At 39.4% G+C, this 72,089-nt stretch overlaps 1 protein-coding gene and 1 pseudogene across 5 annotated transcripts; one reads left to right on the top strand and one right to left on the bottom strand.

Moving 5' to 3' along the window:
• The first annotated feature begins 32,846 nt into the window (after positions 1-32,846).
• On the top strand, positions 32,847-53,556 carry PLEKHF2 (pleckstrin homology and FYVE domain containing 2). 5 transcript variants are annotated; one of them, XM_090282801.1, is made up of 4 exons: positions 32,847-33,123; positions 33,942-34,020; positions 47,474-47,612; positions 50,966-53,556. In XM_090282801.1, exon 4 carries the CDS (start codon positions 50,980-50,982, stop codon positions 51,727-51,729), a length of 750 nt encoding a protein of 249 aa, XP_090138927.1. In that variant the 5' UTR covers positions 32,847-33,123; positions 33,942-34,020; positions 47,474-47,612; positions 50,966-50,979; the 3' UTR covers positions 51,730-53,556. The 5 variants fall into 5 exon arrangements, with proteins under 5 accessions (XP_090138927.1, XP_090138928.1, XP_090138929.1 ...); XM_090282802.1 differs by lacking the exon at positions 33,942-34,020; XM_090282803.1 differs by lacking the exon at positions 47,474-47,612.
• Positions 53,557-70,463: 16,907 nt separating this feature from the next.
• LOC150004217 (mitotic spindle assembly checkpoint protein MAD2A pseudogene) overlaps positions 70,464-72,089 on the bottom strand; it is a 16,989-nt pseudogene continuing 15,363 nt past the window's right edge.

Below are 72,089 nucleotides of genomic sequence, written 5' to 3'. Positions count from 1 at the left end.
CAGAATTATCATTAAGAAAATATTCCTGACAGCTCTGAGATATGAACTGACCTCTGTTATGGAAATCATCTTTGCTTGTGTACCCACGTATGCATAAAAAAGTATAGTTTTTAAAAGCTCATTTTCTCCCTAATACTTGTCTGTTTTTAAAAAGCTATCCACAGGTGCACCTCATTTCAAAAACCTCTTGTCCTTCATAACACAATATTCATTACAATCACATAGGATGAAATAAAAAGCAGCAAAACAAAAGTGAGGATATTTCAATTAAATGCAACATAATCTTTGCAACAAAAATAATTGTTCTGTACCTAAAATAAGTTTCTGATAAAGGAAATAAGAGAGTATATTTCCACATATTTTTAATTACATAGGATTTCCTCAAACATACTTTTTTATAATATATTCCATTATGTTAACATCATATTTGAAGAAAGAGCATTTTCTAATTTCATTTTAAACCTGATTTTGAGCAATTACAGTGTTATTGTTCTGTGATAGAAAGGTTGGGTTCATTTACTGTGTGGTTATGCTAGTTATGATTGATGTCTCTTCTGCAAGTGATAAACCAATTATCCCAATGATGTAATGTTATTTTAAGAGTGCCATAATCACATTTCTCTTAAACTAGAAGCCCTGGTAAGTTCTAATAAAGATTTATGGTAGATTAAAGTCCTTCATAGTATCAACAATGGATTGTTCATTTGATGTAAGATTTGTTTAGGTAGTATTTTGGGAAAAATAGTTAGAGGGTGCTAAACATATCAGGCCTGGCTTTGTAGAAGGGCTTAGGCCATTGTAAGTAGCACTCCATCATTTCATCTCCAGAATGAATTATCTTAAATGCATTTAAGAAGTCCTCTTGAATTGTAAAGGTTGAGGCCAGTGGTAGCATACAATCAAGGATGGAGCCAAAACATAATTTCATCAATGAACATTCTTGACATAAAAAGCTCTGTCCTGCTTTTGACGAGATATGTTAATGAATACCATGAATGGCCAATTCAGAAGATGACTCCAAAGCCTTTGAGTCAGAAGCAATTAATTTCTACAAATGTCTTTCCTTGGGACATGGAGACTTAACCCTAGATATTGCCTGCTCCTGTGTTCATGTTTTGTGAACACATCACCACCAGCAGAAATCAAAATAAGGCATTGTTATTGCTGGGCCCGGAGCAATTACACCTAAGATTTAGAGGTTGGGAGCTGAGGCAGCAGCCACGAGATCATCAAAAGTAGGACAGAACCCTGGGACCAGTCCCTTTGCTCTGTGTGAAAACCACAGTAAGAACTAGGGATTCAGAAACATTGTTTATCATGGTACCACATGACTAGTTCACTAAATTCAAGTAGAGTGGCACAGTAGAGGGTTATAGGAGAAGTCACTCACCCCCCCCAACATGTCAGACTTGAAAAAATATTCAGTTTTCACATCAAGAAAACATGCATTAATAGCAAAATCCCCCAAACAAGCAAGGGAGAAAAGTCAGAAGTTAACCATCAAAAACAAGAGATCTGACATGTACACAAATTGGGCATGTGAGGGTGGCCAGGGTCACTTGGCTGTGATCAAAATCATGTAATGCAAAATCTGACACTCCATTGCCTCTCTGCACATCCCCGTTGAGACCTGCCTGCTCCTACAGAAGCAGTGGGCAGATTCCTTTCACCGAAGGATGCCCAAACCCTGTTGAGATACAAAAAGCACAAAGCCTTATCAAGAACTTCAACAAATGAATCCTGGAACTGCAGTGTCACAAAATGACAAATGTATTTCACCTTGATGTTTCCCACACCACCTTCTCCCCAGTCCTTGTTTCAAAATTATCATTTTGCTGGAGATGCAACATTGTCACGCACACAACACCGCATATCCAGACACCACAGTTTTTTTTACCACTGCTGGAGGCTTGCTGGCGTCCTGAGCATGCTGTGAGCAGGTATGAATTAGGGAAAATTCCTCATCAGGGTTGATGTCCATGATTTGAGAGAAGGTGTTGCTGTCTAACAATGGCATTTGGCAGCTAACTGGTGGAGGATTATGGGAGCTAGGCAGCTGAGCAGATGGGAGGAGGCTAGACAAAGATGTAGGTGGAATGGGAAGAACTGGGAAAAAGGACAAGGAGTCAAAGGTCAGCAATGAGTTTCATGAGAGTAACCAGAGAAAGTTACATTGAAACCACCTTAAAATAAAAATAAGAAAGAAAATGCTCCAGGTCTATTTTTTCCAAGTGGTTTAATGTCTAGAATTCATATTACAAGTAGTTGCATGTTTTAGGAAGCCAGTGTGAGCAGGAATATCTACTTACACAGCCAACACAGAATCAGTCTGGGAAACACCAAATTCTTCCATCTCCCCTGCTGCAGTCCTAACCTAACACCACATTGCCTCTGCCAACCAGTGTCATTGCTGGCCAACCTGTTTCCACTCCTGCCATACACCAATCTACTCCCCATGGTCCCCATCCCGCCTCCACAGAAGCTAGAACATTTTAAAGAGAGAGATCAGGCCATATCACTCCCTGCTCAGCGCTCTCCAGTGGCTTCCCATTGCATGGAGAGAGAAGTCCAAACTTTTTTTTTTTTTTTTTTAACAAGGTTACTTTATTTTATTTTATTTATCTGTTTTTAGAGAGAGGGGAAAGGAGAAAGAGAGGGAGTGAAACATCACTGTGTGGTTGCCTCTCACTCGTGCCCCCAACTTGGGACCTGACGTGCAACCTAGTCATGTGCCCTGACTGGGAATCAAACCAGCGACACTTGTTTCACAGGCCGACGCTCAATCCACTGAGCCACAGCAGCCAGGGCTGAGCAGTCCAAACTCTTGATGCCAACCTCCGTGTCTTGCCTACGCCCACACTAGCTGCCTCTAACTCACCTCTGATAGTGGCCTTCCCACGCTCCGTGTGGGCCCTTGTTCTATAGCCAAAGCAGCTGTCTTTCTGCTACTTAAACAGGCCCATCATCCCATCCTGACAATGTGGAACATTCTTCCCAACTCGCCTCCTTCTGTTCACTATCCTGCTCCTTCTCTCCATTCAAGCCTTCCCTTTTTGTCTTCTTGAAAACTGCCCTTACCTGTGCTATCCTATTAGCCTGTTTAAATATTTTCCTAGCCCTTATTACTATCTGAAGGTGGACCGCTGAGTATTGTATTTGTTCCTGCATCCTCAGTGTCTTCCCAATGACTGGCACCTCTTGAATGAACAAATAAGGTAGAGTAAAACCAACTAAATTAGACTGGGTTAAAAGTAGAGGAGAGGTGGGAAGGGGAACACGTTTGTATCCCAAAGAACTGGCCAAGGACCCACTCTCTCCACTGTGAGATTGGTTTCTTTTAATTTTTTTTTGGCAGCATGGGGAATTCCCACAAAGAGAAGCACAGCCACTCTAGGCCACAAGGAGGAGCAACTGGCCCAGCAGGGGGTGGGAGTGACTTGGAGCAGCCCTGGGGTCAGGAACCTCTCTTGTCATGTGAAAAGGAGCTCCCAGAAGCCAGATGCTGAGTGAGGATAACTGCCACGTGTGCTTTCATCTGAGTCACCCTTACAGCTTGGGGTTCTTGTGTTCACCTGCTGGTTTGTTCTTTCGGGAAGAATTCAGAACAAGGAGCCAGGAGTAGCAGCCCATGGAATATGCCCTAAAGTCAGGAGTGTGGAGGGAAGGGTAAGGTGTTGAGACAGCAAACTCAAGTATCAGGTCTGAGTTTCAACTCAGGTAACAAGTGCCTGAATCAGAAGAAACAGGCTCTTCTGCTTGTTAGATGTACTAGGTATGTGGGGACATTTTCAGGCACCCGAAATGGGTGTTAACTTTTGTTGCTGTCTTTGCAATTGTATGTCTTGATCTAGTCCTAAGCGCATTAAGTGTTACTGATGAATCAGTGTGTTTCAGTGAAGTGCATGAGCACCCCTTAGGTGCTCTCTGAGACAATGAGGCTATAAAAATACCATTCCTGCCCTTGGAGAGTTCACAGTCTAGTGGGGGAGGCAGACAGGTCACTGCATCATTTCAGTCTATATGATAAAGAGCAGGATAAAAAGACATGGTGCTGTGGGGAGAAGAAAGGGACAGTTGGTCCCGCCTGGCCAGGTGGAGGTGGGGGAGGGGATGGAGAGTCCAACAAGGATTCCTGGGAAAGCAGAGGCCTGAGCAATCTTCAGTAGAAGAGGAAAGGGACTTCCGGTGAGAAGAAAGAAATGACCGACGGTGCTGAGGCGTCAAACTGCTGGCCTGTTACCCTTTTGAGGGTGGGAGTGGAAGAGAGAGACAGGAGATAAGATGCTCCTAAAGCTAAATGTTAAGGGCATGACTGAAGAAGAATCATCCCTGAAAGAAATCAATGGGTAAATTCATAACTGTCTGGGGGCCGTGTAAGGCATGCTATTCTCGCCTGATGATCTGGCAAAGAGAGACTGAACACATTAGAGTTTCATCAGAATCAGTATTCACATTTAATCAATATCTTCTTCCATAGCTTCCCTCTAATATCATTATTATGTCTATTTTAACACCTAATGTTTTTGCACAGACTATCTGCCACTCACGGTGCTAGCCGCTTTCCATAGGTTATCTTATTTAATTCAAAGCAATGCTATGAGGTTAGAGTGATTATAATCCCCATTGTATTGATGAGGAAACTGAGGCACAGAGAGGTAAGATTGCATAACTAGTAGGTGACAGGGGCCAGGAGTCAAACTCAGGTTTGTCTATTCCTAAATGTACTTCCTCACCACTCTGAGGAATGTTTGTCCTAAGAGCATGGTGACAGAAAAAGAAGGTGACATATGAGGAGGCGGGTAATTTATGGGAAATCATGTTCCAGGTTTCCATCTCCCAAACCCAAGGCACTTTCAGAATTTCAGAGAAGAAACATTTCTTTGAATAAATTATTTATAGCAGCTATCAGTTGGCAGAGTTCAAAGCCTTTTTTTGTGATTTTGTGATAAAGTTCAAAGTGGCTCCTTCATAGCAGTGTTACTGTCCCACTCCATCAAGGCTTCTGAATGCAGCTGTGTCCTGACTAGGACACTGTGAAGTCAGTGCTGATGTCCACTTAGCAGTGAGACTTTGGTAGGAACAGATTTTAACTCCCAATCAATAGACATTAAAGTTTGTATCGAGGCATATCTGAGAATGCATGTTGAAGAACAAGGATGGCTGAAAGCCAATTTTTAAATTCCTTGGAGTGACTGAGGTGGAACTGAAGTTCAAGTGCAATTTTCCAGAAGCTTGACATAATAGTTGCTATGGAATTATTCTTTCTGTGAACTTTCTGAAATTTTGTTCAGCATGAATTCATTTCATACACTACAGACAGGACCGCTTTTTAATTTATACAAATGCAGGCAGTGGAAGAGCAGTCATAACACAATGAAAGTACTGGAGTTGCTTGGGTGTAGTAAAATACACATCACAGAACTGTCTGATTCCTGTCACTTTAGAATCATGCTTTGGTAGATGCTTAAACTCTATTTGCTGCTACCTACCATTATTTGGGAAATGTCTCAGCCCCTAGATCTGTCCCCAATCAAAGTGTATGCTGTTCTCTAATTGCTATGTCATTTGCTAATTTTGTTCACTTATGCTACATTTTTCCTTCTGACTATTCCAACTGACAGAGACCATCTGTACAGACACAAATAGGTTCCAAAGTACGGGAGAGAAAGTTGGAACTTAGGCTCACTTTACAGAGCATGATTTCTTACTAAAATACCTAGTGTGTGATGGGCATGAAACCAGGGATTATGCATTTATCTGTTTCCTACTTTATACACTACAAACACCTTGTGACTCCCGAACTATTTTTGAAGTTCTATTTTGAACAGGTATAGAGTAAAAGAAAATAAAAAGAAAAGAAACCTATGTAAGTACTAGATGGGAAAATATGATTTCACAGAAGTACATACAAAAAAGGCTTTGAAGTTTTCTATCATAGAAGCTCTGGTATTAGACACTGATTGAGGTGTTTGGCCCAAACAAACCACTAAATAGAAGGCAAGGCTCTCATCAAGAAAAACTGTACTTCTTCCTAAGATAGTCAGAAAATACTCCTAAGTGCAGTAACATTTCAAGATGGACATCTGTAAGCTGGAGGTGTTCATAAGTAAACGGGCAGGATGGTGTTGGGAGTGTATCTGAGTCAGGTGAAGGTCGGGAGCCAATGAGATGTTCAGCTAGAAGCAAGCAAGGTCTGGTGTGTCCATGTGCAGATTCAATCCAATCCCATCCAGTTCTGTAGGAGGTTGGCATTTATTTTGCTTGTTTGCAGAAGGCAGAAAAGAGGCCAAGAAATAGAGAAGGTGAGAAAAGGAGTCTGGCTCAATAGAAGATGTTCCAATGAGCTGGCTGAGGCACACATGAAATGGCCTTTTTTGTGTGGGAGTGAGTTCACCTTGGGTGGAGGCAATCAAGCAAATGTTTGATGGCCTTTAGAGGGGTTGCTAGAAAGGAAATCCATGTCTGGATAAAATGGGATAAGATGACTTCTGTGGCCCAGTCAAAAAGCAAGATCCTTTGATACCATACTCCTACTGTCCTCAAGATAATGCACAGTTTAGAATGTGATCCTGTGAAGGGAAAGAGGAGAAATTAAGTTTACTTACATGGAGCCATAGATGCCACTTAGGGACAATCCAAAGAGGCCTTCGCTTCCAATAAATTGGTCCCTGGTGAACCTCAGTCTTGGGAATGTGGTTCATAAGCATGTCCTGGGCTATTAATTTGTTAATCAAAGAGATCCAAAATATGCTAGCACTTAAGTTTTCCATGCTATTGGCACTATTTTTCTCTGTGGCTTCATCTGTTCTCAACTTTGTAAAAGATTCTTAGCATCATGTAAACAACTCATGAGCATTCTAAAAAAAGACACCCCAGTACTTTTCGACTTTGTGGGAGTGAACATTTTCTAGCAATCTAAACGCAAAGGAATTTATAGGTATGATTAATACTCTGTGTCCTAGGAGAGTTATAATATTTTTGGCCTTATTTCTGCCATTTCTTGTTAGGACCAAATTTAGACTAAATGCAGAAAAACCTGGGTGGTATTTGCCTTTAACCCAAAACACCAAGAGGAAAACTTTTCACTTGTGATGTGAGAATAGGAACACAGGAAAATCTTCCTTTGGAGGCTCTGACAACGAGGCAGAGGCCTAACTTTGGCCCTGCACCCCCTCTGGCTCATCTGTTAAGGTGTTAACTTGTTCTGCTGGTATCAGGATCTCTGTGTGGCAGTCACCAGGCCAGTTGGTACTTGGGACCCGGTCCTGCCCTTCTCTGGGACTGAAACACCTCTCCAGAGGGAAAAAGCCAAGTTTTTAGCTGTGACGAAGATGGAATAGAATCCCTAAATCCTTAAACCCTAGTTCTTCACTTCCCAGTAAATTCTTCCCTAGGACCATGAACTATGAAAAGAACAGAGTGTCTTTGTCCTTTAAACCTTAGGAAAAATACACCCAGGCTTAATCAACTATGTTCCGAGCATTTGAAAGCAGGTCAGTGCTAATGCTGTCTTGCCTTCCCAATGTCAACCAGTGGCTGTTGGTGCCAATTCAATGCCAGCAGGAATCTCCAATTTGGGATGTGATGAAGAAGGAAATTTATTCAGTGCAAAACAGCTCAATTGTGGTATAGGACGGCTGTAAGGTAATCCTGCGGCCAGGCCCCTCTCCAGTACACAGCTGTGCTTCGTGCAGTTCTGCTTTGCCCTGTGCTGGTCTGCTCTGCTCTGGTCTGGCCTGCTCCAAAGAGACATCTTCAGTGTTTCAGTTTGGCTGGGGAACTGTATTCTTCTGCCTTTGCTGGGAAGGGAAAGTGCTCTCAAAGCCAGAGGGCAACTGGCTTATATAAACAGAAGTTCCACCTCTGGGCCCTGATTGGTCTGTCCTCATGCAAACGAAGACTCCAAATACACACAGTTGATTGGTCCAAAAGGCATTTTCTTGATTGGTCAGAATGGAGCTGCTCTGGTTGGTCAGTGAAGATGTTGATGGGGATATAGCTGTGCAGCTGTGACTGAATGGGGAAAGCCTCAGTCCTATTGGTTGAAACAGGATTCCAGGAAGTCCTTTATAAGGGCTGGCTCAAATGGACATCGCAGGCAGGCAGTTCAGTGCAGAAGCAGCTAGTTCAGTGCAGGAGTCTCTGTGAAGGGCAGTTTGCATGAGAGGACCATGTGTGGAAATGGATGCTAGGCTGTATTTTAAAAAATGTGAGCCTAGTTGGCCACCAGGGCCCATACCAGGAATGGTAGATTTCAGTTTGACCCATCCTCCAATGTGGAGGCCTCAAAGTGTTTGTACAATTTAGGCCTCTCTTCATACATCAGTGCTGCAACATGGCCAATGTTGTGGGGGCACCACTCAAATCCAGAGAAGTTTCTTCTCCTTGAAAGCTCGCTTCCCTCTCAGGGTGTGTTCTTATGGGCCACCACAGCCACCACTATCCTGGGTCTCCTGCTAGCTGACAAAAATGGCTATGCTTACAGCACCAGCCTCCACATTCTCTTCACTACTTTACTACCCCCGACTGGCCAAAATTTCTATGGTTCATGCAAGTGGTTGACTATGACGAGTTCTTACTGCTTTCCCCAACCTAAACAGAAAGGAGAGCTCCTTTAGCAATGGTGTCTGGAGACCAGCCTCTTGAATGTTCCACCTTTCCCATCTCTTCACATTGGGGCTTGCTGGAGGCACACACCCACCTCTGGATTTGAGTTCTACTTATTCCTATTCACCCCATTTCTACTGTCTCATCTCCAAAGCATTTCCTATAATAGAGCAGCTGTAAGAGCCTATAAAATAATCTGCTGTTCGAAGTCTGACCTCCAATGCTTTCTTAGGTGCCCCTTTTCACTGCTCCAGGCTTCAGGAGAACATCTGAGAATGTGTTTTCCCAAGGCCCTTTCCTTCAGCTGGAGTGTTGAGGCTCTTCTGTGTTGTTCTGGGCTGTGGATAGTGAGCCCTAAATCATACATGAGGCTTTGGAGTGAATTGAACATCTACTCTAGAAAATGGTTTGAACCAATCAGGGAAGCCAGACTCCAAAGGCTTAACCTAGAGGGGCAGTCCTTACCATTCTTGGCTCCTACTCAGGTCCTGCCTTCCCTCATTTTGTGTAAGGAGAAAATAAGCAATTATAAAACATCCTTGGGATGAGGATATCCATAAGAATTAGGTTTAAAAATGACTTCCCCTTCAGGATGCAGTCTGCATACAAAAAATAAATAGAGCCCTGGCTTGTGTGGCTCAGTGGATTGAGCATGGCCTATGAATCAAAGGGTTCCCGGTTCGATTCCCAGTCAGGGCACAAGCCTAGGTTGTGGGTCAGGTCCCCAGTTGGGACTGCATGAGAGGCAACCACACATTGATGTTTCTCTCCCTCTTTTTCCCTCTCCCTTCCCCTCTCTCGAAAAATAAAAATAAATAAAATCTTAAAAAACAAAAAAGAACAATAGCAAGTAGGAGGACAAAGCAATGATTAAACTTGAAAGTTTTGCTCTACAAAAACTGGATATTTTCTTCTTAAAGAAAAAGAAACAATTATTGATAGTGAAAAGGAAATGATCTGATTTGTTGAAATGTTTGGTCAAGAGGACTACTCCATGGAAAGTCAGAGGCAAAGTTGCTTCTGGCTTCCTGAGTGTGTTATACCTTTGAATACACTGTTACTGATTTTCTATAGGTTTTAGTTTTACCTGCTATGTTTTTTTGGTATATGTTAAACCAACTCATCCTGTATGTTAGAACTAGCTAGTTTTTGATTGGTCATCTTTAGAAGTTATATTAATTCAGAGGGTGTTGGGAAATAATTGGCTAAATAATGCAACTTTAAGTATAATTTATGCCCAGAAACCTTTGTATTAAAAGATTCTGACTCAAAATACCCATTATTTCCATAATGAATACATTGTTTTCTATTTTTGTAGACATTTCCTGTTTAACTTTCACAAACTTTGTGATGTAGGTGTGGTTATTGTTTTCTTGATTCTTGTACTGGGATAAGCCAAAGCTCAGCAAAATCAAGTTCTTTTTCTTCTTCCCTTTCACCCCGCTCTGTGTCCCAAGGTCACTGTTAAAAGCAGGAATAGAATCAATGTTGGCTGCCTTCCAGCTTAATCCCATACCTTGAGTGAAGCCGGGTCTCAGAGCACTTTTCATTTACCTACTCACTTAGGCAATCTAATTTTGAGTCAGGTAAATATACTTGAGCCAAATTAAGATCAAGTGTTTAAATATACTTATTTTCAGAATGATTTTATTTACAGTAATTGCTTTCCTGTTTTTCATGCAATACCTTGTGTTCTTCGCAGAGCAAAGAAGTCTATTTAAACACCCCTATCTGGTGACTTGGTTCATTTTCTTTGCATCTGATGATAACATCTGGCAGTACCCAAAGTTCCAATCCCGAGTGATTCACATGATGCACAATGTAGCCCTTGTCTGGTTTTCTCTTAACTGGGGCTGTCTAATAGGATTTGGGCTAAGGAATCTCCACAAACTTAATAGAATTTCAGATTTGGGAGAAACTTAATAGGTGATTGAGTTGCTTTCCCCACCTAATGCAATAATCTCTCCTACAGCATACCTGAGTGTGACTGTCACCCCTTATCCCCCAACACCACCAGGGACGGAGCCCTCACTGAACTTCTGGAAAGTTCTTCCTCATGCTTTCATGATGAGCTGAGATTTTGTTTCTCACCCATTGGTTCTGAAACCAGAAAAGCCGGTGTTCATGCTGCCTGTCAGCTACCAGACCCAATAAGCAGAGACAGGGATTGAATCTTTATGGGTGCTTTATTCAGGTGGTTGGGGATCTGAGAAGAAAGCAGTTTTGTATCTTAACAGACTGTCTTAAATTCCATTATTAATGGACCCTTTTTATAAGGAGAAGAAAGTGTAGGTAAGGGATTTGGAATTCAGGGAAAAAGTTAATCAGATAAAAGCTGCAGCATTCTTTCATCTGTGTCTTGAGTGGTGGTTCTTGTGCCCTGAGTGGTGGTCTTTGTGCCCTGGACAGTGGTGGTCATCTCACCTTGGAGTACAATGTCTCAGATACCACATTGATTGCCTGCAGTCCTCCTGAGGCACAAAGGACAAAGGTGGAACTGCTTATGGTTACCGGGAGTCAAGGTGGGTCATACCTCCAGTTCCTGAAACAATAGCTTTTTACATACATTGATTACTAAGCTTATTAGCTGTTACCTGAAACTGAAGTTTTCTGACATTTGAGTCCCCCATCAGTTCTAGTTCAGCATCAGATGACAAATTATGTTATGGCCCTACAATTCAAATTGATCATAACATTCAAATTTTTCTTTTACACAATGAAAGTGTAAATAATTCTCATACTGCCTCCTAAGAAAATGACTTTTTTATGGGTAAATATTGATCATTCCCTTAATTGTTCCTTCTTCTTTTGTGGCTTATGTAATTGAGAGTCTTCCAGAGGCAGAAACCCAGCTCAAAATGGCTCAAGTAAAGTAAAAATAGTATTGACTTATGTACCTGCAAAGTCCAGAGGAAGAGGTGGCTTCTGGCCCAGGCCGTGCCATCAGGGCCTGGTCTCACTTTCCAGCTGTGTCATTCAGAGTCCCATCAGGAAAAGAAGCCACATTAGATCCAAGTTTAACCTAAAAAATCATTAACTGCCACAGAGGACTGAAGTAATAAGGGACTAGCTAGCAAGAACTAAAGAGTTCTAAAGAATGCAGGAATAGCAGATATAAAGAGCAATACTTCCCCTGAGGCAGAGATAGAGCTCCCAAGACAGAGCCAGGCACTCCCATCCGTCGACCCCAAGTTGAGCTTCAAACTTGTTGGAGAGGGCACAGCTGTGTCTTATTGATTGACAGACAAGTCACTGTCACACCATTTCAGTGGAACTTACTGAAAATCTACCCCCTAGAATGTGCTGGGAATTCATCCTGTCGGATGCTGGGGAAAGCTTTTCATGAGAATGCTTCCCTGAGGGAGGTGCCAGGATTAGCTGCTGACCTCTGGGTGCTGCTGGCACTGAAAGAGCCAGGTGCTAGGGGAGCCACTGCTGTCGCAAGAGCCAGAGACTGGAGCAGTGGCCTGCATTCTGAGTGTACACACTGGAACCAGGAAGCAAAACCCCTTTCTCCTGCCCTCCAGTGCCCTCTACTTACAAAGTGTAACACCATGCTAGCTAGTAAAGAAAAAATGTTTCAGGGCCCACTGCATTTTTGCAGAGCAAACAATAAAGGGCACATTTGGAGCCAAGAGGCAATCAGTTGATAACTGATAGAAACCTTTACATTCCCTTCCTCTCTTTAGGTTCTATCCACTCTCCTTAAGGTGGCAAGATGGCCATCAGCAGTTCCAGGCTTTTATTTATCCCTTACTTCTGGTGACTTCACTGGGAAAAGAATTCTTCTCTCCCCTAATATTGCATCAGATTAAGTTTAACTGACTCTAGTTGTCAAGCCTGTATCACATGTTTATTTCTGATTCAATCACAGTATCCAGGTGGCTCTGTGCTCTGACTGGCAATTCCTGAGTTATCCTACCCCTGGAGGTAGGGGTAAGTCAACCCCAATCCTATCAAATGTGCAGAGAAAATTTCAAGTAAATTAAAGCTGTTGATACCAGAAGAAGGAGGAATGGCTGATAAGCGGAAAAATAACATTGGTGGTTGCTAGGAGCAGAGAGTGTGGAACCAGACAGTTCTCAATCAATTATCTCTCTTTCTCACCTATAAAGTGACAATAATAATGCCTATTTGAATTAAAAGGGATACATAAAAGTGCCACACCTTTATTCCTGCCCAAATTTAGAAACAATTGAGAAAAAGACTCAAGAGTCAGTAGAATGGAGAATAACATGTCAACTTGATTATTGAGAAAAGTTGATATTGAATGACATTCAGGGATGGACACAGTCTCTAGTAGTGTTAAACAGCCCACAGGACTCTGTCCCACATCCTGGCCCCTTCTGCCATGTGAATTGGCTGCTGGAAAACTTATGGCATAGACATAGAGGAGTAGAGCAAAGCTTATGTTCTCTGTAGGTAGACCAATTCCAAAAAGAAGAGGAGTGAGCTGATCCAGACATGCACAAGTCCTTATTCTAAACTCCCAATAAGCTATTCTTCCTCTCCTGGGAAAAATAAGTGAGGGTGGGGCAAGAGGACAGGAATGTAATTCTGGCAGAGTTCCATTCACATTCCCTTGCTTTTTGTTCTCTTAACCAATTGCGTTTACTCATTAAGGCTACATACCATATGATTTCACCTATAAGAGGAACCTAATGAACAAAACAGACAAATTAGCAAAATGGAACCAGAGGTGTGGAAACACGGAATAGACTGACAGCAACCAGAGGGGAGTGGTGAAGGGATAAGGGGAGAAAGAAGGGGAAGGGTCTAGTCATGGAACATGTATGAATGACCCATGGACATGGACAACGGGGTGGGGATTGACTATGGGAGTGGAGGGTGGAGCTGGGGTGGGTAGGGTAGGGGAGAGCAATGGGGAAAAATTGGGGCAACTGTAATAGAACAACAATTTTAAAAAAGAGAAAAAATTTTTAAAAGGACTATGGTCAACCAAAGTGTTAGCTACCCTCTTAGAGGAAGAGATCACGTGTCTATAAGAGCCAGCTCCCACCTTCATGAGACTCTCTTGGTTCCAATCACTGCTGCTTTGGATTATTTCCTGGCTACTTGCAGCATTTTCCATCTGAATTATTTACCAGCATTTAAAGAGTGGGTAATATCCCATTTTCAAGTTCTTTTGGGAGAAAAAGTCAAGCAACTTGGGACTCTCATTCTCACGTGGAAATAATTAATTAGAGCTGACTAGTGGCTGCCGCACTCAGATGGAGCATGGTGTCGCCTATCTGCTGTGGTCCTCACTGCCCCTAGATACTATAAACTGGTCACCTCATTCTTTTACCTGCCTGGCTAATGTAGCCATTTAAATTTGTAACCTCCTATGTTAGACTTCCTATGATTGGTGCCTTCCCTGCCATTCGGGGTGGCTGGGTTCAACCAAGTAGATACCTGCCTGTACTCTTTTAGGTGGGACTGGTCAACACTTACCAAGTGGAGCCAAGAAGAGACTAGGCAAAGATTGGTCTATTTCTATGACTCTTAAGAGAATAAAATGAAAATAGGCATTTTACCTTTTCATTTAAGCATTGCTGTGGTGGTCCATTATAATCACCATGCAGAAAAAAATTTAGAATGTCCACATTCTCGTTCACACTCACATTCATGAACACTACCAGATCACAACAAAACACACAATAAAAATCCTATGATCCTCAGAGTATATGTATGTACAAAAAGGTGAGAAGGGGAAATATGCTGGTAACTACTGTTGGGAGATAATTATGGATCTTTTGTGTTGCTGCATGGTTTGCAAGAAGAGATACTGATTTCCTTTTATTCTGCATTATTTTTCTTAGCCTCATCTGAAGATGTTTCTATGTGAACAGCCTTGGAAGATAGAGATAATATCCCTCTGCAGAGCAAAGGGTAGCCATGCTTACAGTCCAGTTTAATAAAGATAATATCTGCTCTGGAGCAAAAAGCATTATTACTGACCGTTATGAAAGACTGTTTCAGGAAATTCAGTCAGAATTTCCCTCTGAGAGAATGAAGTTGTTAGTTGTGGAAGAGGGGAGGAAAGTGTGCCTGGAACAAGGCAAGATAAGTTGGGGCCACAAATAGTAAGAGCAATTCAAATTTTGAGTGGAACAAATGCACTTAGGAAATCAATGATAATATGAGAAGAACAGAAACAGAGATAGGCTAGCCCAAGAAAAAGAGGGGGAAGTAGCTTTGGTTCCCGATGGCTTCCTAGTTTCTGTTCACAAAGAGTTTATAATACATGCTCTTTTCAATAGAACTTGAGTCTTTGTTTTAATCAAGGAAAAGAGCTTAACCAAAACAGCTGGCCTGTAAACAGATGTGCAGTTGAGAGTCGTATTATTATTGCTCTACCACAAAATATTCCTCTTCTAAAAAGTGACCATGAATTTAGGGTAACTGTCTTAATCATCCATAGGAACCAGAAAGTTGCTTTTAAAATATGTTATTTTAAAAGGGCAAATTTTATGGTATAGAAATTATACCTCCATAAAGCTGCTACTAAAAAATTATTTTTAATAAGTTAGTGTAAATGCAGATTATTGTGTTTCCTCAAGCTATCGGGGAGGTGATCAAGGACTAATGTGTGGGAGAGTATAACACATGCCCTGCGGTCACTGGGATCTGTGGCCTAGGAGCTTGAGTAGTACCAGAAATAGATGGTGGATGTCTGGGGGTGGGGGAATGGGTACCAGGATGTCCCCTGACTGTAGTATTAAATAGTCTGGGAGGAATGTGTCTGGTTAGGTTGTGTTGGCAAGCCCTCTACCCAAATGATCTTAAAAATATCTGCTGGCATTTTACATTTGTTAATATGAGTATCATTTTTAAAAAAAAGAAAGGGAGAAAGAAAAGAAAGCAACAAATGCTAGTGTGAATGTGAAGGAATTGGAATCCTTGTCCATTGCTGCTGGGAATGTAAAAAGGTGCAGCCACTGAAGAGGAACCACCAATACGGTTTTCTATAAAGAAGGAAATGCCTGAGAGGAATGCAGTGAGATTAAATCAGAAGGGACATTAAATGACACCAGAGACCATCAGCCTGGTTGTTTCAAGACAAAGAACCTAGAAGAACTGAATGGAACACTTAGGGCTCTCCTCTCTCTGTCTCCAAGCCTACGCAAAAATATCCATATTCATACATGTATTTGGAGTCTGTAAATTGGAATAGTGTAAATGGACATGACATCTAGAACCAAGAGCATAGAGAAGAACTGAGGGGAAGCAGTGCTGCGTGAGCTTTGGGGACGACACCTTTACTGAGCCAGTTGACTGCTGCTGATGCCCTGGGGGCATAGAAAATGAGGCACTCCTCATTACAGACCCTCAAGATAGTGTCATGTGAGATTCTGGGCATTCCATGCAAGAAAGGATTTGCACTTCCAATAAGGCTAATCTAGGTCACTATCTGTCCTGCTCCTCTCTTTGCTAATAAGGAAACTGAAACTCCAATTGGTTAAGTGACAGTGACTCGACCAAGATTACACAGGCAGGTCTATTTCTGCTTCTGTTACAGGGTGAAACAGGGTTATTTCATGTAGTGCCTTTGTGTCAGACCCAACAATTAGCGTTGAGGAAAACAGGTCTTTATTTACAATATTTCAACCTGGGGAGGGCAGTGAGTACTTCAGCTCAGAGCTCTGTTCTCCCACAGGACCCAGCACTTCCCTTGCTCCCCAAAAGGCTATAAGCCAAAAACATGCCCAGAAGCTCCCCATCCCTTATCTGTCAGCTGTCTCCTTCAGGATTTGGGGTACGATGTCATCAGCCTCCATATAACAGTCCAGGAAAACATGTGCTGTGTTGCACTGGATCATGCATGGTTCTCTCTCCGCCCTTTCAAAGGCGCATGGATCTCTTTCCTTCTACCTCCTTGCAAACTGCATAGAGTTGTCTCTCCTTTCAAAGCCACAAGGCTCTCCTCATCTACCACCTTGCAAACCATGTGGATCTCTTTTTCCAAAATGGCTTCTGCCTTATTTTTAAATCCCTGACTGTGGCCTGTGATGCAGTGGGCGTGGTAACTGGTTCTGACCATTCACAGAACATTGTGCAGGCCCCGTATGCTCTTTCCTCACCATTCTATGGTCAAAACCACTCCCATCTCCCTGGGGCCTTGGAAGAACCAAAGTCATTTGCATAACTAAGACACCAGTTACCAGTCATAGACATGCAAAGGCATCTTGAAAGCTTTCTCCTTCCCCAACACCCCAAACACAGGCTCCGGGGAATTTGGGTCACCTGACTCTGTAACACTTCTTTTTATGGGATATTTTGCTACACTTTCAAGCAATTTGAAGTTGTGTATTAGCGTGTCCTTATAGGAATTCTTCTCTCTGTATTCTTTGGATCATCTTTATCCAATTCTGTGGATGGTGGTAAGATACATTCTTATTATCTCAGGAAGAGAAACCTAATGACCCATCATAAGTTGTCGGTGGTGCTGTGGCAATTACTCTAATAATAGTGCCCTTAGTCCAAAAATAGACAATAATGGTGACCAGGTATTCAGGTGACCAATGGCATATGCCTGAGGGAGATTGGAGAAGCAAAGACTACAGCTGTGGTCTCATTAGCATCTTGCCTCACCCAACAAACCACACACCAGACAGAACATGTTTCAGCCTCCTACCCAGCAACCACCAAGAAGTCTTTGTGGAGCTCTGTATTAACAGATACAGTTTCATTGCTCTTTGAGGTTAAGTTTATGGGTACCACTTGCTTACAAAGCCTGATGGGCTATCTAAGCAATTTCCAATATCAGTGATGAAGTGGTAGACACATTCCATAAAAATATTAGCAGGTAGCACACATTGAGTGCTTGCTGTATCCCAGGCACTATTCAAAGTGCTTTTTATATATTTACTTATTTTAATAATCAAAACAACCCAGTAAGGCAGGTACTACTATTGCCCTGCTGGAGCAATGGATAATTATACACTAGAACTGTGCTGTCTTCTAGTCCCCTGAGGGACATGTTTAGTGTTCCTATCAAGGTGTCATTGGATAACATCCCTTCTGGATCTCAACGTTCTAAGATTTGTGTTGCTGTGAAAATTCTCTGACCGAATACAGAAATGCTGATTGGTAAATAACTTGTAACTTTTTCAGGCAATGTTTTTCTGGAAAGGAATTACCATCCCGTCTCTCTGCTCCCGTATTTGGAGGTGAAGCCTGTTGGGCTGGCCTGGCTTGCCTGACCCTGAGTGGCCTGATAGGGAGTCCCCAGTTCTCACCCACAGCTCTGAAGGGGGAGCCAGGACTCTGAGACTGGGTGGCGGCAACCAGTGAGGCAGGTAAAGAGAGCTGAAGCTGAATGGAATGTAATAAAAAACCCAGTAAAGACAGGAGAAGGAGAGGCAAGTCAAAGGGAGTCACTGGAGGGCATTCTGGGAACTTCTGAGCAACTCTGTGCAAGATCAGAGACAGGGAACTGTTGCCAGAAGCACAAGTATGTTTCAATGAACTTCACAAACTTCAGAGAAAACTTAAAACTCTATTCAAATCTTTATTAATTTATGATGCCTTGAGTAACAGGTAATCCACATGAACAATTCTGTGAATTCTTTCTACTTAGTGTTGTGAATAGAGCCTTTCTAGGAATCAACGTAGTCCATATTCTTACATTTCTGATAGTTTTATGACATTTTTTCTTATTGCCGATTGGCCATTTCCCTATTGTTGAATTGGTTCTATTATCGTTCCCTTCTGGGCACTGGTAAGGTGTTGTAGAACTGTACCTGCTCAAGCGACATTCCCCTAGGCACACACACACCTGGCCTACTCATTGCGGGCATAGAATCTTGACCAAAACAGTCATTGTTTGTCCACTTTGTCCAGGTTTTCACCTATAACAATAACCAAAGGTGTACTGGAACTCAGGGCTTCATAAAACCCTCAAAGGATTAACTAAGAAAGACCAAATCGAGACTATGAAAAAATATATTATATACCAGTTCTCCTACGCATGACCAGATATTTCATAAATTTTAAAATACTTCATTGGGGCTTCTATGGTAACTTTTCAATCCTCTGGCCATGGCTAATCCTGCTATCTGGCCATGGTTTACCCTTCTGCTGGTTTCACTTTCCTCTTATCACTCTCTACTGAGTCCTACTGGTCTTTGAATAAAACCCAGGTTTTCAACTATGGTCAACAGAATAATAGCCCTCAAAGATGTCCACATCCTAATCCCTGGAATTTGATCATGTTATATTACATGGCAAAAGAAACTTTGCAGATGGGATTAAATTAAGGTCCTTGAGATGGGAAGATTATATTATCCTGGATGATCTAAGTGGGCCCAATGTAATCGTAAGGGTCCTGATAAAAGGGAAGCAGGAGGGCCAGAGTCAGAGAAGGAAGATGTGATGATTTAAGTAGAGAGGGGTGTGAGGTGAGGCCATGAGCCAAGCAATGCAAGCAGCCTCTAGAACCTGAAAAAGACAGATTCTCCCCTTGAGCCAGAGCAGCAGGAGTGTGTTCAGGAACATTCTGGGAAAACACCAAGGCTCCCACATTATACTCTTAAATGTTGTAGAATTAGCCGTCTGAAAATCATCAAGTCCAATGAAGACTTCTCTCAGCCACAGTGTTTATCAAGTGCCCTGTGTGTGCGAAGGCTTCTGTTTTTGTATATAATTACACTGGGTTGATAGTAAAAAAAACCAGTGATTCCCCCCAAAGATATATTCAAGTCTTAACCCCCAGAACCTGTGAATGTGACATTTTGAAGTTTTTTGCGCATGTAATTACATTTAAGATCTCAGATGATATCATCTTGGATTTAGGGTGGGCCCTAATTATAATGTCAAATGTTCTTGTAAGAGAAAGACAGAGGGGGATTTGAGGCTCAGAGACCCACAGGGGCAAAACAATGTGAAGAGGGAGGCAGAGCCTGGAGTTATGCTGCCAAAGCCCACGAACACCTGGAGCCAGCAGACATTGGAGGGGCCATGGCGGGATTCTCTCCCAGAGTTTTCAGAGGGATCATGGCCCTGCCAACACCTTCAGAGGGAGCTCAGACTTGTGCCACCTGAACTGTGAGAGAATAAATGTTTTTTGTCTTTAAGCCTAGTTTGTGGCATCATTATGGCACCACAGAAAACTAACATAACCATCTTCCCTACACTTGTCAATTATGTCAAAAGCCATTAAGATCACATTTGCTTATCGTGTTACAGACAAAGGGCACCTTGCCATCCTGCGTCCTCCAGTTCCTCCATGCTTCTGCTTGTCATCCTTGTCTCACCCCTCCTGTGCTTTAATGCTAAGCATTTCTATGACTTGGCTTTCAGTACACATAGTACAACCAACACTAAGATTAAAAATGGAAGGCACAGGTGCTGAACAATCAGAATGAATGCTGGCAGCAGTGATAGAGCAAAGTCCAGGAGGCCCCCGCCATGCCAGGCGTTACCTCTTTATGTGCTGGATCATGGCTACCAGATATTGGCAAGAGTCCTCCTGTTAATTCTTACTATGTACTGGGAACTGTGCGAAGTGGAATAGTTTTCTGAAACCTCACTACAACCTAGTAAGTGGCTTCAACGATGTGCTCAGAGTCACACAAGTGGTGAAGCAAGTGCAAAGGAGAGGTGAGCTCCATGCTTATGATACAATCTAGTGCAGATAACGCAAGAGTATGCTAGGCTCAGGGACTTCCAGAAGGCAGGGATTTCAGCCAGGACCTGGAAAGTGAGAACCTGGTAAGATATCTTGAGCCCTGAGGCTTCCCCACGCCTGCTGTTCTTTCCCTGCCTGCTTACCTGAACTGATCAACAGTGAAGTCTTAGCATGGTGAGGACACCTGCTTATGCAAGGTTAGAGCTGAGATCAGGTGAAGCAAGGCAGCCAGCCTGCATCTCTAGCCTTGGAAGGAAGAAGTGAAACCAGAGGGAAAATGGGTGGTGCTGGCTTGAAAGAGGGAAGGGCCCTCAGCTGCCTGGCCTGCAGAAGAGAAGAAAGGGGAACCAGGGAGACCTACTTCAGCCTTGGTCAGAGGTGTGGCCCCTGAAGCTTAACCCTTGAACACCTGTTCTCACCAGACAGGCAGGGGGAGGATAATGTAAGTGCGGCTGGTACCATGGAATTTACTAATGGCTGACCTCCTTGCCGGTTACCCAGTATGCTGATAGCCATGCTCGCTGAAAGTCGGTGGCGTTTCTGGTACTACAAACATAGGTGTACTTTACAGGAATTTTTAAATAAATCTCGCCCCAAGTGACTCATTGTTCTATTATATTAGTTGGTCGTTGGCAGATCTATCACACATAAGCAGAGCTGAGCTATTTCAGTGCTTGTACTTATGAGTCATTTGCTGACTTTATATTTTCAACCACTATTCTATAATTGCATTCTTTCATTCAGTGTATGGAAGTGATAGTTATATTTTTATCTTTCCCTAGATTTTTTTCTGTGAGATCAAAATGACATCAACAACAAAAATGGCAGATATGCTTTTCTTTAATATTTTATGGATATTTATAAAACTAACTTGACACTAGTGCTTTAACTTACACCTGAAATTACAAGTAAGCTAATATAAATGCTCTTCTGAGATTTGCAGTAAAAAAAAAGTATATATCAAGATAACCTTACATTTGAAGAGCTTATCAAATTGTGTGCCCATCTTGCCAAATTGCCAACTCTTCAATTTTTTTTTTTTATATTTAATAGATCTACTTCATTCATCATTGCTGCTGAGGTCTAAAAACTTCATCTTGAACCTCAGTTTTTGTCAACACCAACAGTTCTGAAGAAGAGAAGAAAAAAATATATAGTGACCCAAGAAAAGATAAAATGGTATGACTGAGAAGACTAAGTGTTTCATTCGCTACACTATTTCTGGACGGTCTCCCTTGGCAACTTTGAATGTTGTTATATCACTTTTCTTGGTGGCTTCATTAGCGGTTTAAATATGGTGAGAGAATAAGAGAAGTATAATACAAAGTGAGGGAGAGTCTGGCTCCCCAGATGAAAAACTTTTCTCCATTTCCCCCTTTCATGTTAACTTGAAACGCTTTCCAGTGGACTCAGCCACACTGCTTGGAGCTGTGTTGCATACAATCAGGAGGACACACACTTCCCCATTCTTATGACCACATCAGGAAGTCAGAAGCATAACTTACACTCAACAAGTTTTCTATCCCCATGCTTTCCTACAGGAGTTGTCAGTCCTCAGGTGGAGGTCTACACTGTGCCAAGGTTTCTTCTCAGTGGCTCCCATCCTGATTGCCCAGCAGATAGTTTGGAGAGAAGCTTGGACCTCAAAGAGCTGCCCATGGTCATTTATCCAAGCAGATGCCCTAAAATTACAGATATCTACAAGTTAACACTTAAGCAACGGTACTCCGCAACAGCTGTGACGTTCTCAGTTTTTAAAAGTTTTCTTAGATGCTGCAGATGGTGATTTTGTTCTTCAGCCATGACAACAGAGACGCAGATCATACTTTTATGATGATTATGCTCAATACATTTTGGGTTCAATTTAAGCATATTTTGAAATAAAAATAAGTGTATTTTAGAGAACCAAAAGTGGCTCAAGGTGGCTAGATCAGAATGTTGGTGTTATGAATTAGGGGTCTGTTGAAATCAACAGAAGACCCAACTTACACTGACTTAAACAATAAAGGGAATTCATCATCTGACCTAAAAAGGCCAGAGATTGTTCAGGCTATAGATAAGATTTGATGATGTCAAGGTCTCGTTTCTCTTCTCTCCGGTCTGGCTTCCACTATGTGAGCTGCATCTGAGGGAAGACTTCCTTCATGGTCCTGAGATGGTTGTCAGCAGTCCTGGGGTTATATGATTCTAGTATTTCACAATTAAAAAGTGAAAGTACCCAAGGCCATGGCTGACATAAACAGTTTTCACCACTATATTATTTTTTTCTCCTTTCTGGGTGAACAAGAGACTACACTTCCTAGCTTGCTTGGTGCTGACAATAGGCTGTGAGCAAATGAGTGTGTCTCCTCTAGACTGGGGTAGTGGAAAGTCCCATGCAAACTTTTAGCTCTCCCTTCCCCTTCAGGCGGATAGTGAGGGCCTGATTGAAATAGTTAGCTGCAAGAGCAAAGAAGCCTGGATCCTTGAGTCACTGCATGGATGTGAGTTACCTTGGAGAGTTGTCAGATGTTCTGGCTATAGATTTCTATGTGTCGCATCACTCCAAAACTCACTGGCTTCAGACAACAATTTACTGTTATCTCTGTGGTTCTGTGTGGGCTGGCTGGGCTCAGCAGGGCAATTCTCACTAGGGGGTCTCTCACACTGCTGCAGTCAGTTGTCAGCTGGAGCTGCAGCTATTAACAACTCATCCGAGCTGGATATCCAGGATGTCTCAATCACTTGGCTAGAATTGATTGGTGCTGGCTATTGACTGAGTACCCTGACGCTGCCAACCAGAACACCTCTGCTTGTGCTTCTTACTGCATGCATCCTGAGCTCTGAGAGGAAGCATCCCAAGAGTGTGTGTTCTAAGAGACTCAGGAGGTATTAAAAGGCGTCTTATGACTTTGGATGTCTTGGACCTTTATTGCTGCCATATTCTATTGGTCAAGGCAAGTCACCAAGTCCAGTTCAAGTTCAAAGGGTGGAGAATTAGACTCTTACTTTTGATGCAGAGAGTAGCAAATGGTACAGGGAGGAAAGTATGGATAGTGGCCATCTTTCATTATCTACTATGCCTGACCTACAGTGGACTTTGGGTGAATGAGAAACAAATTTTATGTGTTAAGCTATTGGCATTTTGGAGGTTGCTTAAGCTGATGAATAAAATTATAGAAAATATGGAATAGATTGAAAGAAAATAATGACTATGATTAATCTTTCATATATTTCCTTGTCTTTTATACAACTTATAGTTATCATGCCATTTAGACAAGTTTGTAGTGTTTTTTTCCCACTTAACATTATAATGTAAATTTATCTCTTTCCTATCAAGATCTTAGTAAAGGTTTTTTAATTATTGAATAATATTTCATTGTCAAAAAGTACTCAACTGCTCCCAAATTGACATGTAGTGTTTTCCCATTTATTTGATATTATAAATAATGTTGACATAAATATCTTGGTGCACAAAGTAATACTTATTTATTAGATTATATTCATTCATCTTTAGAGCCTTGGTTTTGAAAGGTTTATTCCAATAAATTTCTTGAGAGCATCCCTAACCATACTGTCATTCCCCATCTCTCTGTGGACAATGCCCAAATTTAGGTTTTCAGTCCTGGTTTTTCCCCTTACTCTAAACTTGACATCACTACTTGGGATCATTAATAAGCATGTCAAATTAAATATGGCAAAGGATTCTTGATTCTCCTTCCATTTTCTCAAACCAGCTCCTTTCCCAGACATCTTTATCTCAGTAAATGGGGCCACAATCATCCCAACTGCTCAAGCCTAAATTGAGGAATCCTTCTTCATTCCTTCCATTCTCTTGCCTTTTTGCAGTCAGTAAGCAAGTCCTACCTGCTCTGTCTCCAAAATGTATCTCACTAGTCCATTTTGTTTTCTTCCCAAAGCTGTCATCCTGGTCTAAGCTATCATCATCTTCCCTTGAGCACTTACTGCGATGGCCTGCTGAGATATTTCTTCCTTCCATTTTTGCTTTCCATTCTGAATTAAATCTGTTAAAACTGTAAATCAACTAGTATCTTTAACCCTTTAGTTTAGGCCCTTCTGGTTCACACAAATTTTATGTGTTAAGCTATTGGCATTTTGGAGGTTGCTTAAGCTGATGAATAAAATTATAGAAAATATGGAATAGATTGAAAGAAAATAATGACTATGATTAATCTTTCATATATTTCCTTGTCTTTTATACAACTTATAGTTATCATGCCATTTAGACAAGTTTGTAGGCCAGAAAAGTTCTGGCCTCTGCCTACCTGACTTAGCTCTTTACAGCTGCTCCCCCTCCAGCCACAGTGACCTTTCTAGTCTGAGTTCATTCCAAACTCTTTCTGCCTCAGGGCCTTTCGCACACGTTCCTCCCTTGGCCTAGAACACTTTTTTCCACCTCTTCCAAGAATCACTGCTCTCGTTTTTCAATTTAATTGTCATCTCCTTAGAGAGACTGTATGAACAACCCTATCTAATATAGCCAGTCACTTTCCATTAAATACTCTGTGATGGCTCCAGAACTTTTTTTTTTATCTAATTAACAGTTGATATTCAATATTATTTTATATTAGTTTCAGGTGTACAGCATATAATTCATGGTGTGATCCGCTGATACATCTATTACCTACCTGGTACCATACATAGTTATTACAATATTGTTGGCCCTATTCCCTATGCTATACTTTACACCTTGTGACAATTTTGTAACTACAAGTTTGTACTTCTTAATACCTCCAGAACTTTTATAGGAGAGTAGTTTAGGGGCAATGATCTGGTTGAGAGAATGTGGTGGTGGAAGGGGCTGGAGGTGACTTTAGGTTAGGACACTTGTCTTGAAGATTTATTTGCATAGCAATTTATATGAAATCAAGAGACTCATGACTGTCCCTTTCAAAGAAGAGTAATAGTGATTGTGGAATTGATGAATACTATGGAGCTAAAGTGCCCTAAAGAGACCTAAGTGATGTCTGTATCCTTTATTGTATTTATCACTGTCTGCAGTTATCTTGCTTATTACCTGTCTTGTCTCTGCTTACTACAGAGTAAGCTCCATGAAGAATGATCCTTGTCTGTTTTCCTTACGTACCCCATGACGTCCTCAATTCTTAAAACAATACCTAGCTTGTAGCAGTCAATAGATATTTCTTTGAATAAACGAGTCAACTGACATATAAATAAACAAGGTTAATTCACACTATCTTTTCTTTCCAACCTAACTTATCCCCAAGTGAAAGATTTTCATGGATTATTTTAGCTTTCAAATATATGATGTACATATTTATATTTCTATACATATACATCATCCTCCATTTCTGCGAAAGTAGAATGTGTATCAGGAGTCTTACTGCAGGAAAGTAGTGGCTAGCAGAAAAAGGTGAAGATATTCTGGAGATGATCTGGAACACAAATGGGAAAACAGTTCAGTACTTGGAGAAAGTGGAAAGAAGGTACTGCATGACAGGGAAAGGCCCTTCATCACTCTGTGTCACTATCAAAAAGCTATTCCAAATCAGAATGTCACTTCCAATCATTAGGAGTTTTGACCCCAGCTTTAGAAACAGTCCTCTGCACCAAGTCCTGTGGTCTCTGACTGTGAGTCTAGGTCTCTTGCCTCTGTTCCCTGTTTCTTGAGGGCTTTGACTGCCTTGCCAGCAATTCCATTTCATTTCCAAATTTGGGTTTCCTCATGTGTGAGTCATAACGAAATAAACAGAGATTGTATGTGCTGAGGCCCAGTTGAGGTGGAGCAGGACAACTGTTCTGCAAATTTGGACCTTTTCTCCAGGGGCTCTGGGTCCACCCACCTTGCCCATTCTAGAATTAGGTATCTCGTTCTATCTGGCCATGCCTGTCTGTCCTGGAGCCCTCCAGGCCTGGTGGCTGAACTTGAGCTAAGAAGTGAAGAAACATGAGGGTGGGATTGGGTAGAAACCTGGGCTGGAGATGGGTGTCAGGGGTGGCTCCACACAGAGAGGGAGACCAGGTGAGGAGTGCGATTAGGTGGTTGCTACTGAATGACAGCTGGTTTACATAGGGTTTTATCCTGGTTTTTAAAAATCTCACTTAAAGGGTATAGTCATTAGAGAGCCACATGTATGGAGGAAGGACCTTTGTTAGAATTGGCCAGGGATCTTTGAATCAGGCATGTCAAGATTTCATTTAGTGTTTCTTGCCTTTTCACCTAAATAATAAAACATATTTTATTAATAATTTCAATAAGCAACCACATTTACTACCACAACTATTACCATCACATCCACTGCTTATTGAGCACTTACTATTTGCCAGGCACCTACCATTTTCTTATACTTACTTGCTTTACATCCAATATTGTTAATCTTTATATTTCTAGGAAGTAGAGATTATTTTTTCCATTTTACAAATTTTACTAGTGTGAACATTGAGGTACAGAACAATTAAACCATTTACATAAAATCATGCAGCTAATAAATTGCAGAATTAGAATTTGAACTCAGGTCTATCTGGCTCTAAACTATGAAAGTTTTTATTTTAAAAATGCATTTTCAATTAAATCATGCTTAAATTGCTTCTCTTTACATAACAGTATGAGTGACCTTTTTACACCGGTATTCTAGAAAAATATATTGCTTTTTAAAATAGATTCTCCTGATAATATTTAGCTTTAAAGTTTCTGTTGAATTTCACTTAATCTGGCACCAACTTTAAAAACTTAATACAGTGTTCTAACTTTTCAGGTTGTGTACTAGTTTTACAGAAGCTAAGCTTTTTCAATAAGTCTGGGTTGAGGTTTATGCTTTATTTGTCATTTACAGTAGTTAATGTTGAGGAGTAAGTCACTTATTGTATAATTTCCTTCTTCTGGCAGGAAAGATTATGTGTAAATAATTTAGGAATTTTCTACAGAATAAAGGAGCCATTGCGTCCTTTTGTGTATGAGTACTTGGATATGATTTCTCCTTCATTTAAAAACTCACCCATAATTGTGCCTTCTATAAAAGTAAAACAATGCATACTTATTATAGAAGAAGGTAAGTTACAGAGAAGAGAGTCATGGATACTCCTATCTATGATAAAAATTAATATAGTTGTATATTTTCTATGTCTTTTCCATACAAGTTTACATACTTTACATGTAATTCACTGATCTACTGGAATTTATTTTAAGCCTTATGTTTAGGATAAGACAGAGATAATGAGCATGAAATTAGTTCCTTTAGTTTTCAATATGACAAATAAATTATGTTTTTGTGAGAAATATATAAACTTAGTTTAGAGTGAGGTAAATCCTGATCAATTTCTATCTGTTGTTGGGAAAGTTCACAAGATTCTTGATGTATACCAGGTTTATATGTTAAAACCTCCCAAGATCAAAATCAGATTTCTGCTAAAAAAAATGTAACTTTTGAAAATATGGCTAAGCTTCTCTGCTCAAATTTAAATATCACTTTTTGATTCTAAGGTAAGATAGCTTGACAGATGGTTAAAAGAGCAACAGTCTGAGAAATATGCTTTACAATAAATATTTCAAGAAATGAATTAAAATGCCTGCCAAAAAGCTTTCCAAGTAATTCCCCAACCTCTCCAAGAGACTTATGCAAGAATTTTTTCTTTTTGAATAGATTTTATTTTTTAAGAGAAATTTTAGGTTCATAGCAAAATTGAGTTAAAAGCACAGAGTTCCTATTTATCCCTGTCCCCACATAGACACAGCTTCCCCCACTGTCGACGTCCTTTCCAGAGTGGTACATTGACGTCCTTTCCAGAGTGGTACATTTGTTACAACCCGTGAACGTACATTGATGTGTCAATATCACCTAAAGTCCATAGCCTACATTAGAGTTCACTTGTGGTGGTATACATTCTATGAGTTTCAACCATTATTTGGTATCATACAGAATAATTTCACTGCCCTAGATATCCTCTGTGTTCTGCCTGTTTACTTCTCCCTCCTCTCCTAACACTTGGCAATTACTGATCAGTTTACTGTCTTGCAACATTTTAAAAGGAATCTTCTATGTTCATCCTGAAACTTCTCTAAATACTCTTCTAAATGGTGACTAAAACAGCATTGAACTGTATTTCCGTGAGTCTCAGCAAAAGCAAAAGGTGTGCAGTGCTGCAATTTGGGGATGTGGTTATAACTTGGATTATTCTCTTTACATAATACGTTTTTATAAGGTATATAGTATCTGTTTCCACTTCCTGCAGCCCAGGATATGCAGCAAATGTGATTGTGACAAACTGGTCTTCAGGACATAGTGGCTAGCAAAGCCACACATGTCCATAATTAAATGTTTATTTTAGAAAGACACCCTGTGTGTACGATAGGTTGTTTTCCCATAGACAGGTAGCATTTTGTCTTCTGCAAGAAATGTAAAATCACTTCTTATTTAGGAAAAAAGCATAAAATGTATTGTTTTTTAAATCATGTAGCTATCAGTCTGGGCCTATTTTGAGACTGAATATTTAAGACAACTAACATCGTTTGTCTTGCATTATTCAGTATATTTTATTTAGTGCTTTATTATATATATATTTAAACTTTTTTTGGAAATAATTTCAAACTTATACATAGTTTTCAACAATAGAAATAGTACCAAGAACACCCATATACTTTTTACTCAGATTTACCTACTAACATTTTAGAGCATTCGCTTTATCATTTATATAGGTGTTTTCTCTCTTTTATATATAATATTTGAAGTATATATGTGATTTTTTTTTCTGAATCATTTGAGGTTAAATTATATACATCATGGTCCTTTACCCTAAATACTTTAGTGTGGATAGTCCAAGAATAGAGAGGTATTCTTTTATATAACCGGAACAGTAACTTTAACTTTGGTGCAATACTTTTATCTTATTTTCTGTTCATATTCCAATTTTGTCAATAATGTCTCTTGCTGCATTCTCCCCTTCCAATACAGGATTCAGTCTAGGGTCAAGTATTGCATTTAGTGTCATGTCTCTTTTGCCTCTCTTAATCCGGGACACTTTCACTGCCCTTTTAAAGAATACACTCCCACCCCCTTTTTAAAAATAGAATATTCATTTTTTTCAGGTTTGTCTGATACTTGCCCAGAACTCTAGGGAAACAGTCCCCTGTGATCTGAGCTGCCTTTTCGAAGTTGAACTAGAGAATAATGATTTCTTCTTTTATTCTTTTAATCTCACATAGATATCTCCATTGGCAGAATTTAACATGGAACCATTTGGGAAAAGTCCTCTGGAAAATAGAGTTCTAGGCTTTCTCCCCACAGTGCAGAGGAGAATGTAGAAAGGGGTGGGAGTAATGCTGAGTGGACCACTGAATAGCTGGCACACACTCCTGTCCTATTAGGACTTCCGGATAGAAAGGAGAACAAGACAGTGAGCTGCCTGCCCTCATAGAGCTTACAATCTTCAGGGAGATCTGTAAGTCCAGTGGGGGGAATACATAGGGCTGTGACTGAGAATAACAAGGGCAATCTCTCAGGGCACAGAAGCCTGAAAGATGACAGGGGGCCACAGCTCTTTGAAGGTCAGGGAGGGGTGGGCCTGTAGTTGTGTAGGTAGAGAAGTGGCCAGGGCAATGGGAACCACAGCAGAAGAGAACTTGCTATATTTTTAATAAAACAACCACAGGTTTATGTGACTGGAATTTGGTGGAACTTGGCATCATTTTTAGGTGAAGAGGATGGCAGAGCCTGGATTGTGTTGGGCCTTATAGGACCTGAGGATGAGCTGGCATTTTGTGTCTAAGTAAAATAGAAATGTTCCTACCCTGTGTGGCACCTTTGGGCAAATTAGAAAAAGGCATCCACTCCTCAATACTTTTTCATTTTGTTGGAAAACTGTAGCAAAATCTACGAGAGAATGTTTGTAATCAACATTAAATTTATTTCAAAGCTCCAATGTGAAAGGCACTCTTCCACAGGGTTGTTCTACTACGACCTGTACAACTGTATATGGCAGCCCTAGTGGGGAGCCAACAGAAAGGTTTCTGCAGAGGAGCAACACGATCCTGTGTGGTCCTGTGCAGATGGGACAGAGAAGAGGAGGAGTGTTTTGGAGGTCAGTCCCACAATATTTTGGAGACAAAAAGGGATTGGATGAGGAGATGGGAAACTTGATGAGAGGGCGATGATTCATCAGGTCAGTGGATAGCAGTGCCATTTCACTGAGACGGGTATGACTAGGAAAAGACCAGGGTGGGAGAGACAAAGAAATCAGGAGTAATTAAAATCCAGGTATTTGCCATCTTCCCTTGAATGCTCTGTTTTCAACTAAAAGTTAACCAAACTATTGTCTTCTCTCAAATCAGTATCCTTGGTAAACTTACCCATTAGAACCAAAGAGAGTTGCAAGAGCTTTGCCTTTCAGGCTTTTAGAATTGGGTTAATTTAAACTCAATTTTATTAACATTTCCAAGTTCCTTTCTGTTTTAGGTACGCTGCCAGAGAGTTATACACACCTTTCCTCATTTCCTTCACTCAGCCATCCACGACCTATTTCCTATTTTATCTTTGTTTTACTGAGGAGATGGGAGGCTCAGAGAGAGATCTTATCTTTGAACACAGTAACACGGTTACTACTACTGCCTCAGTCCCTTGTTTTTTTCAGCCTTGTCAGTGCTGTACAAGAGAACTTTCTGCAATGATGAAGTATTTTATATCTGCACTGCCCAGAAGTCATGTGGCTATTAAGTACTTGAAATGTGGTCCATGTGACTGAGATACTGAATTTTTAATTTAAGTAACTACATGTGGCTAGTGACTACTGTATTTGCAGCACAGTTCTAAATTAATGGTCTCCAAATACGGGTCCACACAGCCCAAGAAAGGTACAGAATTTGCAGAGAGCAGAAAGAAAACACACACATTTCAAATCATTATTACTAATTTTTTTCTGTATGTTTTGTAATGTACCTGACATATTAGATATATAATATATAATTAACATATTGTATATAATAATTTTTATATGGCACTTAGCACGTTGCTTTGCAGATATGAACTCATTTAATCTTCATAATGACATTGTTGGGTAGATACTTTTATTTTCCTCATTTTATAAATGAAGAAACTAAGGCAATATTTGGATGTAGCTCAGGGCGCAGACAGTTATTGGCAAAGCCAAGATTGAGTACATTTTAACTGCTAAGTCCAAGCTCCTTAGGGTAAACTAGGTAGATACATTGGAAGGCGGTGGAGGTAGCGGGTGGGGAGAAGGCAAACATTTTTACTGACAGGTGAGTAACCAAAAATGTTTGGTGATTAATGCTTTATACTAGACCTTAACAAGCAATGAGGCCAATGGGGGAAAAAGTGGAACAACTGTAATAGAAAAACAATAAAAAATAAAATAAAATAAAAACAAGTAATGAGGCACAGCAATTCTTAATCTCAAATTTTAAAGGTGTTTTGGACATAATCAAGTCCATCTTTTTTCCACTGTTGCTCTGCAGGTAGAGGGGAATGAGGACGAACGAAGATGGGGTAGGGTGATGGTTGTCTATAACATGTGAAGATTTATGTGATTGTGATGCTGTAAGTTTTCCCATTTAAAAATCTTTATCCTTTCCAGTTTTGTTCTAGTTACTAATTTTAAACAATATTTGCTTGTTTCTGAGACACTGAAGTAGGGGAGGATGGGACGCTGAATACCTGGAGGGAGTAGAATCCCAGGCTCAAGAGCAGGTGGTGGAAAGAATGCGGGTCTGGAATCAAAACCTGCTCATGTTCCCTCGGTGGGTGCTCAGCTATTTGCGCCTTTGTTGCTGGTGGCTCTAATTCATGTGTAATCAATCCCTGAAAGACATCCATGGGAAAGACAAATTCAAACCTAATTTCCACCTACACACTTTGAAGTGAGTATGCCGTTCCTCCACCTCCATTCCTTATCTATCCTAGAAATCTTCAGCATCTCTCCTGGTACCCACCAGCGTGCTTAGCAAACAGTTGCTGTTGTATAAATGAAAAAAGGGCAGGTTTAACTTTACATACTATCATTACAGTTTCCAGGTACATGAAGTACTGAATGAAGTTTTGCATCATCAGAGAAGAGTTTTGGAGACCAGAGATCTAATGCAGGGAATAAAGCCACGCACTTAAAAAAAGGGGGGGGGGGCTGGGGGGGCTGTGCAGAGTACGTACGGCATGTGCATTGTTAGCAGCTCTCTTGGTTCCAAGTCCTAGGAGTTTTAGGGAAAGAAATGCAAAACGTCCTGCAAAGTGTGACTAGCTAACACACGTCTACCCAGCCGCTTTTGGACATCTAAATCCAAAGACTTTACCGGCTGAAGAAAGTTCTTGAGTTCCTGGGGAGGGCCGTTTGGTGGTGGAAGAGAAGGGCCCAGCCTTCCTTTCATTACTCCAGTTTACCTAAGAACTTCGTACAGACACGAATAATCCTTAAAGGTTTGTTTGAGTCAAGACAGGCCAGTCAGAGTTTGGCAAGTCTGCAGCCAAACTGCTCCCAGCAGCTCTCCCCACATTGGGCGGAGGAACCAATCCCAGGCTTGGCTGCCTAGGTGGGTGCGGCCTCGAGGTGGCCCCGCCCATCCGAGCACGTCGCGCGGGGCCGCACGGGCGGGGTGCGGGAACCGGCAGGAAAGGGCGGGGAGCGAGTGGTGTGGGTGTGCTCGTGCGCGCGCACTCGTGCCTGGCGTGTGGGCGGTGGCGCGCCTGTGCGCGCGCAGAGGAGAGGGCAGCCTAGGAGGCCGTAGGGGGGTTGCAATACAGGGCGGAGGAGTCACCTGCGAGCGGCTACGCCCGTCGCCTGCCGCGTCCAGATTGAACCAGCTGCACGGGGCCGCTGGCCCACACCCTGGGAGGCAGAGGCGGGGGAGCGGGCATACTCCGCGCCCGCGACTAGGAGGAGTCGGACCTTGGCCACCGCCGCCGCAGCCCGCGCCCGGCTGGGTAAGTGAAGCTTGGGTTGGTTGTCCGCCGGCCGCTTGCGGGCCGGGAGAGGAGAAGAGAAACTTTCCGGCGCTTTTTCCCGCGGTCCCTGGGCCGTCCGCGGCGCGGGGTGGTGTTGTCGTCGCGGGCGGCCGCGGCCGACGCCATGTTGGGGTCTGTGAGAAACGGGGCGCTCCCGGGCCGCTCCCCTCTTGCTGGGTTTGGCCCTCGGCGCCCGGAACCAGTCGCGCAGCCCGCAGGACGCCGCCGCCGCTGCAGGCGGGCTCGCCAGCAGTCCGGAGGGTCGGAGGGTCCGCGGGTCCGAGGGGCGGGGATCCGGCGGACGCGCTAATGGGGCCCCGAGGTCGGGCGCGATGGAAGTTGTGGGGCTTGAGGACTAGGGTCCCAGTCGTGGTCAGGGACCCGTTTATGGCCAGGGCGTCCTAGGGACCCAACATCTTTCTGTCCAAAAGTTTCCAGAGGCTGGATATCAGGGACTTGAACTTCAACAGCATGTTTTAAGTGACTTGGGGCAAAAAATGGCACCTCAGGATTTGCTCTGACAGAAGCGATGGCTCTTATACATTACTTATTTGGAATTTAAAAGTTTTGTGGTTTTTTGTCGAATTAATTTTTTCTCTTAAATTTTTATTGAAGGCCGACAGCTTGCTCTTCATGTTTCTTGAATACCCTTGTGTGCTCTTGGTACACGATAGCAGTAACTTGTGCGTGCCCTGGAAATGGGTAGTATTTAAGGTTGCGGATAACTAAGCCCTTCTCTGTAATTCACAGATTCACAAAGTATTTAAGTTGATAAATGCCTTCTTGTTGTGTTCCAGTACGTGACTGAAGAGGCTCATTAAAGAAAGATTTAGACAGGAACGTGACGGAGGCATGTGTTGCTCTCTTAAAAACAAGGTGAAGTGATCCTGACGTTGCGCTTTTTTCCCTCTTCAGTTCCTTAAAGGTGCATGCCTGCTATGTTTTGCGCATTTACCTTTTTCTGTACTCTGGCAACTTACGGGGTCCTCAGGTTAATTCAGTATTAACCAAGGCTTCTATTTTTAATGTCTTCAGGTCCTGACAGCACTCGAGGTGAATGGTATTAAGTTACTAATTTGGAAAGTACATATAATCGCCTTAAAAACAAAGAAACAAAAACACTGGTGTACTGACCAAAGCATTAAAAGAGATTCAGTAAATGAATATGAATTGCTATTTTTAAATGATGGCATCTTAGCTTTAAAAAATTCTGTTAGTTTAACTGACAGGACGCCTGACTACATATATGGTAAACCTGAAAATGTGTCTTGAAGAATTTCTCTTAATTCACAGGTAAAAATACAGCCTATGCTCAGATTTGATTGCTAATTTTCTTATTTCGTAAAAAAAATTTTTTTCCTTTTTGTTTTGCTTTACTGGCAAATGCCAGTATACATATTTGTTTTTCTGGGTGAAGAATTGTCTGGAATTGAGGTGATTTAACTAACTTCACAAATCTAGCAGCCAAGCTGATATTAACTCAGGTCGTATGGCCCAAAGCCTCATTTTTCCTATAGCACAATTGTGTAGGATGCGGAACTCATGCCTGTGGAACAGTCTCCGACCACTTTGTTTCCTGTGTCTTGCTGCTCTTTCTGATTTTAATTTAGTTTTTCAGTATACTTATTTTCTAGAGAGCTGACTTACAAGGGTTTTTGTACTGAAAGTTTTTCTCTTTATTAAGAAGACTTAAGTCCTGACCAGTGTAGCTTGGTTGGGTATTGTCCGGCCAAGGAAATGTCACCCGTTGGATTCCTCCTGGTGAAGACACATGCCTGGATTGTGGGTTTCATCCCCTGTAGGGGTGTGCTGTTTCTCTCCCTCTCTTTCTACCACCCTTCCCCTCTCTAAATATAAAATTTAAAAAAAAAAACAAAGCGAAAAACAAAACTCACTTAAGCCTTTGGTGCCTTTTCTGCCCTGTTCTCCTTAACCCCAACCACTTTCTCTCCCCAAGAATAATTTAGTTGTTCCAGTAAATATTACATTGACCTGTCATGGCACCTCCTTGGCAGCAGGCTTTGCCAGTCTGATTTGCCTCTCTGACCCCAATGTGCAGAGAATATAGCAGATGCTCAGGAAAGGTCTGAGTGGATGAGTACACATATGCTCCTAGTAAATATACTTCATGAATTTCTTACTAAATTTCAGTTTCCTCGGGCATAGTAGTTTAGGCCTGGGGATACAGATCTTGAATGTCTATGAAACTTCCCAAGCACATGATGAACTGAAGTATAAACAACAAAGAGAAAGCCCTGGTTCAACAAAAGGATAAAAACCGTAATCTTAAAGTGTAATTGAATTTATCTGTACTAGATGGAAATAGAGTTAATGCCTAAACATTTTGAGTCATGTTTATACATACAGGCTCTTTGATAGAGCAGATCTCATTTTTCTACCAGTTATTGTTTAGACAGAATTGTCTTAGGATTTTGTTTTAGAATACTTTGCTTAATGGAAAGCATATAAAAATTGCTTTTCTATTGATATATTTTGAGAGTCAGCTTTGTACACCAGCTGCATGCTTAATAGCAATGTGCATGTTGACCTAACTGAATAAAATGTGCTTCATAGATATGCACTCTGAAAGAGTGCTGTTTTATAAGTTGCAAGACCCCTGTAGGTGAAGGTATTCTATAATTCTGTAGTGAAATTACTGTAGAGTTTGAGGTTAATTCTCTGCCCCTGTCCATGATAACTTGCTATTCAGTGAATCCATAAACCACAAACCGTTGAGCTCAATTTGGCAGGTCTTGGGAAGAGTAGAAGACATTCAGGTTATGGCTGTGGGTGCTAGGGAAAGCAAGTTGCATGTAGGGTGGATGGGACAAAAGAGCAAACCTGAATCCTAGCTCTGCTCCTTACTAGCATGTGATTCATGAACAAGTTCCTTTACTTCTCTAAGCTTTACTGGACTCATTTTTGAAATGGACGCACATACTTGTCTCACAGTGTTGCGAGGATTTACTAAGATGTTTGTGGAGTGCTGGGTGAATGGTATTTAGTAAGTTACGCTAACAAATTAACAGCGTGACAGTGAATTATTTAGAATCATAGAATTTAACAATTTTAAAAGGGAGGTAACCTTCAGAAATACTTAGTTCAGTTCACAAGCTTGGATGCTCATTAGAATTTCCTGAGGAGCTTCTTAATACTGATGCCTAAACCCCACCCTAGTACAAATAAATTAGAATTGCTGGGTTTGAATAATAGGGAGTTTTACCTTTTTTTTTCTTTCCGCCCATGATTCTAATGTGCAATTGGGTTTGAGAACCGTTGATTTAATTCAGTCTCCTGTCTCCTTATTTTCTTTATTTTGTGGTGGAATAAAGTGCAGAGAGAGGTTAAGTGCCAGCCAAATTTCTATAAGTCAGGCTGAAAAAGATGTATAAAAGTGAAGTGCATACAGGTTAAAATAACAGTTAAATTTATTTCTGACCAGAAAGGCCACATTTGGAACTATAGTTCACTAACTCCTGTGATCTTCACCTCCCCTCTACATTAGCATCCTACGTGGTGTTTTATAATCTTGTCTTCATTCAGAACTACCTCTGTTCTCAAGCTCTGTGGCTAGAGATGGTGATTCATAGCTTTTCTATGTATTTCTGTTTTCCATCATACTTGACGAACAAGCTTTATGTCTTCATTGTCACCCCCAGTCCCTTCCAGGTTGTTCATTTGTTCCTTCTTTCCAATCCTGAACTCTGTAGTTCACATTCTAACTGTGAACTCACCAGCATTTCATAGTCATCTTCTCCTTGACCTTTGCTGTTTACAGCTGGTCAAGTCTCAACTTGTAAATGTCACCATTTACTCTTTCTACTTCTGTCTCTGCCTAGCACCCCTGAAAAAAGTCACATCTGTGGTGACTGTTAAATATTGTTTTCCAGAAACCTGTGTACTAGTTGCTTTCTGATCCTTTTCTCATCCCAGAGTTGACTCATTTTCTCTGTTGTTTTGCACTGTCAGGTTGCCAGCCCCAGTTTTGAAACTCTTCATTCTTAGTAGATGCCCTTATTTCCTTCTAAAATGATTAAGATTTTATGGTGGGAGCTTTCTGTTTTCTTCTTTGCATCAACATTTTTTTTCCTTTTATTTTTATAAGTGGAACTATCCTTAATTCTTTATACTTGTTTTATTTAAACAGTAAGTAGTTGGGGAAAAATCAAAATGACTTGTATTTTTTGTTCATATTTTAATTAATTGTACCTATAACTTTGTATTTGCTAATTACACATTTTTCTACACATTCTTCTTTGCATTTTGTTACTTATTTATAAAGCTTTTTTCTTTATGAGAGAATATATGTTCATTATAAAATAATTAGGCAGTATCAAAATATTTCACCCTAGTACATATAGATGTAAGCAGCACTAAATTTTTTGAATGTATCTTTCCAGACTTAAAAAAAAAGGTTTCTATTATACGTGCTGTTTAAAAATCTTCACTTAATATATTTCCTTATTTAACCCTTTGAGTGCCATGTGTAATTCGAAATTTGGATCAACATGAGAAAAAGTTATGTCAGTATATAATCTGAGGTACAAAAAAGAACAAAACACAAAATATGAATTCCATTGTTATTTACATTTATAGCAATTGAAAAAAGTTGCTGGGAGCGACACTGGCACTTTTGGGAAAATTTGTCAGCATTGTTCACAGCGACGTTGGCACTCAAAGGCTTAACATTTTTCACATTAAATATTAATGTGTTCTCTCAAAAGCTGTCTAAACGTCTATTATATGGATAGGCCATAATTTACTTAACCCCTTGTATTGTTGAATGTTTATGTTGTTTCTGGCTTTTTAACATTATAGACAAAGCTACAGTGAACTTCTTTATGTGAACAACTTTGTACAGTGGTCTAATTAATTCTTCCATGTATTCTTGGAATTAGAATTGTTGTGTGAACTTTCTAAGGTGCTTATATTACCAAAAGTGGTATTTAGAAAACTTGTTCCAGTGTGTACTCTTTAAGATTATAAGTGCCCATCTTTCCTATTTTAGATGAATAATACATCATTTTAATTTTTATTTCTTTGATTAACATGGAGAGCCAACATTTTTCTATTTACTAGTCATTTTCATTTGTTCTTTTAGAATTGCCATTTATATCTTACCCATTTTTCCTCTGGGGTATTTTCCTTTTTATTGATTTACAGGAATCCTATATATATTAACAAATGTTGACCCTTTGTTATGTGTTGCAAATGTTTTTCTTTAATGCTTTTCCCTCATTGCTGAAATTGAAAATTTTTTATTTATTTATTTGTTTGTTTATTTTATTTTTAGAGAGAGGGGAAAGGAGAAAGGGAGAGAAACATCACTGTGTGGTTGCCTCTCACTCACGCCCCCAACTGGGGACCTGACGTACAACCTAGTCATGTGCCCTCACTGGAAATTGAACCAGCAACACTTAGCTCGCAGGCTGGCGGTCAATCCACTGAGCCACAGCAGCCAGGGCTTGAAAAATTTTATGTATGCTAAAATGTTATCTTTTATGACACTTGGCTTTTTCATGTTATATTTAACCATTCCTGTCTTTGGTTAGAAATTTAGGTTCTGTTTTTTACTCTTAGAGTTAATGCCAGAGGGAAAACTTTTTATATACAGCATCCAGCACCCCCCGCCCCCATATTGGGTATGATAAATAATCTCAGGATAAATTTCTGTGGTCAAAAATTGTAAGGTCAGCCCTGGCTGGTGTGGCTAGGTTGGAGCGTTGTCCTGTAAACTGAAAGGTCGCAGGTTTGATTCTAGTCAGGGCACATATCTAGGTTGTGGGTTTGATCCCTGGTCTGGGCACATACAAGAGGCAACTGATTGATGTTTCTCTCTCTCCCTCCCTTCTCCTCTCTCTCAAAAAAAAAAAAAAAAAAGGCATGTCTTTGGGTGAGGATTAAAAAAAAGAAAAATGGTTTAAGGGCAGTGCTTTCTGGAATATTTTATATACTATATCACTGTATCTCTTTAATTTTTCCACGTTTCACTGCTTATTTGTGACCTTTTGGCATGAAAAGGTTATTTAGTCTCTGAGACTTGTGAAACATGGGAAAAGCATGTTGAAAGTGTTTTGTCCTCCTCTCTTGTCTACCCCCTTTTCTTGCTTCTCCTACTTTCTAAACTAGGTGTTCCTCAGAGTTTATTCCTTTAGTCCTCTTCTCTCTTGCACAACATCAGCCAGCCAGGTGGATGACTACTAAATGTCTTTGTGTCCTGGAGCTCCCTGCTCATCCTGATATTTGTTTGTCTGACAGTTGTTTGTCTTGTGGATATCCTGAAGGTACTTCAAGATACATGTGTCCCAAACTTATTTCTTCTCCCTCTTGAAATGAAACTAGCATCTGACTAATGGCTTATGCTTAAACCTTTGAAGTTATCTTACACTCACTTTTCATCCACATTTTCAGTTGGTTCCTAACTCCTAACTGTTGTATCTCAAGTAATCTTACTTGCATCTTCCCTTTTTTATTTCCGCATTAATTATTGTGGCTCAGGCTTTTACTGCCTTTCACTTGAGACTGTTGTAATACCCTTCTATTTATTTTTCTTTAATTTTGCTTCTTCAGTAGTCTTGCCAGTCCATCCTCTGTCCTGTTTCTGTGTACCGATTAATATTTTCCTATTTAAAAACCTTTGTTTTTCTGTTGCCTATGTATAAAGTCTAAACTCTTCAGTCTGATGCTTACTTTCCTTTGCAGTTTGACTTTTTTCCATTTTACCAGATTTCTGTCCTACTGCTATACTTTCTCCTGGCTCTGCCTCCTATAGCCTATGTTCAGCTATTTCCTCTCTGGCAAATATATTTATGTACCATTATCCCTTGACCTATTACTTTTGCTTTAAGGCCCAGCTTGAATATCTGGTCATTTAAGCATTCTTCCTAGATTCCTCCCCTGATCAAAATTACCTCCCAACTAAACATTTTGGCCCTAGGCTTCATCCTTTTTTTTTTTTTTATTTAAAAAAATTGTGTTTTTGGTTTGTTTTTCCTGTACTCCTTTAGACTTTGAGTCCACACATTTAAGTTAATCATATTCCTCAGTCCATAGCACACTACATGGGTACCAAAACTTCTTTCTTGTTTTGTTTTTTTCCTTCCTTATCAATCAGTTATTTCCATAATCCTCTTTCCTACAGAAACACACCCTAATGTATAATACATGAATTATACATACTTGTATATATAAACTTGGGAATATAGCTGTCTGTCTTCTTCACAAAGTTGTTTGTTTTGAGTACTTCTATTTTTTAATACTACTTTGTGAAGAGTATGTGGTCAATAAATGTTTTATACTTGAAAGTCATTGAAAATTATCACTGGTTTTACTAGCTTCCATACAGCTTAGACTAAAAACCTGGGGATTTAATTTCAGCTTTACTCTTCCACATCTAGTTAGGGCAGTTCTGAATTTAACCCATTCTTTTCCTGTTGCAAACTTCAAGCTTTCATCAACTTTTCCCCCTACTCTTGCAATAATTTTTCAACTGGGTTCTACTTTCAGAATCTTCCTTCTCAGTTTATCTTTCATTGTGTCTACAGTTATCTTAGAAAACGGCAGATCAAATCAGTCTACTCCTTTCAAAAACTTCAGAAAGAACTCTCAGGAACCGAGATCTCTTATATTTTTCTCCCCAGTTTTTCTATTAAATAATTCCCTTCAGCAAATGCTGCAGCTGAACATGTGACTTTTTAATTTTAAACCCACATTTTTACTTGCAGAGCTTTGTGCCTTTACTTCACCATTTTTTTGCCTTTTGAATTTCCACTTATTATTTGCAGGCTTTTTCAAGTATTCAGATGCTACATTCCCAAGCCTTACCATCACTCTTCCCTTTTTAACTTGCTTACCACATTGTTAATATTTTAATTATAGTACTTATCTCATTGTGCTTTATATTAAAACCTTGTACATGTCTTAATTCCCAGTGCCTGGCTCATTCTCTTTTCTTTCTACCACAAAGCATAAAGCCTTAAAAATGTAGTGAGCAGATTGTAACTGCTTTTAAAAATACTGAAGAAAATTTGTTAAGGATGTGATGGGATAACTAGTTACACAGTAGTATTTTAGTTGAGCTTTACCAGCTTTATTTTTCAAATATTATACAGTGGTTTCCAAGAGCTGTCAGCACTTTACAGCTGCCCCTGTACAAATACATTTTGAAATGATGCAGTTTTTTATCTGCATTTTGTTGATGATGAATATATGCACACACTTTTTATTTGCTAACTAAACAGCTGGGCTTTTTGGCGAGAGAAGAAGAAATTGTTTTTATAGATTATCATGAGATTGAGATTTTCTTAAAAACAAGATCCATTGTGCTCAGTACTTGTAATTCATAATTAGATACTATAGTTAAGTGGGCCAGAACATTTGCTTGTAAATGTAAAATCTGTGGGTCTAGTGAAGCAGTGGGATGTGGTTCCTGTTATCCGTGAAAATTAGTATAGACGTCAAAAATAAAGTCTTTGATTTTTGTCAAACACCAGGTGGAGAAGCTGCTGCCACTTTTAACTGCTGGTCATATTCAGCTCAGTGCACATTGATGGCATGTATGTGCAAGCATTTTTGTAGATGCTGTTGGGAATACAAAGTTGTAGGAAATAATCTTGTTTTTAGGAACCTTCAGATCTTAGAATAAGCAGGTATACAAATCTCTATAAAATGTAATAGAATGTAAATGCCATAAAGTGGCACAGACAAAATGGTATGAAAATGTAAAGATGAAATAGTATCTAGCCGTGAGGCTATTGAACTGACTGCATCTTGAAGGTCTGGTAAGGTTTCAGAATAGCAAGGGAGGGAGGACATGTTAGCTCTAGACTTCTAGGAGAGAAGCCTAGAGCAGATTCTGGGGAATAGCTAGTAGTCTTGTTTGACTGTAACAAAGAGAACATAGGAGGTAAAATTGTAAAGGAAGTCTGGGACAGTCTGGGGCTTTTGACTGTGAAGGTCATTGAATACCGGTTAAGAATTTTGGATTTAATTTGATTGGCCATGGAACGTTTGGTTTTTGAATAGAGAGTTACCTGATCATAGTTGTAGTTAAAGAATATGTATTAAACTTGCCTTGTGTGGTATGGTTTAAATGCTAAACACTAGAGAGAGGACTTGTTTAAAACTGAAGGTCCATATTCTTAACCTCTCTCCTGCCTTTCTAAAGAAAAACCATTGGTTATTACCAATGGGGCTGTTCTGGTTTTCCAAATTAACTTTCTAAAATCTGCAGCTGTGACTTAGCTGTTCTTATATACCATAGTGAGTTTCTCTAGCAAGCCTAACCTGTTTGAAACTGCCTGTACTGACACCCTAAATTAGTCACAGCTTTACTTCTCTCTTCCTTTATTATTTGAAGAATCATTTTGAGCGTATTTTATACTTACTACAATGTGCTTTAAATTGTTTCCTCTTATTTATCAGTGGCTTTCCCCAAATATATAATAAAGTCCACATGAATGAACTATTCCTAGAATATTTATTTCTGAAGGTAGCAAAATATAATGGAAAGAACATGAATTCTTACAAAAACTAGTTGTGAGACCATGGGAAAATTGCTTAACTAGTGCATGACTCAGTTTACTTTTTATAAAAACATTGAAATTATTAAACAAAATATAAACTGTGGACTTGCTTATTATAAGCACATGTGTAGGAATTGAGTAAAAGTTAGTTCTTTCTTGGCTAAGACTAGACTAATGCATTTGAGTCTGCTTTTCAGTAATAAGCATATTTGGCGTCCAGGAGAGATTTTAAAATTACTATCGCTTCTCCCTTAATGTGATTCAAAATTTTGAAGTTTCAGTTCTTCTCAATCCAGCTTTACATGAGTTTGAAATTAAAATATAAAAGCTTGTTTCCCCCCCTTAAGAAATGAACCTGTTTCCTTTATCACTGTTAATGTCTACAATATATATTATAGTTGTTTTTGCACAGTGTCAGAAGTCCTAGTGTAAAGAACAGGAAAAAACTTGGTCTCTTATTGATGGCATAGTAAAATTTATTAAAATTACAAATTTAATTAGCTGAACTTTCAAGTATTTTTTTATCATCCCAATATTTTATTCAAAGTCTTACCTATAATTTCTTGATTATTCTTGTGCTTACTAAACTGTAGAACTTTTGAAATTAAGAGCTGTCTTGTTCTTTGCATATGGTAGGTACTCAGTATAATTGTTCATTTTGACTTAGATGCATTAGTAGAGGGTGTAGTTTGTTCTAATACTTACACATTTACCCAGGGAGGAGGTACCTAGTTTGTTACTGTCTTTACCTCTTCTTTCCTTTCCTGTTTGTTTCTTCATTTCCGGGAATGTGTCACTTTAACAGTAACACAGATTTTAAAATCTCGATTCATTTTGAGACCTTCAAAAGTTTGATTAAGCCCTGACTGGGTAGCTCAGTTGGTTCTAGTGTCATCCCTATTTGCCGGGGTTGCAGGTTTGGGATCATTCAGGAATCAACCAATGAATGGATAAATAGGTGGAACAACAAATTGATTTCTCCCTCTCTCAAATCAATTTTAAAATGTTTGATAAAAAATTAATTTATAGGCAAGTAAGGTTTGCTCCTGCAACCACAGCCTCCTCCTCCTCCTTCCTACTCCCTCCGCCCCCCACTCCCTCCTTCCCTTCCTCCTCCTGCCATTTGTGTGAAATCTCTTACTCAGTGCATGGGCTACGATTAGAATCCAGGTCTTTTGGTTCATAGGTCATAGGTTTTTTTCAGTATAATGCACAACTGAATACTGAAGCTCACTGATCTCAGATGTCATGGGTACATGTAAGAAATTAATTAGATGATGATTTTTTGTTTTACTCACCTTCAAGAATGAGATAAGTAGTATTGATTTTCAGTAAGAAGAACTGGGCCATAGTATTTTGTGACAGTTTGGGCCCTCTTCTCAATTGTAAATAGTATTCTTTCTTTTTTTTTAGAGTTTTAACCCCTTCTAGAATTACGTTTTTAACAGGTGGTAGACACTGCACTGAAGAACCTGTTACTTTAGAAACAAGATGTTACCAAAAGACTAGGGTGGAAGTTGGACTGAATGCAGTTCTTGTCTACATCTGTGAAGAAAATAACTTGAAACTTGAATTGTTTATTTTTTAATAATTGATATATAAAGCTGACTTTATGAAAGATAAAGAGATTTGGTTGGGGAGGGGTATGCTTTTGCTATGGTTTTTATATTTTTAACTATGAATTAAGACTTACAGTATTTTCTAGAAAAGAGAAAGTCAGTTGGAAAACTTTTAGAATTTCTATAGAGTTCTGTGAAGTGGCTAGATTGGGGTGGAGGGGGACAACCCAGAAATGTTGTTTTCTTATTGATAGTGGTAACAAATTAAAACATGCGGAAAAGAGATTAGCTTCAAAGTAGCAACAAAAACTATAAAATACCTGGGGACCTACTTATGAAATATAACAATCTTGCGAGAAGAAACCAAAATTGCTGGCCCACCAAAGAATATTTGAAACCTTGGGAAGGGGCAATATCAACCTGGCCAGGAACAGTCAAAGCTATAGATGTTAAGTTATTCCAAGTTAATTTATGGGTGTAATATAAGTTCCATCAAAATTTCAGTGGGTTTTGTCTGTTTATTTTTTCATTTATTTATTGTAATTGAAAAATGATTCTACACCTTAGCTGCACATTAGTATTACCTGGGAAGCTTTAAAATATTCCAGTGCCCAGACCATGTTCCACATAACCCAGACCAATGAAATCAGGATATCTGGGGGAGGGATCTAGTGTCAATATTTCTTAACTCTTTATGATTATCACCAGAGTTAATTTGTCTCAATTTTGGTTTGAGGTTCTATTTTAAATAGTTCTAATTATAGTAATTGATATTTTATAACTTTTACTATTTCTTAGAGCTTTTTAAAACAAAAAGGAAATTACCTATAGTTATTTTTAAAGAACAGAATAAAACTCATTTTAGCTTGCACTTACCATGTGTTCATTGGACATGTGTAAATCTAAGATATATTATGGGATCTTAGTGATTTGTTTTTCTTATATCTTGAAGCATTTTGCTATATCATTACCCTAGGAATTATTTAGCCCAAATGAAGCTAATGGAAGAGTGATGTAATTGCCTAGATGATGATGCAATGAAGAAACAAATCATCATTTTTGTACCATTTTTCAGTTTAATTACTGCATTGCCCAAAGTATTACATCATCTTTCAAGAAGACACTAAAGTAGTTTGGAGATATTTTTGTTAGTTTTTTGTTTGGTTGGTTGGTTGGTTTAAGCTTTCATTTAACATATTTGAAAATTTAGATTTCTTCATTTTTCATTTTCCATCTTTAATGGGAAAGAAAAAATTGTGAAAGGTAAGACAATTCAGAACTATAAGACAAGTCAAAAGATGAATGCAAAGAAACAGCAACACTTAAACTAATGATGGTGAATTATTATAAGTGAAATCTTAGACTGAGAGTGTTCAGATGATGATTTTTCTAGCTAAGTTTTCTCAAATTCAGAATAATGAGTGAATACTATTCCTAAAGACAAAAATGAAAATACACTTGTCCCTTGAACAATGTGGTTTTGAATTGCATGGTTCTCTTATATGCAGACTTCTTTTCAATAAATACCCACACTGTTTTGATCTGAGTTTGGACGTATGCAGATGCAGAGGGTCAGCTTATACATCGATCTTGGGCATTTTATATAGAGGACTTGAGCATTCACAGACTTTGGTGTCTGCGAGGGTTGGGGCTGGTGCTGAAACCAGTCCCCCACAGATACTGAGTGACAACTTAAGCTTTGGGGAATCAAAACTTAAGCACAGATTTTCATCTTCACAGGGAGTCAGTGCCCCAAACCCCATGTTCACGGGTCAGTTGTATTACAGATTCACGCATAAAAGTTTATGAGCAGTTAATTGTATTCAGAGGATGCTGCTATTTTGGATAAATGGACTCTCAATATCAGAGAAATATGGAATAAGAAATTTTCAATGTTTAAATTTGTATATTTAGATTGCTTTTAAAGTTGTTTTTTACTGTATTTTATTTCTATAAATTGGTCATAAAATAGTTTAAAAAATATATTTTTAAGGATATTTTGGACCCAGATAGTAAATTGGGATGACTATTTTTTCTGGTATTCTGAAGGCTAACACTTCCCTGTGGTCCCAGTGTTCAGTGAAGGTTGAGAACCACTGTTATTATATGCCATCTGGACAAATAAACAGGAAATTAGGTAAAATGTTTTTGAAAGGTTAAGTAATGGGGGATAGTCTAGTTCTACCAGATGCATGGTACTGACACAAGAATTATAAAACTGATGAGTGTATTACAGCAGAGCCCAGAGCAGATGTTAGAGTATACAACAATTTAATATGATCGAGTGTGTCATATCAATAGGTTAAGGTTAGATTATTAATAACATTTATAAGAGCTACCACTTGTTGACCTCTTGCTGAACATTTATATGCTTTATTTCATTTAATCATTTCTGTGACATAGCTGCTATTCTTGTTTACAAGTGAGGAAACCTGAGGTCACACATAGTACTTGGTGATTCTGGAGCAGTGAGTTAGCTCTTTTGGAATGCAGATATTTGGGGGGGGGGGAGGAATTTTTACCTATGTGAAAGTAAATTTCAGATGGATAAAAAAATTAAATATAAAATCTGTATCCTAAGACATAGATAATAAATAGATGTATCTGCTATCTGGATAGGGAAAGCTTAGGAGTAATGGAAGAAAATTACAAAGGAAAAGATCTGTAAGTGTAACTACTTAAGAAATAAAACTGCCTCTGTGTCAAATACTATAAACAGAATTGTAGATTAATATATGAGGAAATGCAAAGAAATAAATGGGTGAATAGCCTTTATGTGTAAAATATTTGTATAGATTAATAACCCCTAAATATATGATCTTAGGAATACAAGGTGTTATTAACTTTAGAAAGTGGTTGGCCTCACTAGGTAGCTATGAAATAAAACACTCGATTAAGTTAAAAGTACTATTTTTTCCTGTCTTAGGATCTTTGTCTATTGTACTAGTTCTTTTGCATGGCTGACTCCTCATATTTTAAGACCCAGTGTACAGAGCCACCTCAGTGAGGCCTTTTTGAACTACAGCAGATACTTGAATAACGTTTTGTTATGAAGTCGATGAGATGCTGTAGGAACTAAACTCTTGTTTATATCAATTAGCCTATGGTGAAATTAGTTTTAATATATGCATGTTATTTTGCTTGAAGTTGCATAACCTAATGATGTTAGGCGAAACTGTACTCAGTAATTGAGTTTTCCCCTGGATCTTCCTACCCTGATGACTTCCTTTGCACTTAACCTTTCAGAATCACGGATTTGTTTACTGCCTTTCTCCTCCACTGGACTCTTAAGCTCTGAGAAGAAAAGAATAATACATAGCATCTGCAAAGTGTTCAGTAAATGTTGAATGAATAAAAGAGAAGTGAATGAAATAAGTAAAATAAGGTACTGTTTTTGAAGTCCTGGTTGCTGAAGTTTTTAAAGAAAAATACAGTACTCTCTGTGAGATAAAATGGGATGGGTACAGTCATTGTGCTGCTTGATAAATTAGTGTTACCTTTCAGAATGGAACTTTTTGTCAAAGGTAGCAAAAACCTTAAACATTCATGTCTTTTGACCCAGTAATTTTACTTCTTGGAATCAGTCCTAAAGAAGTCATCTCTGCCAATAGATGGGGGAGCTTTCTTCCTAGCTCTTCCTATGTTTACTGGTACTCCTTCCTCAGAAAAGTAGACAGTTCCTATTGGGCCATTTTTGTAGTTTCCTGCTTGCTCTTTCTTGTCCCCCAGTGAGTAAGATATGCAAAAGACTTAAATTTTTGGCTAGGCCTGTTAGTCTTGTATTCTAACACTCACAAAAGTCTTTAAGAGCTCTTACTGCTTGGGGCACTTCAGTGTTCTGGTGGTAAATTCCGATTTGGGCTTTGGGGAAAGGCCGAGGCCCTGCTTGAAGGGTAGCGCTCTAATCCAGTTCATCAAAGAACCCCTTGCAGTATGAGATGTATTTCTTATGTCGGTCACTGTCAAACTTTGAAAGCTGTTTTTTCTAGCCAAATACCAATTAATAATGCCCTAAACTTCTCTTTTGTTGCATCATTCTTAAATGGGGTAAAGATCTATGAACAGAGAGTCACTCTTAGCTATATTGCAAAATTTGCACAATGAAACATTATCAGGAGATTGGCTAAATAAATCATGATGACCTATTCTTTCATCTTATGTGCTCAAGATAGTATTCTCTTACTTTCTTCAGTATTTTTAGGGTTTGCAGTGAAGGTCCAGAGATTAGCATTAGCTTTCTCAGTTCTTTGTAGGGTCAGTGGAGCTATAAGGAATGATTAGCATACTGTAATATACTGGTAACAGCACGAGGAATCAGATTTGAGCCCCATTTCTGTGACAGCCTTGGGCTGGGGCCTTAATGCCTTTGTCTCTGTTTACTCATCTATAAAATGGAACGAATGGAGCATTATTATAATAAGCTTACCCCAGTAGGAAATATGATAATGAATGCAAAGTACTCAAGTGCTTGCTTTGGCTCCCAGTGAGTGAATTCCAGGTTGTTTTGCCTTTTACCTTGTGGAATCTTTCTGTTTCTGTCTTAGTTCCTCCTTCAGCTCACATTTCAGTTAATATTATTAGATACTTCTTTAGGAGATAAAAACTTCTCTAGTTACTTCACAAGAGTTTGAGACAGTTAAAATCATTAGGTAATATGAAAAGTACTGCACAAATTTGTGGTGGTATTAATTCCAGTAGTAGCAATTATAGGAAGCCCATTTGCATTGCATATGAGATGATTAATAGCTCTATATTCAAATCAGTAAAATCAGCAGTTGACTGTAATGGGAATAAATAGATACTTTCAGTTCTTTAAAGGTGCCAAACAGCCTCTTTTCTGTCTTTGGACATTTGCAGTTACTCCTTTTGCCTGGAATATTCTTCGTGCCCTCACTCCTGATGCCTGCATATCTAGTTCTTCCTTATCAGATAAAAATAATACCACTTTTGCTCTGCCCAGGTGCTTCAGTTGGTTGGATCATTGTCTTGTACACCAGAAAGGTTGTGGGTTCGATTCCCAGTCAGGGTACATTCACAGGGCACATGCAGGAGGCAACCTATGGATGTTTCTCTCTGACATTGATGCTTCTCTCTTCGCCCCCTTCCTCCTTCCCTTTTTCCCTTCCCTTTCTCTCTATAATCAATAAAACATATCCTCAGGTGAGGATTAAAAACTAAAATAATATAATGCCGCCTAAGAAAGGTCTTCCCTGACCATCCAATCTGAGTAGCTTCCAGGCGATTTTTAGAAGTCATTTAAAAAATCACAACCTTAATTAATACTTGGTTCTAGAGTTTTCTTTTTCCCTTGAGTAGGAATGTTGCCTGTGTCATTTTTCCCCCTAAATGTTTGAATATAATATAAAGTATAAAAATATCCATAATTGTACTTCCCAGAGATAACCATTGTTGATATTGTTATATATGTAGTCTTCTAATTTTATTTTCTATATGTGCTTATATATTTACAAGCACCTATAATTATGCATTTACACCATATTTCATTGCGTCTAAAGATGAACATTTGTTTTACTATATTTTATGTCTGAAATTGGGATGTTATATAATCAAGGGTACGCCATGATTGAATTGGCAGCATTTTTTTTCCTCGGTGACACATAAAATGAGGTTGTGTCTTAAAATCTATAGTATCTTAGATTTGGTATATGAGTATATTTGAAACAAAAATGAGATCATGACGTTCAGTTCTTTTCCCACCTAAATATCTTGAGCATTTCCCCATATCACTGTATTTATATCTCATTCTTAATGACTGTCTAGCATATTATTAAGGGTGTATCATAAATTGTTCAACCATTCCTCTTGATGGACATTTGGAGCTTTTCCAGGTTTTGTTGTTGTTGTTGTTAAAAGTGTACTGTGTTGAATATCCTTGTATATCGTTAAACTCTTGACTGACATTACTTTTGATTAAGTACCTAGATCAGGGGTACACAGATTTCCTACTGCTTGAGGGTACCTGTTTCCCTGTACTCAGTAGTATTGCATTTTTGAAAATTAAAAAATTTTTGTTAATCTCATAAGTGAAAAATATCCTAGTGTTTAATTCCTTTAATTATGAATGAAATTGAGCCTCTATTTATGTTTATTAGCTGTTTTGATTTTCTCTTTTGTGATGCGCTTGGCATACCATAGTAGACCTGTAATTGGCTGTCAGATTTGCCTTAATTAGAAAGAGAAGACATCACAGTTGGAGCCATGCATTATCACATTACTTCTCAGGAAAAGCTTTCAGGGCACAGCCTGAAGATTGATTTAGGGACTTGGGAAATAGTTCTGATAATCTATGTGAGAGAATGAAGGCCTTATTAGCTCAATGGTAATTTTTTACTGGAAAATCAGTCATTTCTCTTAATTTATATAATATTTAACCCTCTTGTCAAGAATCCTTCTGAGATTAAATTTCATGAAACTGGATTTATTATTTTACAGAGATGACTTGTAGTTGTCTGATTGTTCGTTGTTCCTTCAGGTCTGTAAGTTTATACTTTTATAAACACCTGCCTAACTGCTATGGTGCTATATGGACATAGTTATTAAGGATTTTTGATAATTATAAAAACTGAGAGATATTAGCCCTTTTGGTATGGTTAGTGGTTATCATAGAGGGAAATAATTTCGGAGCATTTTCCCTTTTGGGTAAAAGGTTATATAATTTCTTAATTTACATGAATTTATGACTTCTATGTGCTAATTTCTTTTTCTTTTTTTTTAAAGGCTATTAGCAAAAGATGGTGGATCGCTTGGCAAACAGTGAAGCAAATACTAGACGTATAAATATTGTAGAAAACTGTTTTGGAGCAGCTGGTCAGCCCTTAACTATACCCGGACGGGTTCTTATTGGCGAAGGAGTATTGACTAAGTTGTGCAGAAAAAAACCAAAAGCAAGGCAGTTTTTCTTATTTAATGATATTCTTGTATATGGCAATATTGTCATCCAGAAGAAAAAATATAACAAACAACATATTATTCCCCTGGAAAATGTCACTATTGATTCCATCAAAGATGAGGGAGACTTAAGGAATGGATGGCTTATCAAGACACCAACTAAGTCATTTGCTGTTTATGCTGCCACTGCCACTGAGAAATCAGAATGGATGAATCACATAAATAAATGCGTTACTGATTTACTGTCCAAAAGTGGGAAGACACCCAGTAATGAACATGCTGCTGTTTGGGTTCCTGACTCTGAGGCGACTGTATGTATGCGATGTCAGAAAGCAAAATTCACACCTGTCAATCGTCGTCACCATTGCCGCAAATGTGGTTTTGTCGTCTGTGGGCCCTGCTCTGAAAAGAGATTTCTTCTTCCCAGCCAGTCCTCTAAGCCTGTGCGGATTTGTGACTTCTGCTATGACCTGCTTTCTACTGGGGACATGGCCACATGCCAGCCCGCTAGATCGGACTCCTACAGTCAGTCATTGAAGTCTACTTTAAATGATGTATCTGATGATGACGACGACGATGATAGCAGTGACTAAGGACATATTTTGAAATATTTAATTGAGTGTGACTATCTGAGAAGTCAGCTTTGGAGGGCATGTAAAATCCTGAGCGTTCTCTCAATTTTGTTCTAGCCGTGAATTTGCCTGAGAAACTTTTAACCTATGTGCCTCAATATATTCTATAGAAAATAGGTCCTGTTGTCATTCGCCTCAACCTCACCACCGTCATCCCCCCCACCCCAACTCCCCACTCTTCTATAGGCATAGCCTATTGCAGATTCAGCAGATGCATTTTTGGTTTCTTGTTTAATTTTAGGTTATTTTCTTGGCAGATTGGGGGAAAGTGTTTAATAAATCATGTACTGCATTGTGTTTTATTATATGTTATGCTGTATGGAAAAACAAAAGCAAAGCATGATGGGAAAAGGAGTATAATGTGGTTAGTTAATAATAATATAGACTTTTTCCTAACCATTCTCTCTAATGTTTAAGACACCAGTAACAAAAATACACGATTTGGCAATACTTTTAAGTTTTTCATATACCAAGTGGTGCCTTATCATAATAGCACTGTTACATGAAATAAACCCCTACCATCTCACTTTTTAGTTTGTTTTAAAGACACACTGGTGCTCTTTGAGGTGATAAATTGAGTATTTATGAATGAGTATAATTAGAAAATACTTGTCATTAGACAGCTACAAATAACTATAGAGGTTCTTCATTCTATGTGAATAAATGTTTTTCCATAAAATAGTTATGATTATATTTTTGTTTTATAGTTACCAAATTATAATTGTCAAATATAAATTTTAAATTAATAGGAGGTCATTCTTAGCATTTTGGTTTGAAATTTATTCAATATAGAATTGTCATATTGCATTAGTTTCTATTTTTAGTAAGATGTTTATAGATATCAGTTCATCTGCTTTAACATTATTTCTAGAATGAAAAATCTTACAAAGTCCTTAAAATAGATTAAAATCCTTTGATAGAGCACAGATCTACTTGGGCTAAGAGATGGAAGAAATAATATGTAAGAATGGTCAGCAGACCAGTTAAGTTTGACTAGACTTCTATGGATGGAAGTATTGTCTATTTCAGTGTGAAACTATCTTGAATTTACAAATATAGTGTTATATTTTATAAAGTTTTGTAAAGTCCCAAACAATATTTCTATTTTTGTAAAACAATTGTATTTTTAATCTGTTTCTGAAATCATTTTGCAATATATGGAACTAGAATAGCAATTGATCTTTCTAAATTGTGAACTTGACTGAGTCAGTCTAGATTGCTTTTGAGAAATGATAACTTTTCACTATGCTTTGAGGCAGCCATTAGGTTGAAAGTATATTTATCATATAAAACTTGACGCATCTTGCACTACTTACTCTCCATTTGTATGCTGCAAATAACTGCAGTCTTTCAAATATGAAAAATCAGCCTAAAGATTGTATTAAATTCTAAATTCGTTTGTTTTTAAACCTCTAAATCTGGATATATTGCATATATTTTGAGAGATTTGATTCAGTAATGTGACGGAGGAGTCTTTGGTTTGTTTCAGGCACTAACTTAACTATTAAATTGTGAAAGCATCTGAGAATGTAGATCTCCCTGTAGGAAATGTGAAAGAAAGGCACAATAAGTTTGTTTGTTTTAATATCAGATGGACTTTCGTTTCCAAGCAATATATGATAAAATCAACATATCTGAAAAGGACCACGAAACCTGAGAAGTGCTAATGGAGACTTGCTGGTACATAGGGGCCTAGCAGATTCAGGAACCAAGGGGAAATATTCTGTGATAATATTGCATTGTCAACCTCTTGACTCTTTTTTACAATAAAAATTGCTTTACAACTTAGCTTCTGTGTGTATTGTGACTTGAAGGTTTTTTCCCCTTTACTAAGGCGATGGGAATGCTGTGTATTTTTTGTTAACAGCTGTGAATGCCTTCCTTGTGCCAGGCATTGTTCTAGGCCCTTGGAATCGAATGATGAACAAAAATTTCCTCCATTTCATGGAGTTTACATGCAGATAGAATCCAAGATGTGTTTTCTTCCAGACTTTTTTTTCTGTAATTTTTAAAGCTTTTGTAAATCTTAGTTATATATACTTGAAATGATTTTGATGCCAAGTTGTTGTGCCTTTGCTCCTGAATGAAATTTACTTGGACTGTACTGGACCCCCAGGACTTTATTCAAATCAGTAACTATTGGTGTAAAGGAAGTCAGATTCTGTCAATGCCAAGGTAAAGTATTCAGTTGAGTACATCTTGAATACAGGAATTTATGCATTTGGGTCAAGTGCATAAAATGGCCATAGTTAAAAAAGTCACTTGTTTATATATCTATATTATATTATTAAATTGTATAACTTATTGTTCTTGAAGGGTCCCAGTATTTGAGTTACAATCTTCTTTACTTGGATATGGTAATTTTGTTCTCAGATAGATGTAGCTTTAAATAGCATAGTAGCAATTATCAGCATATTCGAATGTATTAGATTGCTATACATTTTACAAGATAAACGAAATTTACTAGTGATGTCCAGGATGAAAATACATGAAACTGTTTTTTGAAGTCTTTCTTTAAAAGCTAAATTATTTTATAGTCATATGACATTTATTAAGTATCTGTTATATTAGGCTCTATAGTATTGGTGTTGGGTGTTTTAAACTTTAAAGGTACATTTTTACAGGGGTTATTATCAATGGTATTTCCTTATTACTAAATCAAAATAAATTTCTCAAAGTTATTTTGTATTTGAAAAAAATTTTACAGCCATGTAACTTACACACCAAATTTCAGCAGTAGAAAGCAGAATTTAAACCACATAAACAACAATATTTTCCTTTGTGTCCACTCTAAATTTAGTAGTTGGCAAACACAGAAATTGGCAACAGTAGAATTGCTTGACTTGATAATTTTCATCAGTTTAATTCCTCAAGAATAGAAAGGTAGAGATGGTTGGTGATAATATTAACACTCTCTTATCTCCATCATCCAAACAATTATTGTATTTAATTATTCAAACTAGTTAAAATGATTGCTGTAAAGCTTTGATGGTATTAGCTTAACAGTTTATCAAGTAAAAAGTAGTAAGCACCACTAACTAGATTTTGTGTCTCCATGCTCTTGTCAGCCTAATGTTTAGAGGTAATGCCTTTGTACGCATTATTTTTTAACAGCTTTCTTGAGATAAAATTCATGTACCATACTGCTCACCTATATAAAGTGTACAATTCAGTGGTTTTTAGTATATTCTCTAAAACCATAAATACTGTTTTCAGAACATTTCTATCACCCCAAAAGAAACTGTACACCCATGAGTCACCCCCCAGTCCCCAGTACCTCGGCAGCCACTAACCTACTTTCTGTCTCTATAGCTGTGCCTTATGGACATTTTGCAAATGAAATCATGCATTATGTGGTCTTTGGTTTCTGGCTTCTTTCACTTAGTATTTTTTTAAAGTTCATTCATGTAGCATGTGTGAGAACTTATTTTTATTGCCAACATTCTGTTGTATGGCTCTCCTACATTTTATTTGTCAATTAGTGCAGGTATCCCCCCTTATAACATGGTACTTCTGTACCACGGTTTCGCTCTAACATGGTTAGAGAATTGGGGAAAACTGTATAAAACGAAATTAGGGTAATCCTCGTACAATATTGAATATGATAAAAGCTTTTAAGAACAAAAGATAACATTTAAAAATTTTCATTTGAGCATGTACATCATTATCAGTTTACTCTAAAAAATGTAAAGAAAGACCTAGACTTAGCTGAACAGTTAGTCATATCTCTTAAATGAAGATCCTTGCACGGAAAGGAGCACAAGTTAAAGAGAACTTCAGAAGTGCTTAGCACCATATAATGAAATTTGTAAAGATCGCTCAGCTAAAAGCAAGCAATCTAAACAGATTCTTTGCAAAAAAGTAGAGCATAGAAATCAAGATAATGCTGAAGGAAGTTCAGAGAACAAGGATATCTTGTCAAAAGGAAAACGCATTTGGTTAATGGAGTTTAGTAGTGATGATGAAAACATTACTTAATTCATATTAATGTAATACTTTTGATAAAAATTGCTCTAATAAAGATATTTCTCTTAATTATAAAAATATAATAGCATTTTAAAATATTTTTGGAACCTAACCCCCCTTTCTGTACTAGTTCTTTGTTTCATATAACACGTATTCTCATAACACGGCATTTGTTAGTAACCTAACAACTGTGTTATGCCGGAGTTACCTGTACTTGAGTTGTTCCCACCTCTTGGCTATTATGAATAATAGTGTTATGAACGTTTGTGTACAACTTCTGTGTGGACATGTTTCATTTCTCTTGGGCATATACCTAGGAGTGGAATTGCTCGGTTATATGTTATCTCTATGCTTAACCTTTTGGGGAACTGCCAAGCTTTTCCAAAGTGGTTGCACCATTTTACTTCACCACTAGCGGTGTAGGGTTCCAACTTCTCCACATCTTTCCTGACATTTAACTGTCCTTAATTATGACAGGTGAAGTTTCTCATTTTGATTTGTGTTTTCCTAATGGCTGATGGTATTGAGGATATTTTCAAATGTTTATTGGTTATTTGGAGAAATGTCTACTATGATCCTTTGCCCACTTTTAAATGAGGTGATTTTTTTATCATTGAGTTATAAGAGTTCTTTATATAGCCTGCATACAAGACCTTTACCACATACATGATTGACAAGTATTTTCTTCTATGAATTATCTCTTCACTTTCTTGATGCCATTGTTTGAAGCACAAAGGTTTAATTTTGATAAAGTCCAGTTTATCAAAACCTTTTTTTTGTTATACCTAATAAAACTATTGCCTAACTCAAGATCTTGAAGATTTACTCATGTTTTCTTCTGAGTCTGAAGAGGACTCTTGGTTATCGATTATGCAGAACATTTTCTTACTATTACCTCCAGAATTAGAATTTGGAACTATTTCCTAATGAATTAGAAAATTCATTAGTGGATTTCCAGTCAAGTAAAACAGCAGTGTGTTCTCTTGTAAGTCAGCAGGGTAAAACTATACTGTTGGTTGTAAGGCAGGCATGCTCAGAAAACAAACATTCTGCTACATGCTAAATACATGGTTTATTATTTTGGGGGAGCTGCATTAATATAACTTGGCTTTGTAGTCCAATTACTGTCAGAAAGAATGACTCAAACTATTCTGACTTAAGATCATCTATTACAAAATAATAGAGTAAAATTGTAAGTTTAGATTTTTAATGTATATCATGCCTTCTTAAAGGAATATTCTAACAGCTTAAAGACAAAATTCCAGAGCTATTTATGGCAAACTTTTTATTCCATAAATATTTACTGAGCACTTTTACTGTGTCTACTGTTGCAAAGAATGAGTTGGAACAGCAACTTGTTCTTTCCTTAATTTTCTTGACCTTGATATTTTTAAAGACTGTACCTGTGATTTTGTAGGATGACCCTCAGTAGGGGTTTGTTTGATGTTATTAAATTCAGGTTATGCATATATGTAGCACAAATATCACAGAAGTTATGATTTCTTATCACATCAGGTGGTGCGCAATTTCAATTTGTACCAGTACTTAACGTTAACTTTGATCACTTGATTAATGTGTTGTGTCCCAGACCTTTTTTCATTGTCAAGTTACTTTTTTTAATAGTGTTTTGTGGGGTGGTACTTTGAAGACTCTCTTAGTCCTCATCAAACTTTTATTCATTTCTTCTATGGACGTACGGTTTTCTAGTTCGGTGTTTCTGAAACGTGAGTGTGCATGAGCATCCCTTGGAGGGCTCATCTCCAGAGTTCCTGATTCTGTGCACTGGGCTGGGACACAAGAATTTGTATTTCTAACAAGTTTTCAGGTGACACTGTTGCTGCTGGCCCAGGTACCATACTTCATTACCTGTTATTATTAACTTACTATGGTGCTCAAATTGTCCCCAATTTGATCTTTGGTGTATTGACACCTTTATTTGCTACTTCTTTGCTACTACAGGATTTTCTAGACTCATCTTGAACTTACCCTGCTCCAACCCAAGAATTAGCCATTTCTCCAAGGAGCCTGATTTCTTTTAGTGGAGAGGGGTACTTAGAAGCAAAGATCTGGGCTCTAGGTATTGCTTATTGCTTTGGGGAAAGTACCAGCCCCAGGCACTGTCAGGAGACACATCTAGGGAACATACATATGTACATAATTCATATTCAAACTTCTATATCTATTGAAATCCAGGACTTCATAGTGATACCTCCAATTCTAACAACACTAGGCTCTGACACTGCAAACTAGGCTAATCCTAATATGAATGCCCACCAAGGCTCCAGCGCTCCATGCTGGGCCTTTTCCTGGCATGTCCTCCTCATCCTGTTTGGTCTTAAACGCCTCATTCTGGGCTGCCCTCATATACAGCTACCCTCTACACCCCACTTGGGCTCCAGCATTCAACAATGGACCGCCTCTCTGAGGATGCCCTGTGACATCCCATTCTGGGCCACCTGCACACAAGGACACTACCCTGCTTGGTTTCTTGACTCTCCTCACAGTTACTCCTGTACCTGGGCACCCTCCTTATGCTGCTTGAGCTTTGACACCAGGCCCTGAACCTTACCCCTGTGTGGATGCCCTCCTCACTTGTGCTTGGGATAAAGAACTGTGTGCCGAGCTGCCTACATGGGAGGATGCCTTCCCCTCACTGCCCAGGCTCCCATGTACCCACGTCAGGCCACTAGCTCATGTGAACACCTTGCTCTCTGGGCTGTGACTCACTGCACCCCAGGCTGCCTAGGCTCCCCAACAACACCTCCACCCCCTTATGTAGTTCTAAAACTCCATGCACAGAGCCCTGTCTTGCTCTGGCCCAGTGGTTTTAGGACTGAATTGTTCAGATAGAGAAGGGGAGGTCTGTATACATGATATTAGCTCCTAGAAAAAGGAGTTGGGGGTAGGGGGAGACCAGGTGATACCGCTTTAGAACAGACTCACCTGGTAACATACAAGCAAGACAGATAAAACCAGGTCTCTGAGCTGCTGTGGCTGAAGGGAGGGCTAGAGAGCCAAGAACCAGGCCAGATTCTTGCTTGTCCTAACTCCCCTTTGCTAAGACCCCAGGGGATTTGAAAACCATCGCTTTTAAACGAAGTCAGTTGACATTCGTCATAGCACTCAATTGCTAGGTAGCCCCAAAATAACCCAAGTGGTTTCCAGTTCTTATTTAATGATGATTGAAAAGTAAAGGTGTTACTTTTAGAGCTTTAGTGTAAGTTAATAAATAATAAATAAAACAACTTGTCTTAACAGTGTCACAGACTAGACAGAAGGAAGGAGACATAAGACCTCGATATGGATGAATTCATTAATGAAATTTATTTCTGTGATATTAAAAATAAGTGATGGCTATTATATGCAATCCTACATTTGTATTTGAGTCAATATGGTAAATCATGGTATATTTCAGGAAAAATATGTAAATAGAAACTTTGATATTCACATGTACAAAGGAAATATTGCTAATTAAATGACAATAATTACATAGAGAAATAGAAAAAGCAGAGCAAACTACTAGAGCAAGGAGAATGAATTTAAAAGAGATTGTATTCTTTGAATATGTTTTTTTATTTTTTGAAAACTAGTTTATTTTTAAATTTGTATAATAAACATACAGTATGACTTAATTTTATAGACTTCTAGCTTTTAAAAGCATTTTAGGGGGATATTTTATCTAAATCTCTGGGCATAGAAGCCGAACACCTGTGCTAATAAAGGTCAGACTTTTCCTGTTGCTTTGCATGAGTAAAAGAGTAAAAAGTATGCTTGATTTATAAGCAAATGACTTGTAGAATTTTTACTGACTTCCTGAAATTTATATTTCATAATAGGGAATCTTCAATACTAATGTCATTAAATTTACAGTGATAATTTGAAATTTTTACATCTAGTGGTTTAGAAAGAGCTTTTGTGATTTAGAATATTTAGTAGTAGCATTTAAGGTCTTAAAAGCAGAAAGAATGACAAAATGTTAAAAGTAGCTTGCACTTGGACAGTTGCTAAAATGCCAAATTATCTTAATTCCAACCAAAACAAGTTGTAGAGTTTGGGCTGAATGTTATAAATTAATATAATTTCTTATTTCATTGGGAGCCTCTTCTATTTGACATCCATTGCTTGAGCTCATGGTGTACATGTGTAAATAATTCAGATAGATTTTCCCTTACACTAAAAGCTCTGCTGTGTGTTTTAGGGGCAATATTTACCTGGACTGTTAAAATCGGCCTTCTTTCTGGTTATTGATGCTCATTTGGTATAGACCCAGTTGACCTCACTGCTTAGGTTGGAAACTGAAACTGCCTTTAAATCATAATTGGTAATTTATTTCATCTTTAGGCACAGGTTAACAACAATAACAACAATAGTTATTTTATTAAAAACAATTACAACTAACATATGATGTTACTCTGCATGACAGGCCTCGTTCTAAGTACATTTATTGTCAATTAATTTTCATGTTTCTCCTGTGAGGTAGATATAAATATTACCTATGGTTTATAGGGATAAGGAGGCAGATCACACACGTAAGTAAGTGGCAGGCTCAGGATGGGGAACCCAAACAGTCTGGTTCAGAATTCGTGCTCCTATGCCTAGCCTTAAGGGGCTATTCAAAGTTGGGGAAGTCTTACGTGTGTTTGAGGAAACTACTGAAAATTTTTGCAAATGGGCCATGCTGGCACATTCCTACTCAGAGTAAGCCTCAGCTCACATATCCTCAGCTGTCTTCCTCATTTCATCGTTGATTTTCTGGGGCTTCTCTAACACTCTGTATGTATGCATCCACCATGTTATAATGTGTCTGTTCACACTGCTAAACGTGACTTCTTCAGGAAAGGTTCTCATGTTATTTCAGAACTTAGATATTCATTCAAACATTTTTATTATTTTATGCATGTAGTGACAGGAATTTAACTGCTCTCCCATGATCTCCAATATTCTCACCTAATCACCCTAAATCAACACATAATCTAAGTAGAGACATTGTGTTTGCTATACAAACCAGTTTTTAAGGCACATCCCTTCCATCCCTAGCTTTCTGCCCCTCAACTCCTTTCATATGGAAATGATGTAGCTGCCACTGTGTTCTGTAACTTTATGTCAAATACCCGGTCCAATACCTGGCTTTTCCATTCACCTGAGTGAACAAACAATATCTTATTAAGTACTTCCCGCCAGGCAATGTTGTAGGCTCTGGGATTATAGCAGCTACAACAGCAGTCTGAGTTCCTGCCCTCATAAAGCTCATGTTCTAGTATGTTCTAATACAATGTCAGGCAGTATATCAGTGCTGGGATGAAAATAAGGTAGGCGGTGGGGGATTGAAAATGGTGAAAAATGCTCGGTTTCTGTCCCTGCTGTGTATGGAGTGGGTGCTTCGTAAGTGCTGGAATGAGTGAAAAGCTCAAAATAGAAATTTAGTCTATTGTTTTAAACCAGAATCAACTATTAGGTTATAATTCCATGTTGAAGGATGAACATTTGCATAAGTAGCTGCTTAAAAATCAAGTTAGCCTCTGGTCTTAGATAAAGGTAGGCCCTGCCAAGAAATATTTGACTTGGGTTCAAGAACTGGCTCACTGAATTCAAACAGAATGATAGTTTTCAAGGTCAAGTTTATGTGCATCTTTTAATTAATGAATTTGTTAATATTTCCCTTTGAGGACCGCTGAAGAAAGATTTATCTTGCTTTGGGATGACAAAGATAAAAAGACTTATATGAGGGAATAAATTAGGCATGCCAGCAATGGTGGTAATTGGGATGCGAGCAAAATGTTGCTCAGCCAGGGTTTACTCTCATTTAAAGTCATTCTGTGTCCTAGTCTGTCATCACGTGAGTGCTTTGAAGTCTGCTACCCAGTCTCCCTGTTTGGCTTCAGAGGACAGCCACGAATTTGGATGTTACCTATTTAAAGAATGTAGCTCTTTTCAAGTCTTTGTGAGTTTTACTTAAACCAATGAATTTTGAAAGACTGGGATTTGCTTTCTTGCTCGGGAAGTAGGGAGAAAATCCAGCTCCGCGGTGGCCACTTCTGAGACGCCTTCCCACCCTCTTCTCTTCACCCCTACCCTTCTCCACACCCCACCTCCCACAGAGCTGCATCCACCGCTGGTCCCATCTGCTCCGGTTGCCGTGGAGATGCTTATCGGAGACTGTATCTTAGGGCTGGATCGGGACCCATCAGGGGCAGGTTTATTCTTTTGTCCTCAGCGCCTAACAGAGTGCGGGACACATGAATTGAATGTGGTGAAAGTGTTTGAGTATCCTGTCTTACAAGAAGGATCAATGTCTTCTGGGTCTGCATACACACATTATTTTCTTTAATCAAGTGTTGAAAGTGGAAATGAAGCGCTGCTGCTTGTTGACTTAATTCATCCAGCGCAGTTTGCCAAGGAACCCCAGGCCGCCTGTTCCTACTTAACAGGAGAGTAGTTAGCACTGCCCTCTTGTTCTAGGTGCCAGAGGACTAGTTTGTGGCAGGGATTTCCCTTTGGAGAGACATCTATGCCACTTCGCCATTCTGTGCCCGTCTTTGCCGAGCAAGGGCTTTTTCTTGATTTTCACATATCTGCAAAAAAAAAAAAAAAAAAGCTTCTGCTGGTTTTTCCTTTTCAAAGTGAGCTTTGTCAAGTGAGGAATGTCTCTTACTCATCATTACCTCTTTCCTACTCATTTACTTTAGTTACTCAACTCCTTTTGTCACTGGTGAAGGGGTAATTGCCCTGCCCCTCCTCCCTGCTCTCCACCCCCAGGAAGAAATCAAGAGAGGAGGTGAAACAAATTGAAAAGAAGGGATTTACTGTAAACAAAGTGAAGGGAAAGGAGAAAGAGAGGGAGCTTGATGCACCAAAGGAACACACACTAATGGAGAGTATGACTCCTTGAACAGCTGCAGGGGTCTGCCTTATATGGGACCGGGTTTTTAACAAAGGCACAGAGTAGATTTCTTTGCTTGACAGGTTCCCGCCATGAGCTGGTATCAACCTGCGCAGGTGCAGAGCAGGGCTCCTTGCTTTCGTGAGCAGGTGTCCACCAGTGCATGCGCAGCGCGGAGCTTCTTGGGGAGTGCTTGAGGAGAAACTAAATTGATTTAGGAGAGGCTTAAAAAGTAATTGAAGAGCATTCCACCCATTTGAGAGGCTCAGCTTGTCTCACTTTCTCAAACTAGTGGAAGAACACTAAACTTTGGCAGACTTCTGATTCCCAGTGCATCTCTGGAGGAAAAGCTTTTCTACTAACTTTTCTCTGGAAATAATTTGAATCTGTTTATTTAAATTTACAGGACTTACTAAGTTTCCTATGAAGTGAGAAACCAAAAGCTGCCTCCTTTGAAGCCTGTGGCTGGTTTTTAGGTCAGCAGAGGCCAGGACTGTGATCAACTGGCAACTTCAAAAAATATGTGTATTATAGGGATATGTATGAGAGAAATACAATCTTTTCCCAGTGACTACTAAAGTTTCCATCGGCATCCCATTGTAGGCTCAATGGCTGGAGAAAAATTCAAGATCTTACAAGTTTTCCACAAAACATTATGGTGATCAGAACTTGGAAAGTAAAGCTTGGTGTTACTATTGTTTCTAAGGGCAAAAACAAACAAACAAACAGAAAAGTTGAGAACTGGCTTCTTAATAGCATTCCCTTACAAGAAAGCTTTATAAACAAAATCTTGATATAGTACATTTTAATAAAGGAAACTTTATAATATTAAAAATATATGGCACAGTCATGGAATAATCTTGTTCAGGGATTTCATCCATAAAGTTGATTTTAGGAAAAATCTCTGGTGTTTTTGCTGTAGATTATAATGCTGCATGTTGTTTACATGTCATAAAAAACAAATATTCTCTGTTGGCATTGTTGAGAAGCCCATCATTGAACTGGACAGGAATAGGAATGCCCATATAGGAGATGCAAGTGGGTGGAGAGGAGATGGGCATTAGTTTCCGTCAGCACCTGGATAACATTCCAGCCCTGTTACTGATTAGCAGCATGACTCTGTGGGTTATATGGGTTATATAACCTCTCTCAGTCTCAGTTTCTTCATTTGAAAGTTGGGGTCAATAATACTTACCTTGCAGAATTATTGGGTAGGTTCAGTGAAAAGTCCATGAAGTTCTTAACCCATGCCTGACACACCATAACTTTAAAACATTGTAGCTACCGTGACTTTGGAACTATCTCATTGTAAAAATGCTATAAACATTGATTGCATCAGGAGCAAATTTCATTCTGTTCTTCTGGTAGCATTTTATACCTATATCCATGTCAAAATAACTATCTAGTTCAAACACTTAAATACAGAGATTATATAGTCTCCTATGGTGGGGGGGGGGGCAAAGTAAATTACTTAGTATCTTATGTAGAAAAAGAAATTAAATGCTGGAAACATCTAACCAGAGTATATGAGATTATTAAGGGAGAGTGGGATGATTCCAACAAAGGGACTCAAGAACATTGATGTTCAAGGGAAAGGCAAAAGATGTCCTAGAAAGGAGATTCGGGGAGGGAAATGAGAGTGTTCCTTAAGACAAGGGAGGAGACTATTTTATGGAGCAGAGAGTGAGCAGTCAAGTGGGGCGGCATCAGCAGTGGCTGTTGGACTACATAAGAGGGTCATGGATCACTTGGCTCAGAGCTCTTTAAGGAGTGCTTGGGTCCAAAGTTCAATTGTGGTGTCCAGGGCAGGAGAGGACACGGAGAGAAAAAATGTGGATGATCTTTGCCATCAGGTTTGGCTAGGCAGTGTCAACGTAAGAAATGGGCAAGGCTGTAGAGAATTTTTATGAGTTTATTTGAGCCGAACTGAAGACAATTGCTGGGAAGCAAAATCTCGACAGACAGAAAAAGCTTGGAGAATGGCAGTTTTGCACCTTATTTTATACGTTAGATTCAAAGGAGGAGGTGTAAAGAGGGTCACCTGAACTTCGTTGGTGGTAGATTAGGGAGAAGGGGGAAAGCAAAGCTGGGAAATCTGTGCGATTGGATAAAAAGTAAAATGAAGAGACCAATACTTCTTTTACATTGGTACAGGATAGTTAACATTTACAGCACATAAAGATGATATGGGGAAGAACAAGGTAACAATGAGGGGTTCTGTCGTCTGTGTTCTGGTGGGAGATTGTGCCCTGTGGGGTCTGGAAAAAAGGGGATCACCCTGACATTCCAAAGATATGTTATCGTAGATGCAGAAAGATAATAGGCTTTGTTAAGGTAAAGATTGACTTTTGTCAAGGAAGATACTGGCCTAGGACATAACTACCGGCCATGATTCACTTTAATAAAAAGTTTTAATTTCAGACCCTCCTGTGCAGTTACTTTAAGTCTCTGAATTTGTAAGGTCCCCACACAAGCCCCCCCTGAGCTTGTCAGGTTTAGTATGTGGCCCCTTTTCATCCACAGAAGGAAGGGTACTTGACACAAAGCAGCTTGGAGGTGAGAGTTCTATATTTGTTGTAACTTGGGAGTCAGTTGAGCCTGTTCAAATGCTGATAAGAAGGAGGCAGTGAGAGGGAGGGGTTGAAATAAAGAATAACTGATGGATTTTCCAGCCAAAGAGGCAGAACACACTTCCACTATGCCTGAAGGGAGGAGGTAAGCCATAGTGTAGATGTAGATGAGCTTGTAGGTGGCCTGGCTAGTTCCCTTCTGATGACTTCGCTTTTCTTGTGAAGTTGAGGGTGAGCTATTCTTTGGAAGGGGTAGGGTGAGGAGAAGTGGTTGGGTAAGAGTTTTGAGAAATGAAGAAATTGAATTGGCTGCCATGGAGACTGGCAGAGAATCTGGAAGGCTTGCTGGACTGCCCTGGAGGCCCAGTTGCAGTTGGAGACCATGAACTGTAGTGGCCTAACCACAAGGATAAGAGACATTTCTGTCGGTTCCCTTTGAAGCCTGGGTTTAGAATTGGATTTGGGGGAACAAGGCTTTGGGGCTGGAGCTATCCAGATTTGTGGAATTTTGCCAGGTGAGTGCAGTGGCAAAATAGTGAACTTTGCAGTGGCACTTAGGTTATTTGTGAGGCAGTGATTGACATGATATGTCATGGAGTCTGGATTTGATAGGGAAGAAGTAAGAACAGGAGGGGACTGGCCCTAGGCGGGTAGCGCAGTTGATTAGAGCATCATACTTATATACAAAGGTTGAGGGTTTGATCCCTGGTCAGGACACCTACAAAAATCAACCAATGAATGCAAAAATAAGTGGCACAACAAATTGATGTCCCTTCCTCCTTCCCTCCCGCCCTCTCTCTGATCAATAAATTTTTAAAAATTAAATAAAAAACATGAACAGGAGGGGGTTAGTAGAGAAGAAGAAAGCAGAGGAATCAAAATATTGAAGGTCTTGTGGAAATTAAATACAGATGTGGTGACAATAATTGGAATGGACAGTGATAACTTGGGATCAGAATAGGCTGCTGGGTTTAATTTTTCATATGTAGAGCAATTCTGGGTGATGACAAGGTTCAGGGGGTGGCCAAGAAAAGGGTGGTTTAAGTGACACTGAGAGGACACTCTTGAGATCAGAAAACTAAGATCTCGAAGCTACCCAAGATAACTGCAGGGTTTAGGGTGGAAAGAAAGATTGAGCAAGGTGCCAAAGTCTCCCTGAATGAGGAGGAACAGCAAGAAGTTGACATTTGACATTGACTAAGTGAGTATAAAAGCTAGTTTAGCATCAGCCTGAATGTCATCTGGAAGTGACATTGGGGTTCTCCTTCCCACTCCTGGGTACAGTCTGTGGGAATGAGTGGCATCTCCTTAGAAGGGCGACAGAGCAGAAGTGGTGTCCTTGTAGGAATGGTCCAGGATTCACTTAACCTGAGGAGGTGGAGGAAAGAACCCATTAGTGACATGACTGTGGATGAGAGAGATTTTACCTTGGAATCAAGTTCTAGAGGACTTGGGTAAGGGCTATGGAGAGAAAGGAGCAGTAGGAGTTTGGTCAATGGCAAGGATGCTCAGAGCTCTTTGGAGGTTACTGTGTAGGTGAAAAGTTGACCAGGGCGGCTCACCTTTGGGCCATTGGCCAGAGATAACAGGAATCTGATGCTTGGAGTCCAGAAGTCCCTAAGAAGATGGGAGAGGAAGTCTCAGATCTTTCTGGAAGGAGGCAGCCTTCCTTGCACTTTTTCCACAGAAGGAGGGGCATGGTCAGAGGCACACAGAAGAAGGAATGACTGAGTAGCTCAGGTTGACTGTGACGCAGTGTTTATGGAAGAGTGACTGTCAGGTAGGGCCATAATGGGCCTTGCAGACCCTGCTTACCTGTGTATAAGCAAGGATATGCGACAATCACTTATGTGATGCCAATGAGGAGAGTGGGGGGTGGGGGGGGATAAGACAGAAAGAGAAGGAAACTTCAGAATGTTGAGTTTCTCCCAACAGGATCATCTAAAAACTAATGTAGACATGAAAGAACAGATTTCTTTTTGCACATTTTACATTTTGTAGGACCTGATATGAACAAGTAGATGTAGTCGTTGTTTATCCCTTCCTTTTTGTAAATGATGAATATCACCTGTAATAAATCTCTTGTAATTTAATCTAGAAACCAAATACATGCACATCATTGTTGTTGCAAGTGACCTCACCACCTGACAATCCTTAGATGAGACATTGTTATTCTTATTTATGAAGTCATTCATCCCTTGACTTCTTTAATTAAAAATTCTAGGGATTGACTCTGGCTGGTGTGGCTCAGTGGATTGAGTGTTGGCCTGTGAAACAAAGAGTCCCTGGTTCGGTTCCCAGTCAGGGCACATGGTTGGGCTGCAGGCCTGGTCCCCAGTTGGGGGCACGTGAAAGGCAACCACACAATGATGTTTATCTCCTTCACTTGCTCCCCCTCTTCTGCTCTCTCTAAAAATGAATAAATAAAATAAAATAAAATGAATTTCAGGGATCGGTAATTCAGAAACTTGAAGACAGATTAGAGAAATAAAAGATAACTGAAATAAAAATCTAAGTAGGGCCCCTTGAGGCTCTAAAATGCTACAAGGACTGATGCATTCACATGGTGATTATATTGGATGTGACATTCTCAGAGCTGTTGGCCATTTGGTTGTTTATACATTCTGAATTTACCCTGGGTTTTTCCATGACTGCTCAACAATTGAATAGTAGCTCATCAGTCTATTAGTGCTTTTGCTATTTTGTAATAATTACAACAGGAGTCTATATAGATTGAATGCCGATCATATTACAGGTAAAGGGCAGATAGTGTAGGTGTCCTCCTCCTCATCAGTTTGCACTAATATATTCTCAGGGAGTCCTGTCTAGGAATGGAGACTGTTTTTCTTATTCTATGTGTGATACAACTTTCTTAGCCTGCATACGACCTATAGGGTAGAGGCTTTGTACATGTGTGTACATGAGCAAGTGTGTGTGTTCTTATGTGTGAGTGTGAGTGGTCAGCCTTGGGGAGAATATCCAAGGTTCATACACTGGTCAGGATTTGAGATTTAAAGTTCTTTTTTAACTCAGCTTACACTTGCTAAGAGGTGAAAGAAGTTTTTAACTGGATGGGCTGTATGGCATCTGACCCATTCTACCTGTCCTTATGAGGAATCTGAGACCCAGGCTGGTGACTTGCCTGAGGTCATGCAGAGACTGTGAGACAGAGGCTTGCCAAGAACCCAAGTTTCCTCCTTTTCTAGTTGCTCAGTGGCATTTGCTATTCGGGATAACTGAGGCACCAGTATAATTTTGGTAAACACTGCTGAAATGAAGATGTGTCCTATAAAATGAATGTTCTAATGAAGAGAACAGGGAAGAGAGGACTTGTTGATATTGGGTGTGGCTTCTCCTAATGGCTCATTTCACAATCCTGGATGGCTCTAGTGTTTGGGTACAATTGGGTGGGGAGTGGAAGGACAGATGCTTCTTGTGTCCATCTGTACATGGGGACTATCTTCTACAATAGCACGTGGGGCAAAAATCAATTAAATTAAGGCTCCATCTGAAACCCTTTAGGAAGAGATCTGCATAGTCTCTCAGTAAGACAAACACAGCTTGTGTTTCCTCCACATCATTGAAACCGGTGACCGTTTCTTCACTCGAACACCAGACGAAGCCACTGGCTTGCATGTGGGCCATAGTGAACCCCAAACACATATCTTTAGGCATTGAGCAGTGAGATACCCACACCATGAGAGGCTGGTGGGACTAACTGAGGAGATGGTAGGGACAGTAGCTTAAACTCCAAGGGAGGGAGAGAGGGCAGGCATAGCATCTACACTAAACAAAAACTAAAAACTTTTTAAATGTTTTTAATTTAATCATGTAATTGGATTTAAATAATTTAAAAGGATATCGGAACACTTGACGCCATCATAAACTATCAATTAATTCCAGTAAAGAAGTCACATAAATGAAATTGTCCTACCCATTAACATGCTTCTTTCTTTCTTCTTATATCCTTCCTTTCCCCCATTTATTCTTTCTTCAAACTTAGCTTTTTTTTTTTTTTTTCCGGCAGAATTTTTTTAACTCTCCCCCCGCTAGTGGTGTATTGCTTAAAAAATGATACCCACTTTCCATGTCCTTTTATGGACTCTCTTATCTCTCCCAGCCTCCAAGCTTCTCAGCTACATCTAGCTTACCTGGTAGAGGTAGGAGTAGAGGTTTGCTTTTTTTGCTTTTAATTAAAAAACTTTTTTACATGTTAATTTTATTTTTAGGCAAAATAAAAAATCAACGACTTCCTCTTTCCTTTAATTTCTTCTTTCTTCAGTTAATGCTAATCTCCCAGCCAGTCATTTACTGGCTATGTGACTAGATATAATTTTCTTAACCTGCTTAAGGCAGTTTCCTCTTCTGTGAAATTGGGATAATAGCACTTTCCAGATAGAGTTGTTTTTCCCAAATCCATGAGATAATTATTTGTTTGTTTACTTATTTATTTAATTTTTAGAGAGAGAGGAAAGGAGAAAGAGAGGGAGAGAAACATCACTGTGTGGTTGCCTCTCATTTGCGCCCCCAATTGGGGACCTGATGTGCAACCTAGTCATGTGCCCTGACTGGGAATTGAACCGGTGACACTTGTCTCGCAGGCCGACGCTGAATCCACTGAGCCACAGCAGCCAGGGCTACAAATCCATGAGATAATTAAAGTGCTTGGCTCAAGGTACAGCAAATGTTTAATTAATTGTAACTACTAAGAGTTTCAGTTTTTTAAAACATACACATTTAACTTTATTTATCATTGTCATTTAAAGTTTGATTTTATAAAAGACAAAAATACATTTTTAAGCGTTCTGTATCACTGGAATTAAAACAGTAGTAACACTAAGTTATTACATTAAAGTCAAATAATTGGATATTTTTTCAACTTGGAAACTATACAAAAAATATAAATGGCAAAAGGACCTAATAACATTTTGTCATTTGCGTTTATTAGTTATTTTTGGACTTAAACAAAGATTCTAAATATTCAGATTTCTTTTGCTGTGCTTCACATTTAAATACCTCCCCATCTATATTCCAAGTCAAGCTACTTGACCAAAACAGCTGATTTAGGAAGGTATTTAGTTTTATAGCAAAATATTTTCTATGTACAGTTACTACCTTCAAAGGAATTGATATTACAGTGCTGATGTAATCTGCTGGCTTCCTCTTGAAAAACATGCAAAAAATTACATCAACCTGTGGAAAGTCAAAGAGGTACCAAAAATGAAACAATTAATTACACACAGTTCCATAAAATATGCTAAGGTTTTCTTACCTAAAAACTAACCAATGAAATGAAATGTATGAACTATAGTTGACTCGGTTTCAGGAGAAGAATATTTGAGAGTTATATTATTGTTCACGTCTCCTCTTCGGCCATGCACAGGGATTTTGTAAGCCACCGTGCTCTTTACTTGGTGGACTGTAGTGAAGGAATGCAGGTGAACTTGCTCAGAACTGGTAATGATCTCTGACCTGGACTCTTCCCACTTTTCAGGCACAACCAAATCTTGTCTGTACAATCAGTAGATCAAATGAACAAGAAACTTCCAGCAGTGGCAGAAATGTCACTGCAGCTGTGGCCTATCTGATCACTGAGCAGATTTCATCTGGATAGCTTTCTGAGACTTTTCCTGGGCTTCCTGTTATCTTTGGCAGCCTTGTCACACTCACTATCAATTGCCATCTTTGAAGGACCTCACCGCTACTGCTGGTTCCTGAACGGAACTTTTGGTTGTCCCACCACATTAGGTATTTCATGAACTCTGAATCAGTAGTTGCAAGCAAGGGGAGGCTATATTTCTGTATTTGAGTAATGGTTTCAGATGCCAAATGAGAAGAACTCGGCCACGACTTCGTTGCTCGGGTGCAGGGTGATGTCTGCTCGTGAGAGCCTGCACGCCAGCCAGGCCCCCACATCGAACTGAGGTGCTTGTGCCGCAGACCGTGACCGCCGGGCTGCACAGCAGCTCCCAGCCGATGGCTTCCCATTTTTAAATATAATACTTATCTTTCAAATTACACATGCAAATAGCTGCTGCTGAAAGTAAAGAATATGTTCATTTTTCGTTTTCATTTCATCCCCACAGTAGATGTGAACACAGTTATGACTGAGCTATGAAAACGACTTTGAATAGAGAGCTTTCTTCATAGCTTGTTTTGTTTTTAGTCTTTAATGAATTTTATTTTTTAAAGTATTTTACGTTCACAGAAACACTGAGTGGGAAGTAGGGAGAGTTGGCACATGCCCCCTTCTCCTCCCACGCAAACTTCCCCCACCAACAGCGTCTGGGAGCACAGTGGTACGTTTGTTACCACCAATGAACGTACATTGGCTCTTTCTTTTTTTAACGTAATGCTTGCAAGTATAAATTGTTCCTTAGAGTGGTTCGTCCCTGTGTTCCGGGAGCCTTCCTAAGGACAGCCTTTATCCAGCTTGTTAGGACAAGGTAGCAGGTCAAGGGGGCCCAGCTGCACATTAGCCTTTCATTATCTATTCAAGATGCAGGAGCTCCTTGGAACTGGATGGATGGTGAGCATAGTACAACCAGTGTGTCCTGTCTGACTGCCCCTTTTCTTGTCCCTTCTACTTCATGAAGTTCTTAAGGGCCTCGAAATGCAGAAACACAGCCTGAACAGAACAATGGGGTAGGAGACAAAGCCAGCTTCAGAGATGCCAGTGTTTATGCTGAAGGGACGCCGGCAGAATCTGCCAACAAATAATAGGACCAGAGGCCATTCAGACCGAGTTCCGGTGGGAGGAGTGAATGAGGAGCGAGGTCCTCCAGCCCTCCTCATTCTGCATGAGTTCGGACTAAACCTTGTGGGGTGGGCAGGGCCCCAATCTCCAGTTATTGTTTCCTCACCAGGGCTGGCCCAGTGCCACTCCTCTGGCCAGTCAGCAGGGG

This window comes from Furipterus horrens, unplaced genomic scaffold (genome assembly GCF_987537825.1).
Source record: "Furipterus horrens unplaced genomic scaffold, mFurHor1.1.pri manual_scaffold_7, whole genome shotgun sequence".
NCBI classification, from domain to species: domain Eukaryota; kingdom Metazoa; phylum Chordata; class Mammalia; order Chiroptera; family Furipteridae; genus Furipterus; species Furipterus horrens.
Note: the sequence above shows the minus strand (reverse complement) of the source record. Positions and strands in the feature narration are given on the sequence as shown.

Excerpts from the sequence above, each read along its gene's own strand:
- PLEKHF2 (XM_090282802.1), top strand. The coding sequence starts at position 50,980 with ATGGTGGATCGCTTGGCAAACAGTGAAGCAAATACTAGACGTATAAAT.